At 44.1% G+C, this 72089-nt stretch overlaps 2 protein-coding genes across 2 annotated transcripts; one reads left to right on the top strand and one right to left on the bottom strand.

Annotated features, from left to right (window-relative positions):
• Positions 1 to 13065: 13065 nt before the first annotated feature.
• Positions 13066 to 30103, bottom strand: LOC309569126 (extracellular matrix protein 1-like; the record flags this gene model as incomplete). The annotated part of the gene is made up of 6 exons (XM_082274888.1): positions 13066 to 13338; positions 16259 to 16346; positions 20864 to 21084; positions 22028 to 22489; positions 25146 to 25435; positions 30055 to 30103. 6 exons carry the CDS (start codon positions 30101 to 30103, stop codon positions 13171 to 13173), a joined length of 1278 nt encoding a protein of 425 aa, XP_082131014.1. The 3' UTR covers positions 13066 to 13170.
• Positions 30104 to 46964: 16861 nt separating this feature from the next.
• LOC309569807 (uncharacterized protein) lies at positions 46965 to 48509 on the top strand (the record flags this gene model as incomplete). The annotated part of the gene is made up of 1 exon (XM_082275810.1): positions 46965 to 48509. The coding sequence occupies one exon, from the start codon at positions 46965 to 46967 to the stop codon at positions 48507 to 48509; it is 1545 nt and encodes a 514-aa protein (XP_082131936.1).
• Positions 48510 to 72089: the final 23580 nt, after the last annotated feature.

Here is a 72089-nt window from a genome sequence, read left to right as displayed (position 1 = left end):
TCTCAGGGCTGGATGGACAGAAATACAAATTCTTTGGCAGGTAACTTGGCTGCCTTATATTTGTTTCTGTTGTATATTTAGTAGTTAGCTTGGTGTTCAGCTTTAAGTCCAATTCCAGTGACATCTGTAGGCACTTTATTTCCTCCTGTCCTGTATGTGTGTAAATCTATGGACTACACCCTTTCCACACAGGGTCCCATGTTGCTCGTTGCATTTTATAGTTTAGGAACCAAAAGGCGGGAGGGATGTTATGTGGGTTTTTGCATAAATGTGGTGACATCTGGTACCATTGTCTGGATATAGGAGCTCAGTCCTATGAGCATTAGTAAAGGGTGATACATGGTTAGGATATGTTTAGTGTTAATATATTGTATACTACGTGACAAAATTAAGGGAACATTTTTTAATCAGAGTACAGCATCGAGTCAATCAAACTTTTTGGATATTGATTTGGTCAGTGAAGTAGCAGAAGGGGTTGTTAATCAGTTTCAGCTCCTTTTGTCTTAATGTAAGTTACAAGAGGAGCACTAGATGGGCAACAATGAGACGACTTCCAAAACAGGAATGGTTTTACGGGTGGAGGCCACTGACATTTTTTTCTTTACTCATCTTTTCTGACTGTTTTTCACTAGTTTTGCATTTGGCTAGGGTCAGTGTCCCTACTGGTAGCATGAGGAGATACCTGGACCCTATAGAGGTTGCACAGACAGTCCAACTCCTCCAGGATGGCACTTCAATATAAGCCATTGCCAGAAGGTTTGCTGTGTCTCCCACCTCAGTCTCAAGAGCATGGAGGAGATTCCAGGAGACAGACAGTTACTCTAGGAGAGCTGGACGGGGCCATAGAAGGTTCTTAACCCATCAGCAGGACCGGTATCTGCTCCATTGTGCAAGGAGGAACAGGATGAGCAGGATTGGACCCTAACACATTACCCAGTCCATACCAGTATAGATCCTAACACATTACCCAGTCCATACCAGTATAGATCCTAACACATCACCCAGTCCATACCAGTATAGATCCTAACACATTACCCAATCCATACCAGTATAGATCCTAACACATCACCCAGTCCATACCAGTATAGATCCTAACACATCACCCAGTCCATACCAGTATAGATCCTAACACATCACCCAATCCATACCAGTATAGATCCTAACGCATTACCCAGTCCATATCAGTATAGATCCTAACACATCACCCAATCCATACCAGTATAGATCCCAACACATTACCCAGTCCAGATCAGTATAGATCCTAACACATTACCCAGTCCATACCAGTATAGAGCCTAACACATTACCCAGTCCATACCAGTATAGATCCCAACACATTACCTAGTCCATACCAGTATAGACCCTAACACATTACCCAGTCCATACCAATATAGATCCCAACACATTACCTAGTTTATACCAGTATAGATCCCAACACATTACCCAGTCCATACCAGTATAGATCCCAACACATTACCCAGTCCATACCAGTATCGATCCTAACACATTATCCAGTCCATACCAGTATAGATCCTAACACATTACCCAGTCCATACCAGTATAGATCCAAACACATTACTCAGTCCATACCAGTATAGATCTCAACACATTACCCAGTCCATACCAGTATAGATCCCAACACATTACCCAGTCCATACCAGTTTAGATCCCAACACATTACCCAGTCCATACCACTATAGATCCCAACACATTACCCAGTCCATACCAGTATAGATCCCAACACATTACCCAGTCCATACCAGTATAGATCCCAACACATTACCCAGTCCATACCAGTATAGATTCCAACAAATTACCCAGTCCATACCAGTATAGATCCCAACACATTACCCAGTCCATACCAGTATAGATCCCAACACATTACCCAGTCCATACCAGTATAGATCCTAACACATTACCCAGTCCATAACAGTATAGATCCCAACACATTACCCAGTCCATACCAGTATAGATCCCAACACATTACCCAGTCTATACCAGTATAGATCCCAACACATTACCCAGTCCATACCAGTATAGATCCCAACACATTTCCCAGGCCATACCAGTATAGATATCCAGCATGATATATTGCCCCATTGAGATTTGATGTGTTTTTAAAGTGTTCCCTTAATTATTTTGAGCAGATACACTCACCGGCCACACACACTCTGGTGGTGAAAAAGTTTATTGCAGTTGTTGTATTAACCATTAGTCTAATAGCGCCCCCTGGTGGTGAAAAAAAGTTGCAGGTAGAGGCAGTGACTAGAGTTTAACGCATGGGTGTCCAATCTTTTGGCTTCCCTGGGCCACATTGAGTGTAGAGAAATTTTCTCGGGCCGCATATAAAATATATACTATAGTTAAGGAATATAAGTAATAAAACGCTGCCCCCCCCCCCCCCCCCCGCACTAATTTAACACAACTAGAGGATGATCAAATGAAATAGAATCAGTATACAGAGGTTTACTTCTTCTGAGAGTTATTAAAGGAACACTCTAACCACCATGACTACTTCAGTGATTTGAAGTGGTGATGGTGGTGGGAGTCAGAGACACTGCACATGCTGAGATATTTACAGTTATGTGGTGGGGGCTAGTTGCACCCCTAGCACATTACTGCTGGCGAGCAATGCTGGTGGGTAGTGCTGGCGGGTAATGCTGGCGAGCAATGCTTGTGGGTAATGCTGGCGGTTACTGTTGGCAGTAATGCTGGTGGGTAGTGCTGACGGTTACTGCTGGTGGGTAGTGCTGGGGGTTACTGCTGGCGAGCAATGCTAGTGGGTAATGCTGTTGGGTAGTGCTGGCGGGTAGTGCTGGCGGTTACTGCTGGCTGGTAATGCTGGTGGGTAGTGCTGGCGATTACTGCTGGCGGGTAGTGCTGGCGGTTACTGCTGGTGGTTACTGCTGGTGGGTACTTCTGGCAGTTACTGCTGGTGGGTACTGCTGGCACTGCTGGCGGGTAATGCTGGTTATGTGGGTACTGCTGGTCAAGACGTTGGGTACTGCTGGAGAAAGCAGTGGCTGCAGTAGAGGGCAGAGCCGCTGCTTTCTGTATGGCTCCTGTCATAGGCGGAGGAGGGGTGCATTTCATATCACTCCGCCTGTGACAGAGTCGGACCTATACAGGAAGCAGCGGCTCTGTCACTGACTGCAGACATCCTAAGTCTCCCACGGCAGCCGGGAGATGGCACCACATTTGCGGCTGTCCATGAGCCGCCAGCGGTGGGCCGCATTGCCTGCAGTTTCGGGCCGTGGGTTGGACATGCCTGGGTTTAACTGTAATCCCTGCTGCTACCTGCATTTTTTTTTTTTTTTTTACCACCAGAGGACACAGACTGATGATCAAATACAGAAACTGCAATATACTTTTTCACCACCAGAGGGCGCCAACAAACAAGCATTAAACTATAGACACTGCAGCTACCCGCATTTTTTTTTTTTTTTTACCACTAGAGGACGCAATTAGACTGATGAATGTTAAATATAGTAACTGCAATATACTTTTTCACCACCAGAGGGCGCCAACAAAAAAGCGTTAAACTAGTCACTGTTGTTACCTGAGACTGATGATTGTGAAATACAGTGACGGCAATATACTTTTTCGTTAACGCTTGTTTGTTGGCGCCCTCTGGTGGTGAAAACGTATATTGCAGTTACTGTATTTGACCATCATCAGTCTAATAGCACCCTCTGGTGGTAAAAAAAAAAAAAAATTCCGGTAGCGGCAGTGACTACAGTTTAACGCTTGTTTGTTGGCGCCCTCTGGTGGTGAAAAAGTGAATTTCAGTTACTGTATGTAACATCCTCAGTCTATTTGCGCCCTCTATTAGAGGCGCTTTTAGATGGACGGCAAACTTAAGTAACTGTAATATACTTTTCCACCACCAGAGGGCGCCATCAGATGGATGGTGGACTACAGTAACTGCAATCTACTTTTTCACCACCAGAGGGTGCCATCAGACACCTGGTGAACTGTAGTCATCTGCAGTAACTGCAAGATCATTTTAAACCGCCAGAGGGCACCATCTGAAATATGGTGAACTGCAGTAGCTGCAATATACTTTGTTTTTTACCACTAGAGGGTGCCATCAAATAGTGAACTGTAGTCAACTGCAATATAATTTTTAATCACCAGAGGTCACTATTAAATGGATTGTAAGCTATAGTACCTGCAATAGAAACAATTATCACCAAAGGGCACCATTACATGAACAGCAAACTACAGCAGCTGCAATATACTTTTTCACCACCAGAGGGCACAATCAGACAAAAGGTAAACTATAGTTAACTGCTGCTACCTGCAAAATCTTTTCCTACCACCAGAGAAGGCCATTAGATGGATGGGTAAATACTAAATACAGTATCTTCAATATACTTTTCCACAACGGGAGACGCATTGTGAACTCTAGTAGCTGCAATATACTTTCTCACCACCAGAGGGCGCCATCTGACGAATGGCCCACTGTTGTCAACTGCCACTACATGCAATATTGTTTTTACCATCCGAGGATGCCATTGGACGGATGGCAACATACAGAAACTGTAACATACTTTTCTACCACTAGAGGGCGCAAACAAATGGATGATGACCTGTAGTACCTGCAATACATTTTTTTTTTTATTTATTTATTTATTTATTTTTTTATAACTAGAGGGCCCTATATTAGACGGACGGCGAACCACAGAAGCTGCAATATACTTATTTTTATCACCAGGGGGGCGCCATCAGACAAATGGTAAACTGTAATCAACTGCCGCTACCTACAATATACTTTTTTACCACCAGAGGGCACCATCTGACAGATGGTGAATTGTAGTCAACTGCATCATCATCATTTTTTAACCAGTAGAGAACGCTATTAGACGAATGATAAACGGCAGTAGCTGCTATAAACGTTCCCACCACCAGATAGAGTCATCAGACAGATGTGATCTGTAGTCACCTGTAGTAGCTGCAATATAATATCTAACCACCAGAGGGCGCCATCAGATCGTGTATCACAGACAAGTGCAGATGTCAGGAACCAATCACAATTGATTGTTGTGAAGTGGCACCTGTAAGCACAGCTTCCATCCATTGCACCTTGGTGTCACTGAATAATAAGCAGATATATACATAGTGGGGAATTCTGAAATGTCCTCCTATTGGTGGGAGATGAAGGGAATCCGATGTGCAATGTCTGTTACCTGCAGCATTATGAGTGATGGGTGCTGTGCTCTGTGCTCATTGGCTGCCTGGAGAGGAGAAGGGAGGGGCATTGCATATTCATTAGCTGGCGCCTATCCTAAACCTGTGCAGAAGGGTAGATTTAGACATATATATATATAAATCTAGATCTCCTTTGAAGAGCGATCTGTGTTTGGATCACTTTTCAGAGGTAATTGACAGGTGGCTTTTTTTAACTCAATTTTTGCTGAAAAACATCACAACAGGGTGTTTGTGGCGTTTTCCTATTTGCTTATATATTTTCTATATATTGCAGTTAGTTAGCCGTCCATCTAAAAGCGCCGTTTGGTGGTAAAAAAAAAAATAATAATAATATTACAGCTACAGCAGTTGCTCATCCATTTAATAGTGATCTCTGGTGGTTAAAAATGATATTGCAGTTGACTACAGTTCACCATTCATTTGTTGGCGCCCTCGAGTGGTAAAGAAGTATATTGCAGCTACTTCAGTTTATTACAGTTTACCATCTGATGACGCCCTCTGGTGGTGGCAAAGTATATTACAGTTTCTGTATGTTGCCATCCGTCCAATGGCAACCTCTGATGGTAAATATTTTTTTGCATGTAGTGGCAGTTAACAACAGTGAACCATTCGTCAGATGGCGCCCTCTAGTGGTGAAGAAGTATATTGCAGCTACTTCAGTTTAATACAGTTTAGCATCTATCTGATGGCGCCCTCTGGTGGTGGCAAAGTGTATTACAGTTTCTGTATGTTGCCATCTGTCCAATGGCATCCTCTGATGGTAACATTTTTTTGCATGTAGTGGCAGTTGACAACAGTTGACCATTCGTCAGATGACTCTGGTGGAGAAAAGGTATATTGCAGCTACTAGAGTTCACAATGTTTCTGTTGGCGTCTCCCGTTGTGGAAAAGTATATTGCAGGTACTTTATTTACCCATCCATCTAATGGCCTTCTCTGGTGGTAGGAAAAGATTTTGCAGGTAGCGGCAGTTAACTATAGGTTTACCTTTTTTCTGATTGTGCCCTCTGGTGGTGAAAAAGTATATTGCAACTACTGTAATTTGCTGTCCATGGAATGGTGCCCTCTGGTGATAATTGTTTTTATTACAGGTACTACAGTTTACAATCTATTTAATAGTGACCTCTGGTGATTCAAAATTATATTTTAGTTGACTACAGTTCACTATTTGATGGCTCCCTCTAGTGGTAAAAAACAAAGTAAATTGCAGCTACTGCAGTTTATTACACTTCACCATCTGATGGCATCCTTTGGTGGTAGAAAAGAATATTGCAGCTACTGCAGTTCACCATATGTCAGATTGTGCCCTCTGGCGGTTTAAAATTATCTTGCAGTTACTGCAGATGACTACAGTTCACCAGGTGTCTGATGGCACCCTCTGGTGGTGAAAAAGTAGATTGCAGTTACTTAAGTTAGCCATCTAAAAGCGCCCTTTGATGGTAAAAAATAAATAAATAATATTACAGCTACAGCAATTCCTCATCCATTTAATAGTGATCTCTGGTGGTTAAAAATGATATTGCAGTTGACTTCAGTTCACCATCCATTTGATGGCTCCCTCTAGTGGTTGAAACGTATATTACAGGTTCTGTACCTTGCCATCCGTCCGATGGTAAAAAAAAATTTGGAAAGAGTTGTCGTGGCAATTTACCAATCGTCAGATGGCGCCCTCTGGTGGTGAGAAAGTATATTGCAGCTCCTAGAGTTCACAATGTTTCTGTTGGCGTCTCCCGTTGTGGAAAAGTATATTGCAGGTACTGTATTTAACCATCCATCTAATGGCCTTCTCTGGTGGTTGGAAAAGATTTTGCAGGTAGCTGCAATTGACTATAGTTTACCATTTGTCTGATTGTGTCCTCTGGTGGTGAAAAAGTATGTTGCAGCTACTGCAGTTTGTAGTGGTAAAAATTAAATGAATATTACAGCTAAAGCAGTTCCTCATCTATTTAATAGTAACCCCAGGTGGTTAAATGATATGGCAGTTGAACATATTTCACCCTGCATTTGATGGTGCCTTCTAGTGGGGAAAACGTATATTAGTGACTGTATTTTGCCAGCTAGTGGTTAAAAATTATACCGCCGCTTTCTTAAGTTCACCATGTGTCTGATGATGCCCCCTGGTGGTGAAAAAGTGTATTGCAGCCCATCATTCATCTAATGGCACCCTCCAGTTGTAGAAAAGTGCATTGCAGTTGCTGCAGTTTGCCACATATCTTATGGTGAAAAAGTATATTGGAGATACAGCAGCTCATTGCAAAAAACTAAAAATAATCCTTACTCTTCCTTCAAATATATATCCTATGTTTTTTTGGTTTTTTTTTAATGCGGCTGCAATAACTGTCAGAATCACTTTGCAGCCCCAATGGCTGACCTCTATGTTATTGTATACACTCTGGGGTTGTACTGGATGGACTTGTGTCTTTTTAACCAGTCTAACTTCCACAGAAAATAAAGCTGGATTTCAAAATAATGTACATTCCCAGAGAGTGTCCGAATTCCCGCTGTAAGCATCCATTCCCACTAGCGCTGAATAATCCTGCTTTTTATTTTTGTAGGGCATTTTACACATTTTGGCGTGTTTGCATGCATTATTTTAGTTTGACCCAATAACCAGCAACATCTTCTGTGATATGAGGTGCCATTTTCCTTCTATCCGCTTATTTCTTCAAATGTGTTGTAATGCGGTGTGTAGTTGGGCTATCTGGCCAGTCACTTTCTCCATGCCATTTTTTTTAGTGAGCAGCTGAAGTGAGATTAGCTATGCATCCTAAACAACAAACAGTGTGTAGCAATATCATTCCATGTCCTGTGGCGCTTACAGAGATCCTTGTATTCATTGATTTAGGATTATAGAGCAATGTCCTTTCATGCACCAGACATCGGCGCTCTTCATCATCCAACATGGTGTGGCCTTGCCCTGCACTGCCCCAAGACAAGGCAAAATGCCTTATTTCCCATCTGGCCAGTTCACATTTTTTTTTTTTGTTTTTATTTTTTTTAACGCAAACCACCACATGTAGAATTAGTAAGCTACAATATCATTTTTGATTTGGGATTTGATACTGATTTAAGTACTGGGTGATGTGGTAGTTTGATGTAATTTTTTCTGATGATGGGACTCCTGGTGACTCCAAAACTTTGCACCTTCATTGAACAAGTATAAAAGACTGTTCTTTTAACATGAGATTAAGGTGTGTTGGCTGCATTTGAAAATAAAATAAAATGAGTCATAGGGGAACGGGAACAAACCCCTCCAAATAAGACAGATGGACTTTAAAGGATATGGGGGAGTCGATTGAGATGAGCACAAGACGACATTGTATAAAAGTGTATATAGTTTATTATACAAAATTAGTTCTGAAAAAGTAAAAACATATACAAAATTGATAATGAGGCGGCTCATTACATGTACATCATATAGCGTAACAAGATAATGAGGAAGATGAGGGCCAACGCGTTTCATGAACACAATTCACATTCTGCTTCCTCAGGGATTTCTCATCAACTAGATTGTCACAGACTTAAAGCGGTTGTAAACCCTAGAAGAAAAAAAAAAAAAACCTGCAAGACAAAGGCATAATGGGCTAGTATGCATAGCATACTAGCCCATTATGTGTAACTTACCTTAGAACGAAGCCCCCACACGGACCCCCGGACATCGCTGCGGGCGCTGCCATGATCCCTCGCCGTCTCTTCCGTGTTTGGCGGCTCCGGCGCGGTGATTGGACGGAAGAGACGGCTCCAGTGCGATGATTGGCCGGAGCCGCGATGACGTGATTTTCCGGCAAGCTCCCGGCAAGTTAATTGAAGGTCCCCCCGGAAAATGACGTGATTTTCTGGCAAGCTCCCGGCAAGTTAATTGAAGGTCCCCCCGGACCTTCAGAGCGCATGCGCCGCTCGCGAGAGCGGCTGCATGCACTGTAAATATCTCCTAAACCATGCCGGTTTAGGAGATATTATTTGTACCTACAGGTAAGCCTTATTATAGGCTTACCTGTAGGTAAAAGTGTCAAAAAGCGGGATACTACCGCTTTAAAAAAAAAAAAGAGACAAAACATTTATCCATATTCATATGGTTGTTACATGACGCTGGTGTGTACCGAACATGCGTGGGTGGCCCAATGATTTCCTTTTGATGTAATTGGTGAGCACAGTTATTATGTCCGGTCAGTCTAATGGGAAAACCCCAATATGTGATATGACTCTGTATATGTAACATGTTTTCTCTTTAAGTCTATGTGGCTATCTAGTTGATGTGGAGGGTCCCTGAGAAAGCGGAATGTGAATTGTGTTAGCGAAACGCATTGGACCTTCATCATTAACTAGTTATCTCAAGATATGATGTACATGTAATGTATGTAATAATGTCATGTAAGGGTTATTACTTCCATAACTACTTTTATCATAGCAGGTGCCATTTTATACTCATTTTATACTATATACTCTTTTATACAATGTCGTCTTGCGCTCATCTCAATGGACAGCCCCACATCCTTTAAAGTCCATCTGTCTTATTGGAGGGGTTTGTTCCCATCCCCATATGTCTTATTTTATTTCCAAATGTAGCCAACATACCTTATGTGAAAAGAACGGGCTTCATTTAGACTTGTTCAGTGTAGGTGCAATGTTTTGGAATCCCCAGTAGTCCCATCATCAGGAAAAAACGACATCAAACTACCACATCACCCCACACTTCAGTCAATAGAACTTAAATCCATATCAAACCCCAAAAAGCAAAAATGATATTGCAGCTTACCAATTCTACATGTGATGGCTGCATTTGTTTTCTATAAGCTTTCTTCTATTTTCATCTGGTGATCGAACCAGAAAGCCTGTTTCTTACAACAAGCTCTCCGACAGAAAGTATCAGTTTACAGGGATAAGACAAACCATTAAACACTGGCAAGGGTGTATAAAATTATCAGCTTTTATTTATGCATACAAAATCTTTATCCCAAAAAGGTTTACTGTAACAAAGTGTTCGCAAATTAATATACTTACAAACTGAACTCAAATTCCAGCTAATACATTTTACACCCCCCACCCCAGACTGACAATGCTGCTATCTGCCGTGACCCCTGTGCTCATTCCTCCAGAGTGGTGTCTCACTATTACAGGAGGTGTTTTACTGGCCACGTCGCCAGGTGAAAACAGAGGCAATAAAGCCTAAGAAAACAAAACTAGGGATAGACCGATTATCGGCAAGGCCGATATATCGAGGGCCGATATGCACTTTCCCTGATATATCAGTATCGGCCCCGAAACTGGACGCTATTGCCGATATTTTTGTGACGTCATTCTGCCTTCTTAGGCGGCCTCCCTTGCCTTGGACAGCCTCGTCTGGAGTCGGGACTAGTCTTGCGAGAGTGTATCACAGCCATACACCCACCCACAGCAGCCCGGTGCCAGCCAGCCACGCACATCCCCAGGCCCAGTACCAGCCAGCCACCCCCAGGCCCTGTACCAGCCAACCACCCACCACAGGGTGCCAGCCAGCCATCCACCCACCACAGGGTGCCAGCCAACCACCCACCACAGGGTGCCAGCCAACCACCCACCACAGGGTTCCAGCCAGCCACCCACCACAGGGTGCCAGTCAGCCACCTAACACAGGGTGCCAGCCAGCCATCCACCCACCACAGGGTGCCAGCCAGCCATCCACCCACCACAGGGTGCCAGCCAGCCATCCACCCACCACAGGGTGCCAGCCAGCCACCTAACACAGGGTGCCAGCCAGCCACCTAACACAGGGTGCCAGTCAGCCACCTAACACAGGGTGCCAGTCAGCCACCTAACACAGGGTGCCAGTCAGCCACCTAACACAGGGTGCCAGCCACAGGGTGCCAGCCAGCCATCCACCATTTGTAAACGTACAAAATATTGTCCCATATCGGCCTATACCGAAACGTTGTGACCAAAATATCAGTATTGGTATCAGCCCTGAAAAAAACATATCGGTCTATCCGTAAACAAAACCAAAAGCAGCCACCCCATCTAATGATTGGTAAGCTGCAATACATTATATTTTTGGTTGTGGGTTTAATACCACCAATGAAATGTGCGGTGCACCGGTATCAGTGCCATCAGCACCACTGTCATCCTACAACTCACCTCCGCCTACAAGGTGTGAGCAAGCCTTTGTACCGGCCCCCGCACCTCTACCCCATATCACACTCGGCTTCTAATACAGGAAAGTGGAAGATCTGGGGTTGCGGGTGGTGATATTGTAGCAGTAAAAAAGTCAGAATAGAAACAAAATGAGGCTTCTTTACATTTTTATTTTTCTTCCACTGCATTTATAAATACAAAAATAACTTTTATTTTATTACTGTAAAATCTCCTTATCAATGTAAAGGTTTTTTTTCTAAATGTGAGCTTAAAGCCATCAGTGATAGAAGAAATATGATCACGTCAGAAAATATATTTTCTATAGAAATGGAAAACGCATTTAAAAGTTCCACTCTTAAGCTACACGCATTATAACCCGATTGTACATCCTTCTTATAATGAATTTCTGGGGATTACCTAATCCCTACCCAACCGAATTATGAAGATTGATGGCATTGACTAGCTGAGCCCACACTATATAGTTGGTGAATTTAAAGGAATTGTACAGGGATTGTAGAAGCAGATTGCACCATGTGTGGCCAGCTCTAGAGGGTAAGTCCACCCAGCAAAATAATCGCAGCTTTGGGTAGATGGCAGCGGGGTAAGTTTTATTAATCAGCCTCTTCCATCCCACAAAGAGCCCAGAAGTTTGTTCTTTGCTCCACACACCTGCTACTTCCATTACAAGGGAGTCTGGTGCCCTCTGCTGGCTCCTCTGTTTAATGCAGAGAAAGCAGTAGAAGGAATCTCCCTTGTTCGACAGTGGGGATGGGGAGCAGAGCTTGGGACTCTTGGGGGGGGGAGGGGGGGATAGATTATGCCATTTTATGCGCAGCTTAAGGGCACCCACCCATAACTCCAAAGGCTAATAAAAGGTCTAGTGATAGGACTAGATTTATGTGACATTGCCTTCTAAAGGTTTATGGGGTGCTTCTAAAGGTTTATGGGGTGCTACCAGCACTAAAGGCATCATTGGAAAGTTTATATTTACAGAAAATAATTAACAGACCCCTCCAACACTGTATTTATGAGCCAATTAGGCTGATGAGGCACATGCCAGGGGCCTCTGTAGGACACCCTTAGGTAAATGTTAAGGACCCTTGTAGTAGTTAAGCAGAGATATAGGGTCTCAGACTGACTAGGCATATATATATATATATATATATATATATATATATATATATATATATATATATATATATATATATATATATATAGCCCAAGACAGAAGGTCTAGGACCGGTGGTTTAGATCCATGGCTAAAACATAGGACCTTTGGAAAAAGAAAATCACTAAAAAACAGAAACATTGGGCCTCTAGATAGATTGGCTAGGCACTTATACAGGACCCCCTAGGCAATTACATAGGGTGTAGGTTGCATGCCTAAGCAAAAACCGAGGGAATCTGAATAAAGTAAGCTGTAAGTTATATGCAAGGGAGCAGCTGATTGGGTACAAGCATTTATAAGGCTGGCACTACTGATGGTCTAACGGCACCATCTTGCATAAGCCTCCCTTTTCCCTCCCATTACCAGCCATGCCATTGATACCGCCACCTATTCAAGAAATGTGTCTGGGAGCCGCCAATGCAATGCAAAGGCTAGTAACTCCATTGTTATGTATTCTATACAATGGTGACTTGCTGTGCTATAAGCAGTAGCAGACTACATACAGGTGACCCTCTTCCCCCCCATGGTACATAAACTTTCCCGGGATAAATAAGATTCATGACATATATTACACAGGGACATCATCCAATGGAATTTGATGGATTGGATTCCTCCATGTGGGTCTGGGTGCAGGGTCGCTATCTGCCTGGGCACGTCTTCAGCTGCAGATGAGCTGCTATTGTCCTACTCCACCTTTATGCTCTGTATTCTGTGTGAGATGGCCATGGTGACATTCTGCAGGTACAAGTTGAAACATTCCCCCCTCTCCAGCTCAGCCTTGCTGCAGCAGTTCTGAGTGTCCTTCCAAGAGTCCATCTTGGGGCCGCACAGCGTATTCATGAATTTTTCTTTCTGTAACAAGAACCATAGGGCACGGATTAGCATTAAAGGTAAAGATTTTTTAGTGAGCACATATGTTAAGTGATTAAAGCAGTATTTAATAAAACGCACACGAGTGCTTGCTCATGCATAATTTTTTATACATAATTTCTGAAGATTTGTAGATTATCCACTAGAGGGAGCTCCTAACGCATCTCAGCCCGACTCCTATTCTCTGCTTAACCACTTCAGCCCTGTAAGATTTAATCCCTTGATGACCAGGCCATTTTTTGCAATAGGGTACTGCACTACTTTAACTGACAATTTCGCGGATGTGCGATGCTGTACCCAAATAAATGTAGGTCCTTTTTTTCCCCCCACAAATAGCGCATTCCTTTGGTGGTTTTTGATCATGTCTGCGGTTTTTATTTTTTGCACTATAAACAAAACAAAAAAAAAAAAATTCTTGTATATCAATTTAGGCCAATATGTATTCTGCTACATATTTTGGGTAAAAAAAAAAAAATCCCAATAAGTGTATTGATTGGTGTGCACCAAAAGTTATAGCATCTACAAACTAGGGGATATTTTTATGTAATTTTATTTTTTTCCCCACTAGTAATGGCGGCGATTTTTAAAAACGTGATTGCGGTTGACAAATCTGACACTAAGTGACACTTTTTGGGGACCAGTGACACCAATACAGTGATCAGTGTAATGACACTGGCAGGGAAGGGGTTAACATCAGGGGCGATCAAAGGGTTTAAGTGTGCTCCTAGGGAGTGCTTTCTAACTGTGTGGTGAATGGCCTAACTGGAGGAAGACAGATCCATGTTCCTGCTTAGCAGTAACATACAATCTCCACCTTCTTTTGACCACCGTTCTGCCTCTCCCCTGAACAATTGGCAGGTCTCAGCGGACATAGCGTCCCCCGGACCCACTGATTGGCTCCTGCTGTGTTCATGCGCCCTAGACCACGAGCCCATGTACAGGTACGTCGGTTCACGCAAGAGGGCCGTCCTGCTGCAGTATGTCTGTGTGGAGGTAGTCCTTAAGTGGATAACAGTTAGGTTTCTTTCACATTGGCAGCCCGGGGAGGGGGGAGTAAAAAAAAAACGGCAGCTGAGCCGTGAAATAACAGCCAGAGGAGGCTGTTCACATGCAGTGGCCACGGTGCTGGTGACCAGCTGCTAAGCACCTCCTTTCACACTCAGAGTCAATGGGGCCACAAAGCAACACTTGGCTTGCAATTGAAGTGCGTTAGCCTGTACCCGCAGTGTGGTTCGGTGATAGTAAACACTCCAGGAGTCCAATTGTAGAGAACAGAACTTATATTAATGTTAAGTTCAGCAATACACAACAAGCCCGCTGGGAAGGCACCGGACCGGGAACAGTCACAGAAGGCAACAGTGATATGTAATGTAACAGAGCAGACCTCAGATGTGCCAACACAGTCTGTCTTGAGTGGCCTGGCCGGTCTGTACCCAAATTATGGATGTTTCCAGAAAGCATAGTGTGTCCCTATCCTTTCCCTACCAGTCTGGAACCTTTCCCTACTGCTAATCACTGTCCCTGTCAGGCAGGTGACCTCTCCTTATACTACCCACATGCAAAAAGTGTGCCAAGCCTGGGAGCTAGGGCCTTAAATAGGCTCTGTCTGACCCAAGATGGCTCCCAGAGTCACATGGGGCAGCAATATCCATTTGAATAGCTTCCCCAGTGACCCAGGAAGCCATAAAGGAACCATGTTTCTTTTGACTTTCTCTCCAACAGCAATGTTGCTGCCGTCAAGCGCCACCTACAGTGGAGAAAACAGACTGCACCTGCCTACAAGCCCTTCAAGCATTAGTCAAAGGCATTGAGGAGGCGGCAGGATTTTCCTGTGTCTGACATACATGTTGCAAATCTTTTACACAGGCATACTATGTTTGTTGCTTATCAAACATATGCAGCAAAAAAATGCTGGAAAAAGCAAGGATTTGTTAGGTCGAGTATTTATTGGGCAGCTTTCTTCCTGCAGTGTGATCACTCTCTGAGCAAAAAGAATCCATAGAACCCAAATGACAGCTGTGGTCAAAATGCTGCAGACACGGTGCTGCAATGCCCTGCCATACATCCCAGTGCTCACTTTTAGGCCTGACATCTGCTGGCACTTGGTGGGGGTTTAAAAAAAAATCACCCACCAGAAACCTGCTACATAAATGAAGTGGGAGGAAGTCCTAAAACTAGATATGTTCAAATACAGGTACCATGAACAACGCTTCTCTTGCCAGTAAAATTGCTTCTCTTTTCAGCCAATCAGGAAACGGGTCTCACGACCAGCTTCCTGATTGGCTGGGAGGAGAATCAGTGTGTTGATAGTGAATATTCATTCGCTATTGTAATACAACTGGGTGGGCTCAGGGCGCAGTGCTCTGCGCCCCGAGCCCACCCTTTTTTTGAAGCCTATTAGATCATCTGGTTCTAATCACATGCTTCAAAAAGAAAAAAAAAAAAAACCCTATTGGAATCCATGCATCTGCATGTTGATTAGGGAGCCGGATGCATGGATGGGGGGGCGGCGCCCCTGCGCCCCCAATGGACGGGCCGCCACTGTTTAAACATGCAAAGCAAGCAAGGCTGGGTTTTGTACCTTATAGCTTCAGACATTGGGGTTGGTTTTTCTAAAAGGCAAACAGACTGTGCACTTTGCAAAGAATACCCAATCGCATGTAAGGGAAAAAAAAAGAAGCCATTTTTGCTTGCACATGATTGGATGATGGACATCAGCAGAGCTTCCCTTCATTTACTAAGCTCTGGAGCAACTGCACTTGCAAAGTTTCCTGTCCATTTGCCTTTAGTAAATCCACCCCAATGGCTCTTAGTCATAGAGGGCGCACTCATAATAATTCAACAGTGACCAAACGTTACTGACCCATTCCCCCCCCCCCCCCATACACAGCTGTATCCTCACCTGCTCTTGTGCACATGTCAGTCTCTTGTCCTGGGGAAGGACACAGCAGGAATCTTTAAGTCCCAATACCAAAAGGGGCAACTGTTTCCTGGAATAAGGGAAAACGAGGACAGTTAGAAATAGTTGGACCTATTAGTAAATAAGACAATGTTGTAGTGATATAATAGTAGTGGTATTAATTAATTATTACTATAATGCAAGTTATTCTTGCAATGACCCAGCTTCTCCTGTCATAACTTAGCCAAAACAACCCAATTCTAATATACAGTTTTTTTTTCTCATTGGTGACCAGGATAAGCGATTTGATTGGCCAGTTTTATTAGGCCTTTGATCTGCTTTTGTCTTTCTGGGTGGATAATGCCCCTTTCGCTATGGACAACTGCAGTCATAAAACCCTTCAGGAAATTTCCTAATTTGCATTTTTTGACTACTAATTAGGTTGGCTCTCAAAGGCTGTGGTGGTCTTTTATTAAAATTTAGCATTGCACAGGGTCATTACCTGCCCCTTTTGATATGTAAAGGTCAACCTGGTTTGGTCAGTCTTTGTTCTGGTCAACAAGTCCTCTTTGAAATGCCTAATTAGATAAATATCTATTCCCAAATACCATTGTGGCCTTACCTTACTTTTTGATGAATATGTGAACCCATCACACACATTATAATATTTACAATACACACACACTATTTACTACAAATGTAAGGTGTAAGAATGAAAAGTACAAACTACATAAAATGTGCCGTAGCCAGATTGCTGCATCTACACCTGTAATTAAGTATTACTGATTGGCTATTACTGTAATTTCCTTTCTTATGACACTTCCAACCCAAAACGGATGTTTCTATTTTAGGTGGAATGGAGCAGGGTCCCCTATAGTTGTCCTAGACTTGGCATGACTTTCCAAAGTATTTTTTTTAGCTGAGCTATTGTCATCACTGGTTTACATTTCCCATAGGTTCCTATGGATTATCCAGGGCACAGGGTAGAGAAATACTCTTACATGGCCTTTTAGCTGACGTGTTTATCCAACCTGTCAGATCCCGGATGAGCCCCCAACCAGCAGAGCCCCATTGACATTAAATCATGCTTTGGTCTGTCTTGTTTTTGGCCGTTTGTCATATAATGCCTATGGGCACCAATGAAAAGATTATACCAAAGCTGATCAGCATAAATGTAAATCGGAAAAAAAAAATAAAATTCCTTGTGAATGGATGGTGACAGCATACTAGTCCCTTGGTAATAAACAGCTTCATTGACTAAGCAAAGAAAAGTAAATAAAGTTGTGCAATAAATACATAGTATATTATAAATTGGATTGTTTGGTTATACACAGTTACAAATAGACATAAATTGTGAATAGCTCCAAAGCAGACAAATTCTGCAGTATGGTATTTACCCCACAAGGTGGCAGCATAAACCATAATTGCGACTTCCAAGAGCTGTTGTGTCCTTTAGACCAGTGATCGCCAACCTTATGGACCTCACAGAACACTAAACTCACAATTTTGAATCCCGCAGACTACTTAATTGATATTTACATGCATATCTATGGCTCTCTGCCCTTCTCCTGCAGGATCACATTGCTGCCTTACACACACAATGCTCCGGCTCTTGGCCCCCCTCCTGCTTGATCACTTTGCTGCCTTATACACACACACACACACACACGCAATGCTCCGGCTCTCGGCCCCCCTCCTGCTTGATATCAGTTTTAGGTTAAAATTATCCTTTAGAAGAGGTTTTAGAGCCAACTAAATATGAATGAAGTATAAGAAAGAAATGCTATTATATATGGAATGAGTAGGTGTCTCAGTCCAAAATTTGAACACAAAAAACACAAGGGATGGCCCGCGGGACTTTTAAAGAGACCGATACCAAATATTAAAAATTATACTAATTTATTGCACATCCTAGTTTGCACATCCAAGTTTAAAAACAATGATAACACGGGGAGTTCATCAGTAGAAAAAAAAAACAAATAATGAAATACAGATTCAAACTATATACCGCTTCGTATGTGGATAATGATTTGTATTGTATAGATCCTGTTGTACACAATATCATATAGAAACGACAGTCTGTGCTGCACACATCTCAACACGTTTCGTGAAATGTTAAATTCTCTTCATCAGGAGAAGCACAGATGTATATAAATAATGCAGCAATATGGATCATTGCGAATGACCCAACAAGGGTCTAAAATATTGCAATGGTCATTCCATCAAAAGAAGTGGTCGGTAATGGAAGAAATCCCCCCCTCCCAAAAAAAATATATATAGGGGTGCATAGAGCTTCCCCCCCAGGAGTTGGGGAGGGGAGGAAAGTCCAATCACAGGCAAAGCTCCAGCATTCCCTGGGAGTCCCGGGGAGATGTCGCTATCCAAGAAGGTCAGAACGAAATGACCAGCCAGGTTTCGTTCTGACCTTCTTAGACAGCGACATTTCCTCGGGACTAACAGGGAATGCTGGAGATTTGCCTGTGATCTGACTTTCCTCCCCTCCCCAACTCCTGGGGGGGGAAGCGCTATGCACCCCTATATATTTTGTCTTTTGGGGGGGGGCTTATTTCATTACCATTATCGAAAACTTCTTTTGATGGAATGACCGTTGGAATATTTTAAACCCTTGTTGGGTCATTCGCAACGATCCATATTGCTGCATTATTTATACACATCTGTGCTTCTCCTGATGAAGCCAAATTAACATTTAATGAAACGCGTTGAGATGTATGCAGCACAGACTGTCGCTTCTATATGATATTGTGTACAACAGGATCTATACAATACAAATCATTATCCACATATGAAGCTGTATATAGTTTGAATTTGTATTTCATCATTTATTGATGGTTTTTCTACTGATAAATTCGCCATGTTATAGTTTTTAAATTAGGATGTGCAATAAATTAGTATAATTTTTAATATTTGGTATCTGTCTCTTTAAAAGTCCCACAGACCATCCCTTGTGTTTTTGTGTTTAAATATGAATAAAGAACATTTGAAGGATGAGTATTACAAAGCTTAGGTCCAGTGGGAATTTTATTTTATGGCACAAAATCAAAAGGTCAACACCTTTCGTGGCTCAAAACTCCTTTATCAGGGCTTGGAAACAAACTAACAAGGGTGTGCATTCTAAAAAAAAAGGGCCTATACTATACAATGAAGACATGTATTGCAAAAAAAAATTTATAGTAGAGGAAATGCAGTGAAATGAATTTAGAACTACCCTTAATGTTTGCAACTGGTAGATTGCACACGTTTGTTGTGGCATATAGACCAATATTATTTGATATTTAGCCATTTTGCTTCTTAGCCTCAATGAAAGGGAACTTTCGAGTCCTTGAAATTTAGGTTTTTCAATTTTGTGTTGTGAAACTGTGGGGCTCTCATCCTTCTAAAGATCTAAAGACGAGAGGTTCTCAACCACAGGGCCATTGCCTCCATCTTCTTCAGATACCCTAACCTTCCACAATGCCTCCAGCTTCCCATAAATCGTCCAAAGTGTCCTACAACCCCTCCAGTGATCCCTGGCTTCCTAAGATGCCTCAGCCCCAAAAATGCCTCCCAACCTCCCACAGTGCCCCTTTACCCTACTGCCAAGCCTCCAGACCCCCATAGTGCTTCCTGTCCAACAGTGTCTAACAGTACCTTCAACAGTGCCCCCTGCCCCCTCCAGAGACTGGTTGCTCTTAGCCCCCCTGCAGAAAAGTCATTCCCCTAGAGGGTCACCAAGTCGTCTGCAAAGTCCCCTAACAACCTCCAGAATCTGCATCACCCCACATTGACACCCAACCCCAGCATTTCAGTACATGTAGTATTTTGCATTCGCTTACTTTTATTGTGTATTATTTTTTTACTGTTGGGTCATGTTTTGGAGGAATTTACTGGGCCCTTATTTCAATAATGTTGGGAACCACTGCTATAGACTGCTACAGAGACCCTTTGGGATATCCTAGTTGGCAGATAAATTGGATTCTGGTTTCTGCCCTTAAGCCTAGTACACACGCAACGAATTTCCGCCGACCGGTCGTCCATCTTTTGTCCAGAGTTGTGTTTTGTTGGTTGGAATGTGCCTAGACTGCACACGAATTTTCCAACACGACAAAATTCTACTTCAGAAGTGATGTCATGTGTTGGTTTGCTTTCTTTGTGTTCTTTCTTCTCTGAGCATGCCCAGACTTGCTCATAAGATTTTTCCCTGTCGAAATCTGTACTGACTGCACGAAAATCGGACGTGTCTTGACGGTGGACAAAAATTTTATAGCCTGCACACCAGGATTTTTTCGGCCGAAAAGTCGGAGTCGGTTGTCGGAAGCATCATACTAACAAGCCGAAAATCGGCAGATCGGTTGTCAGACGAAAATTCCCGGCCGAATTTCGACTCGTGTGTACGAGGCTTTAGTCAACCTTTGGGTCCAGTGCTCCACCAATATGTTGTACATACCAACACTAACCAATTTTAAAAAGGCAGAAGTGTAACATTTTTAAACAAGGTACATTTCTAGGAAAGCCATTTACCAAGGACAAGTCCTGGTAACTAGGACTGTCCCTGGAAGAAGAGGTGGCATTACAGGCGATTTAGGGACATATGTATTGAACATTACGTACTGTTTAGTGAGGAGCTTGCACTCTGAGCAGATCTTCTCCAGGATACTCTCTGTGATATTGCTGAGGTTCAGGCTCTCCACCTCTTTATCATACTCTGGGAATGGGGCCTCACTGGAAAAACAGCGGAACATACTGGCTTGGTCGTTCTTCTGACAACATTCATAATGCTTGGTCTTCACTTCCTGCTCTTTTTCACAAAACTTGGACAGAGCCTTCTGCCACTATGACACAAAAGAGACATAAAAGATGATAAAAACACAGGTCACAAAGGTCCACCATTGTTATAATGGGACACCTATGCTCCCGACAAGTTGATGAATGTCATGTGGTGGTTAAAGGTTTTCAGAAGAGCCCTAGAGCTCCAGGTATTAATGTTTTTGGATCTAAATATGAAGATCAATATGTTTTGACATTCCTGAGGCATGACATCACTTTGTCTTGATAAATAGTAAACTTTAAGACATTTTTTTTTTAAAAATCAGAATGCATGTTTATGTCCTAAAAAAAACCCCATAAGGCTCTGGCGACCCTGGATTGACCATTGCCTTCCACCGGGCCTTGACGACAGCCTTGTACTCACCTGATTGGTCGCCCTCATTACCGGCTCTCTTTTCCCACCTGGGCCCCTAAGGGGGTTCGAGGCTCCCTCCGGGCACCTGCTGATACCCCCACGACCCTCCCCAACTTACCTCACTTTCATTCCAACCCTGCCAACCCAGCACCCCCCCACTCCGCCCCTGGTGTACCCACTTAAGAGCTATACCTTGGTTTTGGTTGAGACCCCTTCTGTGTGGGGGTCCATCCACTCAGCGTGGCCTCGGCCACACCTACAGCTTGAGCGCACCCTCATTGCATCCCAGACGAGACGCCGGGTCGATCCCATATACGTATTGCATTTGCTACATGTTGTTTGTGTGTTATATACAGCAGTTTTGTATCTCAATGCGCCTTGTTTTATCTAGGCATGTACCTACTGTTTCCACTGCATATTGCTGTACCATGTTTCTTTTGCCTTTAATAAAAACCGTTTTAAAATAAAAGAAAAAAAACCCCACAAAAAACAATACACCCCCCCCCCAACCCTTTCCATACCCCCCAACCCTTTCCATAAAAGGACATATGAAAAAGAAAAAAAAAAACACTATAGATGGTGGTGTCACTGACCCCGCTATGTGCACAGGCCACATCTTCAGTCTTGCAGCACTTTCTGAATGCATTCTCCATGTGATTGATGGCTTTAGCCCGACGTAAGTAGTGCCCAAACCCGCTTTTGGGCAGGTCAGAGTACAGAGGGCGGTATTTCCTCAACTTGCAGAGGTTCTGTATGTTGCTGGCTTTGGGTTCTCCTGGTGGGAAGGCCAGGTCTGAAATCCTGTATTTGCCTTCTGGGTTATTTAGGCACATGGGTGAGCGAGGAGAGCAAGGTTTAATGCTCCGCGGCATGGGCACAGATGGGATGTCTGCACTGCCGATTTCCTGCAAGGGAGCAGAGCTGATGTAGTTGGGGTTTGGGGCCTCATCGGTGAAGCAGGTCTCCCTCTCTACACCAGTCTTCTTGCAGCAGTGGAAGTGACGAGTCTTTATGGTAAATTCCTCCGTGCAGAAATCGTCCATGGCATTTTCCCACTAGAATAGAGCAGATGATTACATTACTGCAACAAAAGTATAGCTGGTCAATTTTAGGATGTATTCTTTTGGTAATTTATAAACTGCTTCTTTTTTTTTTTTTTTTTTTTTATAGAAATCGATATTTTACACATAGCATATATGGCCATTTATAGACACCTGACCATCACACCTACAACTACATGGCCAAATTATTGAGATTATGTCTTCATCTTTCCAGTGAAAGTTAAAGCAAGCAAAAACATTTTAGAGAACTGTGCATCTCCAACCATTTGACAGCAGTTTGGGGAAGGCCCTTTTCTATTCCAATGTGGCCGTTTTCCCTGGTGCACAAAACCAGCTCTATAAAGACATAGCTTGAAGAGCTTGGTGTAGAGCACATATGTCAAACACAAGGTCCACAGGCCAAATCCGGCCCTCCAGGTCTTGTGAAGTGGCCCTCACACCCAGTTTTGCAGCCGCAACGTGGCCGAAGTCCATTCCGCCAGCTCTGGCTCTCACCCTCCAGTCACGCTCCCCACTGTGACTGTTACCCCAAAGTGTTTACAAGGGACAGCTTTGCTCTCAGCAGATCCCGGAACTAACAGATCCATGCACAAACTCATGGCCGGGACAAAATCGAGACGGATCGAGAATGATGTCCCTGCAAGGTGAGGCAGAACTGCCTACAAAGCAAGGTACTAGAACCTGAGCAGATAGGAGAGAGATGTGAGGAAGCTTTGGGAGAGGGGTTGGGGTTGCACACTACAGCACACCCCTGTACTCTATACGTAATGTAACCCACTCCTGAGCCAGGCGATCTGTATGCAGCCCACTCCTGAGCCAGGCGCTCTGTATGCAGCCCACTCCTGAGCCAGGCGCTCTGTATGCAGCCCACTCCTGAGCCAGGCGCTCTGTATGCAGCCCACTCCTGAGCCAGGCGCTCTGTATGCAGCCCACTCCTGAGCCAGGCGCTCTGTATGCAGCCCACTCCTGAGCCAGGCGCTCTGTATGCAGCCCACTCCTGAGCCAGGCGCTCTGTATGCAGCCCACTCCTGAGCCAGGCGCTCTGTATGCAGCCCACTCCTGAGCCAAGCGCTCTGTATGCAGCCCACTCCTGAGCCAGGCGCTCTGTATGCAGCCCACTCCTGAGCCAGGCGCTCTGTATGCAGCCCACTCCTGAGCCAGGCGCTCTGTATGCAGCCCACTCCTGAGCCAGGCGCTCTGTATGCAGCCCACTCCTGAGCCAGGCGCTCTGTATGCAGCCCACTCCTGAGCCAGGCGCTCTGTATGCAGCTCACTCCTGAGCCAGGCGCTCTGTATGTAGCTCACTCCTGAGCCATGCGCTCTGTATGTAGCTCACTCCTGAGCCATGCGCTCTGTATGTAGCTCACTCCTGAGCCATGCGCGCTGTATGTAGCTCACTGCTGAGCCATGCTCGCTGTATGTAGCCCACTCCTGAGTCATGCGCTATGTATGTAGCCCACTCCTGAGCCATGCGCTATGTATGTAGCCCACTCCTGAGCCATGCGCGCTGTATGTAGCCCACTCCTGAGCCATGCGCTATGTATGTAGCCCACTCCTGAGCCATGCGCTATGTATGTAGCCCACTCCTGAGCCATGCGCTTTGTATGTAGCCCACTCCTGAGTCATGCGCTCTGTATGCAGCCCACTCCTGAGTCATGCGCTCTGTATGCAGCCCACTCCTGAGCCATGCGCTCTGTATGCAGCCCACTCCTGAGCCATGCGCTCTGTATGCAGCCCACTCCTGAGCCATGCGCTCTGTATGTAGCAACTCCTAAACTCTGCACTCTGCTTAGGGTATCCATAGAACTGCACTGTGTATGTTGCGCGCCTCAGATACAACTGGCCCTTTGAGGGCAACCATACTGCTGATGCGGCTTGCGATGAAACAGTTTGACACCCCTGGTGTAGAGGAAATTGAGTGGTTTACAGAGCCCTATCCTCAACCCTACTGAACACATTTTTTGATAAACTGGAATGCTGAATGAGAACCAGGTCGCATTAGTACCCAAACTTACAAATGCCCTTTTGGCTGAATGAGAACAAAATCCAAAAGCCAGACCCCAAAATCTTGTGAAAAGCTTCACCGAGGAGAAACAAGACCATCTGACTTTTACAGTCCCTACACTTCTTCTGAGACAAGGAGTGTTGTGCCTTCTTAATGGGACTCATTCTATGGTCTGTGTAATTGGATCTTTAGGTTACTGTATAGCACAGTTTAAGGGAGGAAGTACTCATCTGAACTGCCAGCTGTGGTCTGCAGATGGTAAATAGGATACATACATACTGTGACTGAGATCTTGGTATTCATATCTGTAACTGCTGTGCAGAAATATCAATTTCACCAATTTGGTTTGGTCTCTACCACCTCCCTCAACATATTACCCTTCATAGCGGTAAACCAAGATACAATTCTCCCATTTTGCAAGTCTTCCCTTTAGGTCAAGTAACTTCCTACATTTTTTTCAGGACATGGTTTAGGTCTGCCAGACAATTAAGTGCTGTATAACTGTCAAAGCCAAATATGGTGGACAGGAATTCATATAACATTTTTGATGAATATTTTTTGTGCTATAAAATTCTACTCTACTGGGTCTTTAAACTGGTCATGTCTGCCTGTTTACTGAATGAGAGGATTAACATGGAAACTTACCGCTTCCAGTGCACAGCGCAGTTTCTCAGATTGACTGCAGCACCTGGCGTATCCCTCCTCCACACTGTTAATGGCGTTCCCTTGTCTGCTGAGGTGAGAGAACCCTGTTTGGGGAAGGTTCTCGACACCATATGAAATTTTTGGCCGCGTCTTCCTGCAGATATTGCCGATATTGGCTCTACTGGGTTTCCCTGGAGGAAAATCTTTCAGGTTGCTGTTTTTGATTGGTTCGGGCCTTCTGCCACGTGGTGAAAATATTGGTTCACCCTGGATCAGGAGAGGAAGGTCAACTACAAGAGGAGACAAGGGATATGCTCATTAATATTAGCAGCAACCAGAATATATACAGAAAATACCAGTAGAATACTAAACACACAACAACAATACAGGTTTTCCAGGCATTGGGCCTGATATGGGTCTGCCATTGTTACCGGTGACACCTTCAGCCCATTTAGGCTGAATACCCAAGTGTAAGATTGGAGACAATGACCATTCCGGCATCTTTGGTTTGTTTTATTTGATAATGGGGATGGGAGAAGGGAATGAGTGGGATACTCCTCTGGCTCAACTAGGTACAACTTGGGACACTTTGCAGAAAAATGCCTGTTAGCGGTGTCTTAACACCAGCTGGATGCCGACCAACGCTTGCTGGCGCTTGAAAAATACTGACTTGCTGAACTGTGCTTGAACTTGACTTTTGACACTCTGGTTAGCTCAAAAGTCCTGTAAACAGCTCGCCCCAGCCCTTCACTGACTGAGGTAGCTCCTGTAACTGCACACTGTACACTTTAACTCTTCAGGGTCCTCTCACTAGGCACCCCCTCTACACTTCCGGATCCTCTCACTAGGCACCCCCTCTACACTTCCGGGTCCTCTCACTAGGCACCCCCTCTACACTTCCGGGTCCTCTCACTATGCACCCCCTCTACACTTCCGGGTCCTCTCACTAGGCATCCTCTCTGAACTTCCGGGTCCTCTCACTAGGCACCCCCTCTACACTTCTGGGTCCTCTCACTAGGCACCCCCTCTACACTTCCGGGTCCTCTCACTAGGCACCCCCTCTACACTTCCGGGTCCTCTCACTAGGCACCCTCTCTGAACTTCCGGGTCCTCTCACTAGGCACCCTCTCTGAACTTCCGGGTCCTCTCACTAGGCACCCCCTCTACACTTCCGGGTCCTCTCACTAGGCACCCCCTCTACACTTCCGGGTCCTCTCACTAGGCACCCCCTCTGAACTTCTGGGTCCTCTCACTAGGCACCCCCTCTGAACTTGCGGGTCCTCTCACTAGGCACCCCCTCTGAACTTGCGGGTCCTCTCACTAGGCACCCCCTCTGAACTTGCGGGTCCTCTCACTAGGCACCCCCTCTGAACTTGCGGGTCCTCTCACTAGGCACCCCCTCTACACTTGCGGGTCCTCTCACTAGGCACCCCCTCTACACTTCCGGGTCCTCTCACTAGGCACCCTCTCTGAACTTGCGGGTCCTCTCACTAGGCACCCCCTCTGAACTTCCGGGTCCTCTCACTAGGCACCCCCTCTACACTTCCGGGTCCTCTCACTAGGCACCCTCTCTGAACTTGCGGGTCCTCTCACTAGGCACCCCCTCTGAACTTGCGGGTCCTCTCACTAGGCACCCCCGGCCCCTCTGAACTTGCGGGTCCTCTCACTAGGCACCCCCTCTGAACTTGCGGGTCCTCTCACTAGGCACCCCCTCTGAACTTGAGGGTCCTCTCACTAGGCACCCCCTCTGAACTTGAGGGTCCTCTCACTAGGCACCCCCTCTGAACTTGCGGGTCCTCTCACTAGGCACCCCCTCTGAACTTCCGGGTCCTCTCACTAGGCACCCCCTCTGAACTTCAGGGTCCTCTCACTAGGCACCCCCTCTGAACTTCAGGGTCCTCTCACTAGGCACCCCCTCTGAACTTTCAGGGTCAACACTGGCACCCCCTTTACTGCTAGCTGGCTCCTGAATCCCTTGGACTTTCACCGGAGTGGTCCCCTCTGCTAGGCAGACCCCCAGGGGCAGTTTACAGTACTCACGAACTTGGAATGCTTTCCTGAAACTGGACCCCCTCAGCTCCGCTGGTCCTCGGCACACCGGATCCTCTCTGCAGCTCAGTTCAGTTCACTCCGTCCCCTCAGACAAGCCACCCAGGACACCCGATCCTGCTGACAGGAGGAGAGACAGCCGTACTCTCCCTCCTGGAACTCCTTCTTGCCAAAGATGCTGCATCATGCACTCCCCTCAAACTTATACCCACTCCCAGAATCCTGTGCGGCAGAATCGGCCTTTCTGGGGTAGATACAGGCCTGAATATGCCATTGATTGGGTTTCCTCCACTGCCCAATGAGAGCCCTCTCTTGGAGCGAATGGGGAGACTCCCCAGTCTCAATGGCCACACCTGGGAGACATGACAGCCCAGCTGAAAATCATGGCCCTGCTGTTAGGCAGCTAAGGCCCACTATAATTTGCCTAGGACCCACCTTGTAGGGTACTACAATTACAATAGTAAATATGTACTTTGGGGCATTTCTACCCTAAGGTTTACCTGCTATACTAATCAGTCAGCCACCTAGGGGACACCTCTCCAGTTTATACACCTGATTTCCTACAATCACAGTTCTTGATGTTCTAAGAAGTGTCCAAAAACAAAGTACCCACAGATCATCTTACTACATTGTAATTGTTCTATGCAAAGATTGGGGTATAAACCTTAATGATTGAATTATCTGGGCAAGCATGTTCACACCCTGTACTCATGACCCCTGTGTATCATCTTGTTGAAACAACGAAGACCAAGCAAGATGAATATTTCATAGTTCTCCAAGGGTCTCTGTACAAGTTGGGGCCTATGCTACAGACAGGTCATTTTCCCTTAGTCCATGCAACATATCTGGTGACTGAGGATGAGGTCTGGTTTGGTCCAAACACTGGCTCAGACCAAACTTTACTTATTCAGACATTTGTACACATGTCAGATGAGCAGCCCATTCAGCAGGAGCTGCACATCATCTATGGTAGGGTTTATTCTCCTGCTACTATATATAACCACTTCCTTCCGCCACTATCAAGGTTTAGGAAATGGCAGTGCCGGCATCCACTGCTTCCTTAGCAACCAGAAGCGTCACCCAGACCCATTCATTTATATGGTGGGAATCAGTGGCAATGTAAACAAAGTGTCCAGAGATCGGTGGTGTTCCCTCTTCATAATTTTTACGCGGTCCTTCTGGTCTGTTATAAATTTAAGGGGGACCCCATGCAAAAAATAAAAAATAAATGGCGTGGAGTCACATGAAGTTCATATACCAGACCCACACAAAAATAAAATCCACACCAGATCTTTATCTGAGTATGCAGGCTGGCATGACCTTAACTGACTAACAACCTATCAGATGGAGTGACAGGTTGGGTCTTCTGACCGCTGCGTAAGCTAGCTATAAGCTATAGCAGTGGTCTCCAAACTGCAGCCCTGGGGCCGGATGTGGCCCTTTGGGCACTATTCCACCAACTGACCCCAATGAAGGAGACCTCCTTCCCCCAACTGACCCCAATGATGGAGACCCCTTTCCCCCTACTGACACCATCAATCTTCTCATTAAAATCAAGGATGGGGCACTGATGCCGGGACATATTCTACTATTAATGGCCACAGCCTGGCACCCCTAAAGCCTGAAGGACAGTAAACTGTCCCTTTCCTTCTTTTGAAAGACCCTTCATCAACACGGTTTAGAATAGATGGAGGAAGGTCTCCCCTGCATTGGCATTACTGGGTATTCATGATGATGACCAACGCTCGCATCACTCTAAGCTGTTGCTTTTGTACCTTCTTTACTAAGCAAAGAAAGATATACTTCTTAGATGGTCCTCCGCCTCTCCTCCAGCTGTGTCGTCCTGGCTCAAGCTGGTAGATGCGGACCTGCCTATGTACAAATTAACCTATATGAGTAGAGGTTGTTCTTGGAAATTTGATAAGGTGTGGGCGCCTTGGACTGCCGACTGAGTCGAGTGGCCTGTATTCTCTCCCTCTCCCTTTTTCTGCTTCCCCCCCCCCCCCCCCCGGCTTCTTCTCATGGCCTTCTTACCTACTTTTCCTCTTCTGCCCCCCCCCTCTATTTTCTCCCCCACCCCCCCTCCTTCCCCTCCTCTGACGCTACTGGTACGGGAATACTTGGTGCGCAAATGGTGTTTGCACTGTGTCATGCTATGTTATACTGCTCACTTTGCTGTATTGTCCTTGACCCTCACGATGTGTTGACTATTGGATATTGTTTTCTTGTATTGTTATGTTTTACTCAATAAAGCACTCCTTGTTTGTAAAAAAAAAAAAAAAAAAAAAGAATAGAGGGAGGAATGTATATGTGTATGGCTAATTTTAGTGATCTAAAAGGTGATAATACAGAGATCGCCCAATGGCATTGCATCCTATGTGGGCATCTTTAATTTGAAGTCGGAATGTTGAGAATTCTACTTGAGCAAGATAAAGTTCAGGGAGCAGCAGGAACAGGGCAGTGCAAGGGTTTACCACCATGTGCAAAATACTGATAGAAATTAGACTTTACCGTTCATTGGCAATAAAAAGAATGAAAATTGATTTTGTTGATATGGGTTACTGGGCCTTTACGTATTATTGTTTCCTATATGGGATAAACACTGTGTGTGTTCCTGAGCAGCCCTTGGGATAGCCCTATATTTGTGTTGGATATTTGGATGTAACCTCACCTGGATGGTAAACAGGAACGCCTCGTGTGTGTGCTCGGGCATTAACTAACAATAGCAGCTGGCGTATGGTGACATGTGACTATAATCTTTCCTGATGAGCTCAGTAAGCCTAAAGCACACAACCCCAGAGCCCTATACCACCCACAAACAGGCCACAGTATTAGAAAACAAGGGAGCCGATTTGCTGACTTCTTTCTGAAGGTCCAGAGATGTCAATCTTATCCAACATCCACTTCATGGTGACACTTCAATGGCTGCATGCTTGGCCTGGGCTAATGACTGAAGAGTGAAGGATAACGGCATATTTATTTTCAAATGCTAAGTCCACAATAGCAGCTATGCTTGTTAAGAAAAAAAAAAAAGAATTCTACTAAACTTTCAATTGAAACCTAAATGCCTTTTAAATTACATGAGTTGAGGGAAATTACGGGCAAGGGAGAGATTCTACCTAAAGTGGGCATTCATTCACCCTTCGACTCATTTTCAATTTTTTAATCATTTCACACTTCCCCCTCCTCTGACAATTAGGCACCTTTTTAAACTTTTTTTGGGGTTACCCTCCCCACACTTCCTAGATTCTAGCCTAGGCGAAAATACAGTTGCAAGCAGAATCATTGGAAACTCCCGAAACACATCCCAAAAGCAGCCCTCAAAATTTCCCATTAGCCTGCTCGCATTTGGCGAGTAGAAAAAGCTTTAGGGCGAGTGTGAAGCTGCCTCGGGAGGTTGGGCGATCCCTGCTGGTAGGCACGGTTGAATGGGAGCTGTTCTCCCAACGATCGGCCAGGGGAAGAGAGAGGAGAGGAAGAGGAGAGGCAGCCAGATCATCATACAGAGTGGGTATCGGCCGCTGTGACAGCTTTGATTTGAATCATCCGGCACCCACAGTTACACACAGTCCTGCCTCCTGGACCAGCTCCTTTTATAGACATCACACTGGTCCAAAGCCGGGACGTTTGACGTCTATCATAGGAGCTGATCCAGGAGGCGGGACTGTGTTTGACTGCGGGCGCCGGGCAATTAAAATCAAAGCTGTCATACCGGGCGATCCCCAATCTGTGTGATGATCCGGCTGGCTCTCTTCTTCATGTGCTGCTGGACACTGATAGGCTGCATTTATGGGCACTGCTGAGGCTGCATTGATGGGCATTAAGGGGCACTGGTGAGACTGCATTGGTGGGCATTGATGGGTACTGGTAAGGCTGCATTGATGGGCAATGGTGAAGTTGCATTGGTGGGTACTGACGAGACTGTGCTGATGGGCACTGGTGAGGCTGCACTAAAGGCATTGGTGAGGCTGCATTAATGGGCACCGATGAGGCTGCATTGATGGACATTGGTGAGGCTGCATTGATGGGCACTGATGGGCACTGATAGGCTGCATTTATGGGCACTGTTGAGCACTGATAGGCTGCATTGATGGGCACTGATGAGCACTAATGAGGTGGCACTGATAATGCTACACTGATGGGCACTGATACGCTGCATTTATGGGCACTGTTGAGCACTGATTGGCTGAATTTATGAGCCCTGATAGGCTGAATTTATGGGCACTGATGAGGCTGCACTGATGGGCACTGATGAAGTTGTTTTTAATATTTATTTTTGTAAAGTTATTCTGCATAAAACATTTAACAGTGTAATTTCATGAGATAATTTATGAGGGATTGTTTAGCGGCGGGGCAGGGTGGAATTTGGGTGGGGCAACTGGTGTCACGTAACCCTTAAGGCCTGGTTAGTAGCTCAGGACTTGAAATTTTGAGCCCTGCCAAAAGGGTACTCTAAAGGGGCATATACTGTGGTCTGTCATCAGACCTATTTCTGCTTCTTTCAGCCAGTCCTATGACAATACACTAGCATATGCATGTCATCAGGGGGCCGGCTGCAATAACCTGGAAGAGACAGCCAGCTCCTGATGACATCAGAGAAAGAAAATGGCAGCACAGGACCAAGTGTGCAGCAGCAAAGTGTTAAATTCCTATAGAACACCATTGTATTTACTGGATGAGTGAGTATGTGTTATGTGGATAAACCAGCAAAAAAGGTAAGCATCTGGAAACAAAAATGGGAGTGAATATCCTTTTTAAGTAAAAGGCAGCTTGCATCTGTTGAAGCAAAGGATGGCTACATGCAGTGGTGTATTTTGGTTTTGTGCTGCCCTAGGCAAGACTAAAATTGGGCACCCCCCCCCCCCCCTATATAAATTTTCCGTACTCATTTTTTAACGTATGTGACTACAAGTCCCAGCATGAACCCCTGAGATCTCATGGGGGGGGGATGAGAGGGGGTGAGAGAGAGAGGGGGGTGAGAGAGAGAGAGGGGGGTGGGTGAGGGAGGGAGAGAGAGGGGGGTGGGTGAGGGAGGGAGAGAGAGAGGGGGTGGGTGAGGGAGGGAGAGAGAGAGAGGGGGATGAGAGAGAAAGAGATGGGGAATAAGAGAGAAAGAGATGGGGGATGAGAGAGAAAGAGAGAGAGTGGGAGAGAGAGAGAGTGGGAGAGAGAGGGTGAGAGAGGGGGGTGAGAGAGAGAGGGAGGGAGAGAGAGAGGGGGTGAGGGAGGGAAGGAGAGAGAGGGGGGATGAGAGAGAAAGAGGGGGGATGAGAGAGAAAGAGAGAGAGAGGGGGGGGGGAGAGACAGAGAGAGAGGGTGAGAGAGGGGGGTGAGAGAGGCGGTTCCAGCAACCAGTGGCCAATAGAGTCTCAGGTGGAGGGGGGTGGCTTTTTTGCTGCCCCCCCCTGCAAAGTGCTGCCCTAGGCCTGGGCCTTGTTGGCCTAGGCCAGAATACAGCACTGGCTACATGTGGGAATGCAGCAATAAGAAAAAAATGTGCTCATGTGCATATTATCACTCCCGTATACAGTAGACACCACTAGCCATTATACATACACACTTTTTTTCTTTTTTTGTGGCGGTTTTTAAAGTTAAAGGTGGGCCTTACCTGCTCTTTGCTGTAAGATTTGCTCTATTGGAAAGGGAGGTTGGACTTCTCTTTGATACATATGAGAATCGTCTTGATCTGAAAAAAAAGGAACATTTTTTATATATTATGCTATTTATTGGAGAACACCATTTGACAGATGTAGACTCATATCCAGTAAACAGTGCAAGAAGCAATCCATAGTTGAGCAACCAATCATATATCAAGTATTTTTAATGAAAATGCGATTGATTCGTGTAACGCAGATGTTTTCTTGTACTTCCAGTCCAGCCATTCTCAACCAGGGTTCCTCCAGAGGTTGCTAAGAGTTCCTTAAGCTGTGGCTGTGACCTCCCATCTCATAGAGCCCTCATAGCTCAAGGGCCACAAGGCAAAGCCATAGATCCTGCCATACTAAGCTAGATACTAACTGCCATGTTCTTGTCTGTCCATTGTGTGGCGCTTTGCACCATCAGAAGATTGCAGGGTCACCAAGCAGTAAGGAATGCCTTTGATGCTTTGCAGCATATAAATAACAGCTAGAAATAAATGTCGTGAGTAAAACCAAAGTACATTTTTGTAAGTGAAATTACAGGGCCCCTGTTAAGAGAAGATTTTGCAGTGAGTCATGGTGGGTAATTACCACCAACACAACATATCTCCATCTATGGGACATCAAAGAAAATCTATTTTTCGCTTTCGTTCATTGATGGGCACAGCTCCTTATCTTTTTGACCATTGGGTCATAGTGCCCCCTACAGGAGTAGGACACTAGGCAGAAAGCTTGACTATGCCTATGGGGCAGTCCCAGGGGGGTATACTCCCACTCTCAGCTATAGGCACTTTTTTCTGTCGTGTCAGGACCTAGTTCCTTGTTGGGATCTCTGGTTCTGGCAATTTTTCTTCTTTTAAATGAAACTTTCCTATCTTTGTCATTTTGTTCATGTGAAAACCTACAATCAACTGCCGGACTGGATAATCTAGATCCAGAGGGTCCCCTCAGTATGGCCAGCGACCAAGCGCAGGCCTCAGCTTTGCGGTAATTCAGCCACGACATAGCCCCACTGGGCGGGGGCTGGCCTGCGAATTAAAAGTCTCGCCAGGGTGCAAACGACCTGGCCTCAGCCTAAATCGCAGCGTTCCTCCTGGCTGACAGCCCCCATTCTGATGCAGCTGCGGTCTGTCCAGAGCGGTGCCCACCCTGTTCCTGGTATGGTAAGTAGCTGTCCCTCTTCTTCCCCTTGAGGGTTTTGGGGTGGACGTTGCCACTCCCTGGGACAGTGGGACCCCCGGGTTCCTCTCCAAAATATTGGTGGTCATTGTGGGTCTTCCGGCCCCCCCCCAGGTGAGGTTATGAGCTGGCTTTTGTCAAATGCTCTTAAGGAGGGCTTGTTGGAGTTGCTGCTGGCAAGGTTTTCCTGGTGCGCAACAGGAGGTTGAGCAGGGTTCCTCGCCACCGTCGCGGTTGTTGACTAGGGCAGGGATGTCCTCTGGGCTCCCTGCTGCAGTTGTTGGGCTGGGGGAGCGGATGGTTTAACATCCGCGTGTTCATGCTTCACGCTGCCAGATCCAGCCAAAAATTTAGGCCTACTGGTCTGGAACTATGTGGGGCGGCCCCAGTTAGGGTGGCTGAAGCCACTACCCTCCGTTTGGGCATCCGCTCCCCTGGGTGGTCGGCCCTGCTGGGGCTCACTTTCAAGAGGCTGAGCATCCACAAACATTTAGGCCACTGCTTGCGGCCTACTAGGCCATGCGGCCAAGTCTGGTGCCTCTGTTGGAGTGTGGCCCCAGTGAGGTTAGCTGCAGCCTCTGATCTTTTAGGCATCTGCCTGGCTGGGATCCGTGCACTTGCAGCTGGACCTCCACAAAAATTAGGGCCGTGGCTTGCAGCCTACTAGGCCATACAGCAAGCTTGGCGCCTCCCTTGAAAGGGGTGGCGCTGTGGGGGCAGTTTATTTTTTGATAGCAGCCATGCCCCTTTTTGGCTCTGCGGGACCATCAGGGTACCCTGCCTGTGCGTCCGCATCACGGCAGGCGGCCCCCTTTTAAAGGGGGATATTTCCTATTATGTGGGCCTCTATGGGGGGGGCTCGGAGGGCAACCCCCTTGTTTTTTTTGCAGGGTCCAGTAGGTGGTCCATTCGTGGGCCCCTGGTTGGCATCCCCTTTGTAGGATCACAGTTGGGAGCCCTCCCCTGATTGTTATGCTTTCATGAGTGCTCAGATAGTGAGGACGATTCCTCTGCTCCTCTCGCTGCGCTTGAAAAGGCGCTAGTGGATGCAATGATTGGGTCAGTGAGTGAAACTTTAAAAAAAAAAAAATGGAGGATGCGGCTGATGGTGCGGAGGCACCCTCCAAAGTGTAGAGGGTGTTCCGTTTTCTGCTTACTTTGATAACATTGGATGTGTTGGCAATCTGCGGATGCTTCTTTTGGCCACAAGGTTTTGCTGGCTGCTGTTTTGGAGGACCTGGTCCTCTTTGGGGTGTATTGTTTTTTTTTCAGGTGAGCTCCAGCAGTTTATGGTTGAGCTTCATGTTATCTAGTTGGCTACGGTTTAGCCTTGGGAATTTTCTCTTACTGCTCCCACCCCTCCTGTTTGACACTGCTTTGGGCGTCCCAATGGTGAAGATAAGGAGCTGTGTCTGGCAATGAAGAAAATTGGATTTTTGACTTACTGTAAAATCCATTTCACTGGAGGTTCTTTGACGGACACAGCACCCACCCCTCTGCGGAGTTGGCTCTCTTCTGACACTGCCTATAACAAAACTGAGTGCCTATAGCTGAGAGTGGGTGTATACCCCCTGGGACTGCCCCATAGGTGTAGTCAAGCTTTTTCCTGCCTAGTGTCCTACTCCTGTAGGGGGCAGTGTAACCCAATGGTCAAGATAAGGAGCTGTGTCCATCAATGAACATTACAGAAATTGATTTTACCGCAAGTCAAAAATCACATTTTTTTTTTTAACCACTGAAGGTTTTACCCCCTTGATGACCAGGTCATTTTTTTGCTGTTTGGCACTGTGCTACTTTAACCACTTGACGTCTGCTCACTGTGCTGCTACTGCGGCACAGTGGCTCGTTATCGTCTGGCGACGTAGACCTACGTCACCAGACATTCCCCTCTCTCGGCGGCACGCGCCTCGCTCCCGCTGTATTCAGTTACAGCGGGAGTCGGGCCAGGGGAGGAGCGGCGGTGATCACCACCGCTCTTCCCCGATCGTCGGGGATCTAGTGTGGAAATCCGCCCGCTTGTGTAAAGTGTCAGGCAGGGTCAGATTGCAGGATTCAGCATAGCTGAACCTGCGATCTGTCCCTGTGTCACTCAGTCACCTCCCCCCACACACGTCAGTAAGCACCAGGCATATATTAACCCCTCCCTCTCCAATAAAAATTAACCCCTTCCCTGCCAGTGTCATTTTTACAGTAACAGTGCATATGTACAGCACTGGTAAACTAGTAAACGCAATAACTTTTGCGCAAACCAATCAAAATACGCTTATTGCAATTTTTTTTTAACAAAAATATGTAGCAGAAAACAAATTGGCCTAAAATGTTAAAAACATTTGATTTTTACATTTTTTTTGGGGGGGGGGGGGGAAATTTCATATAAAAAAATTTGAAAAATATTGTTATTTTTTCAAAATTGTCGATTTTTATTGTTTATAGCGCAAAACCTAAAAATCGCACAGGTGATCAAATACCACCAAAAGAAAGCTCTATTTGTGGGGAAAAAAGAATGTCAATTTAATTTGGGTACAGCTTCGCACGACTGCGCAATTGTCCGTTAAATTAATGCAGTGCCGAATCACAAAATATGGCCTGGTCAGGAATGGGGTAAAATCTTCCGGTCTTAAAGCGGTTAAAAATACTCTCATTGAGAATTTTTTTGTCAAAGACATGTAGCTAAATACATTTTGGTCTAAATATATGACAAAAATTGAATATATTGGATATTTTTTAACTGTCAAAGTAGAAAAATATTGTTATTTTTTCAAAATTGTCGTCTTTTTTATTAATATTGCAAAAAATAAAAAACGCAGAGGTGATCAAATACCACCAAAAGAAAGCTCTTTTTGTGGGGAAAAAAAGGACGTAAATTTTGTTTGGGTACGGCGTTGCATGACCGCGCAATTGTCAGTTAAAGTCGCACAGTGCCGAATCGCAAAAAGTGGCCTGGATGTAAAGCAGGAAAATCCTCCGGTGGTAAAGTGGTTAAAGCGGTATGAGACTTTTAAAAAGGATAAGTTCACCTTTGGGAACATTGTACTTGTTCCTTTTTAGGGTGGAACATGTAACATGTTCCCAGTGCTGTAGCCACTGCCCGATTCACGCTTTTTTTTTTTTAACCAAAAAATATTTTCCTTAGGGGGGGACTTAAGCCTCGTACACATGCTACGAATTTCCGCCGACCGGTCGTCCGTCTTTTGTCCAGAGTGGTGTCTGTTGGTTGGAATGTGCGTAGACTGCACACAAATTTTCCCGTAGGACAGAATTCTACTTCAGAAGTGATGTCATGTGTTGGATTGCTTTCTTTGTGTTCTTTCATCTCTGAGCATGCCTAGTCTTGCTCATAAGATTTTTTCCCCGTCAAAATCTGTACTAATGAGACGAAAATCAGACGTGTGTTGACGGAGGACAACAATTTTAATGCCTGCACATCAGGATTTTGTCAGCCGAAAAGTCTGAGTCGTCTGTCGAAAGCACCATACTAAAACCCCGTACACACGCGTCGATAATTGGCCGTGAATTTTCGGCCAACGTCCGATCGGCCGATTTTCGGCTTGTTAGTATGATGCTTCCGACAACCGACTCCGACTTTTTGGCCCGAAAAAAAATCTGGTGTGCAGGCTATAAAATTTTTGTTGGCCGTCAACACAACAGCCGATTTTCCGTCAGTCAGTACAGATTTCGGCAGACAAAAATCTGATGAGCAAGACTGGGCATGCTCAGAGAAGAAAAAACACACGGAAAGTAAACCAGAACATGACATCACTTCTGAAGTAGATTTTTGTTGGGTGAGAAAATTCGTGTGCAGTCTAGGCACATTCCAACCAACCAAACACCACTCTGGACAAAAGTCGGACGATCGGTCGGCCGATAATCGCTGCGTGTGTACTAGGCATAACAATCCGAAAATCGGCAGATCGGTCGTCGGACGAAATTTCCCATCCAAATTTCTTATCGTGTGTACGGGGCTTTACCCTTTATTAGCGTCCAAATTAAGTGCACTTATTGACAGGGAAGATTGCACATTATCCTGTCCAAGCTTGTCTGTGCTTGTTTAAATCTTGAATTGCTGTGTGTCGGAATTAATTCTTCATGTCGAGGATTAGTGGGATCACTGAACCAGGATTCTGGCAACGTTTATTGTGTTCGTGACACCAGTGAGTGAAATTTGCATGACATGGGGATAAACTGTTTGGAGAAGGCTGAACATACAGAGGCTTTCAGAAGATTTTATCATGCAAGAGAGGACTGCAGACAGTTCTCTGCATGCCTCCATGCCCCTCAAACTGTTTACTTTATAGTCTCAAACTAGGTCATCTTCAGAGGCCGCTCTATTGTCGTGTTACGTAAGGAGGACTAACCACTACCCATACGAAAAATAGAACATTAGATGCCATTAATCAGAGCACAAGGGTGTGGTGTTGTGCCATTTCCAGAAAGCCTTTGCAGAAACATGACCAGCCTTGTTAAATATCCTGGATATCATTAGGGAGAACCAATGAGCACTAAATATTGTGAGGCACTGGCTGGCAGGAATGTGGATGGTGTCTATGGCGTGTATAAAAAAAAGAAAAAATATATATATTTTTTTAACAGAGCTATTAATCCGTCTATTCTTACTTGGCGTTGAGGGGCCGCATTTTTGTGTGCATTAGCGCAGATGAGCTGTACTGAGAGCATGCGCCCTGCGCACTCCCGGCACGATGGCTCACAAAAAGCTCCCGATCGCTTCTTACGATCGGAAGTTTCCAAGCATGGGACAGCCAATCATGGTGGTTACATGGTCACAAGTAGTGATCGACCGATACGTTTTTTTTTTTATTACTGATATTTTGGTCATCGTATATTGGTATCGGACAATATTTTCGTGACATTTAAAACATTTTTTTTTTACAGGTACTGTTGTGGAGGGATCTGGGGGTCTAAAAGACCCCCAAACCCCTCCTCTGCACTTAGGCATTCAAAACGCCAAATTTGGCTGTTTTGAATGCTGTCATTTATTTAAATTTGGCGCAGAGTAACCGGAAGTCATGACATCACTTCGGGGTTTTTACATGGAGACCCGATCAGGTCCGAATGCGGCTTTGATCAGGTCTTCAATTCGGCAGCCGTGCAGGTAGGATGCCTGGGTCTCCCGGTGGGACGGGAGACCCGGACGAGCCGCGAAAGGCGGGGGATGGGGGGGGGTGACGTCCCCTCCCGCTCCTTGTAATAACAGCTGAGTGGCTTCTCAGCCGCATCGGTTGTCATTACCAGACAGCCGACCGTCGGCTATGGACGCCGGTACCGGGGTGATGCCTCTAGCTGCAGGCATCACTCCGGTACAAACACTTTCCCGAAATATCGGTAATATCAGTAACCTCAGGGGCCGATTCTGATATATCTGGGAAACTGCAGTTCGGCCCGCAAAATATCAGCTTTGCCAATAATCGGTCGATCCCTAGTCACAAGCTCCACCCTGCCTCCCAGAATGCCAAGTCCCTTAGCCAGCGCAAAAAGTAAAACATGTTTCGGCTTTAGAACCACTTAGCTTGCTTTCTGAGAACCCCCTACACCCACAGTAGATCAAAGAAGTCAAAATTCTTCTTAAGTATGGTCCCGAAAAAACAACAACATTTCAGTTGGATACTCCCCATATCAATAGTCTACGTCTTTTTTCTTTTGTATTACAAAAACACATAAAATGCTCAGGGGTGAATGTGGCCTAACCCTTCCCCAGTTGGTCTAAAACACCAGTAACAGACTTTTGCATAATATGGAGAATTTGAGTAGTAGAGAGGAAGAGCAGGTTGAGAACTTTACAAATGAATGGAGGAGATGGGTAGATTTTAAAAAGACTAACAAATATTTGGAAGAATGGGTGGAATACGGTGCAGAATGCTTTAATGCAGAGGAAGGCAAAGTAAAGCACAACAGGAATTAGAGGTAAAAGGAAGGGGGAGGGTGGGCTATGGGGTGGGGGAGGGATGGAAAATCTGTACACTTGAAAGTAATTTGAATGTTTGATTGTATATTTTGGATTTAAAATGAATACAATTTATACTAAAAAAAAAAAACAAAAAAAAAACACTTTTGCAGTTGGGTTTTAAAGTGTAATAGCAGTAGGTAGGACAGATGGGTTGCAGTGGACAGTTCTTTGGAACGAGAAGCCCAGAGTTTTCCCAGACACCCACAACATTCCAGAGCCAGCCTCTGCTGTTTTCCGACCATTGTAAAGCAGCATGCGGTGTTTCCCATCAACACATGGTCATAGAACCATCCGGAGTCTCTGTTCAGCAGTTCATGATGGGCCTGACACAGGAAGGTCTGTTTGTGATCGAAACATCAAAGCATCTAGGTGTAATGTTTTTGACATATTCACATGCTATTAACCACTTAAGCCCCGGAAGATTTTACCCCCTTCCTGACCAGGGCCTATTTTGCGATTCGGCACTGCGTGACTTTAATGGACAATTGCCCGGTCGTGCGATGCTGCACCCAAACGAATTTGGCGTCCTTTTTTTCCCACAAACAGAGCTTTCTTTTGGTGGTATTTGATCACCTGTGCGATTTTTTTTGATCATGAGCTATAAACAAAAAAAAGGAGCGACAATTTTGCAATTTTGCAAAAACAACAATATTTTTCAAATTTTTTTATATGAAATTCCCCAAAAAAAAAAAATCAAAATTTAACATTTTTGGCCAATTTGTTTTCTGCTACTTATGTTTTACTTATGTTTAAAAAAAAAAAATCGCAATAAGCGTATTTTGATTGGTTTGCACAAAAGTTATTGCGTTTACTAATGCCCCATACACACGTGCAGATTATCTGCAGACTTTTGTCTGCAGACTTACCTTTTCTATGTAGTGCAAGGGCCTGCCGGATTGCATACAAATTGAAAGTGTTTAGGTTTGACCTCATATTATATGGTTTTGGTAAGTCTGCAGACAAAAGTCTGCAGATAATCTGCACGTGTGTATGGGGCATTAGGAGATAGATTTGTCATTTTTGTAATTTTTTTTTTTTTAACGAGTAATGGTGGCGATCTGCGTTTTTTTTTTGTGGGATTGCGGCAGACAGATCGGACTCTTCACTGACATTTTTGACACTTTTGGGGGTACCAGTGACATTACTACAGTAATCAGTGCTATATATATATATATATATATATATATATATATATATATATATATATATATGCACTTTTACTGTAAAAATGACACTGGCAGAGAAGGGGTTAACTTTATTGGAGAGGCAGGGGTTAAATGTGTCCCTAGAGGCGTGCTTCTTACTGTAAAGGGGCGTGGCTTTTCATGTAACCACAGAGACATACGATCCTAAATAGCAGGATCGTATGATCTCTGCAGTTACACCAGGGAGAATGACAGGCGGCTTTGTTTACATCAGCCGCCTGCCTTTCTCCCTCTACAGCGGACGATCGCGGGTGGCCAGCGGACATCCGAGCCGCCGGTCACTCGCGCTGGAATGTCCGAGAATGAGCGGGGGCGGGAGCGCGCCTCCGGCAGTGCGCGCTCGCCACCTATTGGCTCGCGGGCGAGTGACGTATATATACATGTCACTTTGCCCTGGAGGGGCTGACCGCCGCCGTATATAGTCGTGCGGCGGTCGGCAAGTGGTTAAAATACATTTAAGAATTTCTGCAATAAATAATAGAGTTGATTTTTTAAACTCTTTATAATTTGTGTTGTAGGGTTATAAAAGAAATTTTCACTCGCATCCTGAACTGGTGACAGGGTTGTAAGGATAGCAAATAACATCTCTCCAATAGAGACATACAGCAGAAACAAAAACCCAATGATATCAGCCATACATGGTGGAATTTTGTTCGAAAATGATAATTTAAACATTACACAGAACCAAAAACACACCCCCTTGCATGCCTACTGTGGGAGATGGGGAGGTATCAATTTTATTTGCCCTCCATTTTGTATGTTCCCACTCCATTTTCTATGTATCTTAGTTATACAAGCTTTGCAAATGTGTACGTGTTACAGTTATGGCAAGTTTCTGTTTGTGGTTTTTGATGAAATCATGTCAGGCGTTTCTAGCAATAAGCTATATGCCCTATATGGTATTAAGTGTACTCGCTTTTTTCCCGAAATGACGCTTGGTTTCCTTAAACTGTTTAACCAATAAGAACGTAACAAGTATCCTATACTTATGCTATATGCCCTTACTCTTTACTATATAAACCCCAACGAGCCTATAATAAACTGAGAGTTGGTTTCACCATACATCTGTGTCCGTCTGTGTTACTTCCTGAAATCACTCTCCCAGGCCTGCCAGACACAAAGCGAGCATAAGAACAGCGGGACCAGGGGTTCCAGACACTAACAGCTGGGGGCTCGTATGCCGGGATATGAAGGTCATCCCTCGCGGACAACCACGCTCATTCGGTAAGTAGAAAAATCCTTTTCTATACAGCCGATTGTAGTGTGGCTCCGGGGCGGGACACTGACTAAAATCATATCAAAGTGAACCAAGGGGGTTGGTGTGTTCCGGGAACACACGCAACAGACCCATAATTGAAATATTTCAGGGAAATATTTTTAGTCTCAGGGAGACTTAAGAAGTGTTAGAGAAATTGCTCGTTTTGTGTCTGAAAAATCTTTAAGCTTTCCTTCTCTATCGCATAAAAGTATAAGATAATCTGTTTGTATGATTCAATGAGTCTGGGTGGTAAGTGAACAGACTCGAGTCGTTTACTGAATGTCTTTTTTCTGATGAGAATGCCAGAGTAGTCACGCTGCATTCGAAACGCTCCGTATTGTCAGCACGGCTGAAATACACTGTGACTAGTTCACGTTTTGGGAAGACGCACGCAGGGCAACCTGAGTGGCAGTCGAGCATTGTGAACGTTCCATGACTCTGTGATAGATTGTAGCAGATACCCTGTCCAATCTGCACCCATTGTTTAGATTTTGATATAACTCACCATAACTTAGACTCTGCTAAATTAGTCTGTATTTTGCCACTGAAGAGAAAAAGATTTTTAGGAAGTCAGTTTGTTTCTAGTAACCCTGAATGTAAAATTGTGCATCATAGAGTCAACTTTCACGGACAGATAGATTTTGACCTAGTAGGGGTAACATATAGACAACTTAAAAATATTTACCAGACGCAGACAACAATCTTTTATAATAAATAAAATTGCCAGTTATAAATAGACAGGGAACTTAGAATTAGATTGCTTTAGTCTAATAAGCGCTCGGTCCGTGAACCCCGTTGTCTGCAGCAATGGGTCACGGAGGCAGCAAGCCACCCCCACCTCCCCAAGCAGGAGAAAACTGTAAGGAATATGTGGCGCGAGTCTGCGGCACTGACTACTATTTAATTAACCCTTGGATAGATAACCAAGCAAGATGGTCAGAAAAAATAGGGAGTTGTAATATAAAGTACATGGAAAAAGCGGGGAAAATTGGAGATGCTAATATAAGTGAAAGTTCTTTACCCACAGCAATTGCCTGTAGACCGGTAGACGGGTGAAACTGTTTGGTGGTTTTGGACTCTAGGGCTCCATTTCCACTTTTGCGACTTGTTGTGCGACTTGACACATGTCAAGTCGCATGATAGGTCAAAACCCATTATTTACAAATAGGACCGCTCAAACTGCTGCGACTTGAGTCGCAGCAACTTGAAAAAAGGTTTTTGCACTACTTTTGGGCGACTTCAGGGCAACTTGTCCCTCACAGAAGGAGGTCGCGCTGGGGTCCCCAGAAATAGCTGCAAACAAATTGCACTACAAACTTGCGCTTGAAGTCGTGTGACTTTGTAGCCACAATAGTGGAAACATAGCCTTAAAGCTGTGGTTAAGTGTCACTGCGGAGTAGCACAGTCTTAGGATTCAAACATTTATTGGTAATTTAAAGTCACAGTACATGTTAATTATAAAACAGCACGTTTCTGATTGGGCTACTAAAACCATGGAAGGTTTTAAAAAAAAGCCATAACAGAGAGAGATGATCTGTGTAAAGAAAAACAGCCTGTCAGCGCACATTTCCAAGGGCCTTATCAGAAGAGGCAAAGCAAAGAGTAGGACATTTTCAACCTAGGCCCCCCTACAATGAAAATATTACTTTACAAATGCCCCTGACCACACCTGCACCCCACGGTTTCGTTTTCCAAGGCAGATGTCATTTTCTTTGCAGCCATTATATTATCTCAAACAAGCAGAAAATGTTTGTGTGTCAGATTCATTTAAACTTAGTAAATTTCCTTCCGTGTGAGAGGAAGTAATGGTCACCTCTGCAATTGCAGCTAGCAGAAGTTTCTAAAAAAAAAAAAAAAATAATAAAGTTTTTTTTGAAAATTGGCACTAAGCCAAAAAGTTTTTAGTTCTTTATCTGATCATAGCATGCAAGTGGTATCTGATATGCCATCTCTACTGACAGCCATACCATCCGATGTTACCCACTTTACAGTGATTGGTTTAAGTAGTGTGTTTTTTTTTAAGCGTCCTATTGGACGAGGAGACACAGCCATCTTTGTTTCTTATTTTTCAGTCCAGGTAACTTACCTGGTGTAGAAATGCCTTAGGGCTATAAGTAGACAATTTGATTGTCCGCTCTATAGTTCTCCAGACCATGCAAGAGGGGATGGACACCTGCTCATGGTTCAGTCCCGCTACAATATGTATATGACATATGTAGTCACTCTGTGGAGGCCAGTCAGAGCGAGTGAGTTTATTGAAATGTACATGTATGTGGAAACAAAGTGTCACAGGAATAATGACAATGGTGTCAGGAAAGTGTTGTTCACCTTGGTTTTGTTCTCACAGAGAGTGATAGTAGAGTCAGTCACATAAGAGCTGCTGCTCTAGTGGGTCTTGCCAGCCCACAGTGGGTCTTGCCCGCCCACAGGATCATTAATTGTTATGGATCCGGACTACTCCTATCTATAATAACATTTTGAGACAAACCACAGGTCCAGAAATGTCACCAGAAATGTTAAATGCGTTTATATATCTGAAAACTGCTATGGTTGTAGCGCCTGCACTGGGCCTCCCAAATCATGGAAAAATGTTTTGTGTTTATGCAAGGGACAATTGTAAGACCATGACAGGTGTACTTGCCCAGGAGTATGGTGGTAGACTTTGCCCTATAAGTTTTTATCCAAAGATGGTCGCAGTCCAGGTCTAAGGCATGCCTGAAGTGACTCCAAGCATAGCATCTTGTGAGATGGTACTGGGGATGGCCACATCATTTGCCCTAGGTAGGCCCCAGCTTTAAATGGGCTACTGGTATTAAAGGTTGTGTTACACCACAACATGATTTATAGGCAGCCATAGAAGGAGCAAGAGATGTTTTTGTAGTTCATTTCTTGCTCCAGGCCAAAATATCACATATTGTTAGAAGCCATAAACGCATGCTACAGAACAAGTTTTAAGGAATTGGGTGATGATTTAGAAAAAGTTGAAAATGGCCTTTTTTCTAAAAGAGGGGAGCTCTGGTATGTATCCCCGCAGCTAGTGCCCCACTATTTATTGCCTAGTATTATGGAATAGGACACAGGGAGTGGGAAAGAACATATACAGTATTACTGGCAGTTTTTTATTTTATTTGCAAGCCCATCTAAATTCATGAAAGCATATGTTGCTAGATGCATCACCTGTATTAGGTACAAACAATCCAAACATATAAGGCCAAACATGAGCATCTCCAATACCCATCAACCCCATTCACACATCTACAAATAGGTTTTTACATATAGGCCCAAAGCAGGGAAGAAATAAGAGTTCCTTTTAGTCAATAGTAGATGGATTCAGCAGATGATATGGGCCAAGAACCGCATGACTGCCTAGAAACTATTGAAAGTGTCACTTCACCCCGTGCAGACATGATGAAAGAGCTCATCACCAACCTTCTTCAGGCTATGTTGTTACCCTCAGAGTTAGCTATCATTCACTGTAGGGCACATACCAGAGGTACTGATGACATCTCCAAGGGCAACGCACTAGCAGACAAAATAGCAAAGGCAGCTGCACAACAGTTACCTTTAGGAGCCCTAAAACAAATGCCTGTCCTAACCCACATCCTCCCCGATGATGCCCAGTTGATCACAGATCTACAAGCCTCAGCCACTGCTGAGGAATTGGAGGACTGGGGTTATCCTGTCTTGCAAAAGAATCCTATAACAGGATTAATTTGCAAAGAGGGGAAACCGTGTATACCCCGTAATAGTGCTCCTATTTGCATTGCCCACTACCATGGAATAGGACACATAGGATGGAAGGCCACTTTAAAACAGATTCAGAAAGATTTTTACATCACGGGCACAGCTCGATTAGTTGAAAATAATGTAAAAAAAAAAAAAAAAAAAAAATGCCTTACCTGCATTAGGAGTAATCCGCACATGAACACTTGCCCTATCCCACAACACAATTCACGCATCTGCAGATTGATTTTATACACATCCCTCTCCCAAGAGGGGGAACACAACCAGCATGTGTCATCACTGACATGTTTTCTCGATGGCCGGAAATGTTCCCCACTAAAAGAGAAGATGCCAGAAACTAGTCAAAATCCTGAAAATAGAGCTCAGGAATAGTGGAAAGGATGAAAAGCACAAATAAAAGAGTAATTGAAACTTAGAATCAAGTGGAACGGAACGAAAAGTTGCTCGCACCTTTCTTTTCTTTTTACAGGAAAATACCCATCCCTTCAGAGAAGGAGACGTAGTGGTGATGAAGCTGCTGACCAAAGGAAAGAAACCACAGGATTTCGCCTATGGCCCTCCCACTACCGTTGTTGCAGTAACCAGAACAGCAGTCCTGACTGAAGACAGCCCCACCTGGATCCACGCTACCCGAGTGAAATTGGTGAAGGAGGCTCCACCCCCTGAAGCAAGTCCAGAACCAGAAGCAAGAGAGGTACTAACGGGGGCGGACGGCCCTGACCTTGAACAGGATAGTCAAGAAAAGGGGGATTCAGAGGCAGGCGGCCCTGACCCTGTAGAAGAATGACATTCCTGATAGCACCAGATTCTGGAAACCTGTGGTTACTTATAGGACTTGTATCATTTTCAGTCTTCTCTGTAGTATGGGTTACCACTAACTGTATTTATCATCCAGAAGACCTAGTAGGGCTACAGGCCATTTGCGGAGCTTCCAACACCCCAACACAGAGTAATGCACATAACAGACAAAAGAGAGATGAAAGCTCAAAAAGTCTTACAGATAAAATGTCATTGTTGCAATTTAAGTATGCCTATGCCCAGAAGTCCGGATATGAAAAATGTTGGATATGTAGTAAACTCCATCCTAGCACAGCTAGAATTCCCCTATTAGCAATACCTTTAAACTTCACCCCTTTTCTAAATGGTACACCTCCTGTTGTCCTCACCAATGTCACGAGAACACTCTCAAATGATACCCTCACTTTCCAAATTATTGGTAGAAGTCATTCCCCAGACTGGTGTTTTAGGTTGGGAAACTCCACCAAGGGAGCTGAAGTGTGCCGGCAAACTAAGATTAATTTCTCAATGACCTCGATGGACAGCTCCTTCTGGCACACCTCAGAACCAGCCCTAAACGCCACTCTGATGAACTTTCTTAACTCCAGTTCCACTTCCTCTTCCCCAGTAGGACGGTTGTTGTCAAATTTAGCTTGGTCTAGTTTTTCTGACCAAATAATGGCGATGCTTCACAAACGTCCCCTAGCTTTGGGAAACAGTACTTATATTTGTTGTGGAAAGATTTGTCACCCTTGGATCCCTATTGTACCCCAAGGGTGGTGTTACCTCGCATCTCTAGTCCCCATCATGGGTGTAGTGGGAGACAACAAAGGAGGACATCTCCTCGAAGCTAGTATGCATCCTAGGTACCCCCTCAAACACCGCAATAAAAGAGAATTATTCCTTGAAAAGGATATGGTATGGGCCTGGTTCCCCTCATGGACCGGATGGGGAATAGACATGATGAAAAGGTTGAATAATTACTCTAAAATTCTCGATGACATCCTAGATAAGAACTCAGGAGACATTACCAAGTTAAATATAGAAGTGAGGGCAATTAAGAAACAACTTGAACTTCATGACCTAGCCATAGAAAGTATGAGTGCTGCTCTTACTGGGTTATGTGAAGTTACGGAGGATTATGAATGTTGCACATGGATACACAACACTTCTGTCGAAATCCCTGATTATTATGATATTATTGCACAGCACAGGAAAGAAGTAGATAAGTTACAATTAGAAGCCAGGAACATTGCTAAGACCTGGAGTCCCTTTAGTAATGTAGAGTTTGGAGTCGGAGGAATATTTTCCTGGTTGAAAAATATTGCTATGACCGTTATTATAGTCCTGCTCTTTTTGCTTTTTCTATTTGCATGCTTCAAGCTGGTAATGTGTATTATTGCTAGAGCTTCCAGGCCAAAGGTGAAGAATATTTCAATGCTATCCCACCAAATTGCAGGCTGCAAGAAACCCCCAACTAACAGCCCTAATGAATATACTAAGTATGTCAAGAGTCACAAACAAAAGGGAAAGAGTAACCTTACTATCTAGGGAGTGACACAGGGTTTTTTTTCTGGGAAAATCAATTGGGAAGATTATTGATTTTAAGAGGGGATTGTGGGAGATGGGGAGGTATCAATTTTATTTGCCCTCCATTTTGTATGTTCCCACTCCATTTTCTATGTATCTTAGTTATACAAGCTTTGCAAATGTGTACGTGTTACAGTTATGGCAAGTTTCTGTTTGTGGTTTTTGATGAAATCATGTCAGGCGTTTCTAGCAATAAGCTATATGCCCTATATGGTATTAAGTGTACTCGCTTTTTTCCCGAAATGACGCTTGGTTTCCTTAAACTGTTTAACCAATAAGAACGTAACAAGTATCCTATACTTATGCTATATGCCCTTACTCTTTACTATATAAACCCCAACGAGCCTATAATAAACTGAGAGTTGGTTTCACCATACATCTGTGTCCGTCTGTGTTACTTCCTGAAATCACTCTCCCAGGCCTGCCAGACACAAAGCGAGCATAAGAACAGCGGGACCAGGGGTTCCAGACACTAACACCTACAAAACTCATAATGGAACCCAGGACACTAGCACCTCTGCCCATTGCTCATAAATAGAATGTCCTCCTAGGCAGTGCCACCTAGATGTTGCCCACTTTCCTGATAGTCCTTCTCCAATCACATCCACTTTCTGGGCAGTTAATTATGTGGGAATGACTTACTCATGGAAACAATCCCCTAACAATGCTCTTTAGTTACCATGCATGCTCAGTAATTCAAGGGTGAAGCTGTTATCTTGGGACAGATGACATAGATGTGGGACTGTCTCGGCTAATCCAGGAAAGTTGGGATCTTATGATATGCTACCTGATATCCCCAAACACTTGCAGTCTGCAGGAAGCCAACAGCCGCTACCACCCACTCTTGTCCAATTGCAGTCCAGAAAGTAAACCAGAATATCGCCATGGGCATGGTGTTTGGCATTATCAAGCATTCATCCAACCATTGGTCTCCTATTGGTGCTCTGTAATTTTTGGATTGAGGTTTTATTGCGGTGTGACCCCTGTCTCCTCATTTCATGTCCTGGTGACCCGTCTCCTCATTTCATGTCCTGGTGACCCCTGTCTCCTCATTTCGTGTCCTGGTGACCCCTGTCTCCTCATTTCGTGTCCTGGTGACCCCTGTCTCCTAATTTCATGTCCTGGTGACCCGTCTCCTCATTTCATGTCCTGGTGACCCGTCTCCTCATTTCGTGTCCTGGTGACCCCTGTCTCCTCATTTCGTGTCCTGGTGACCCCTGTCTCCTCATTTCGTGTCCTGGTGACCCCTGTCTCCTAATTTCATGTCCTGGTGATCCGTCTCCTCATTTCAAGTCCTGGTGACCCGTCTCCTCATTTCATGTCCTGGCGACCCGTCTCCTCATTTCATGTCCTGGTGACCCCTGTCTCCTCATTTCATGTCCTGGTGACCCCTGTCTCCTCATTTCATGTCCTGGTGACCCCTGTCTCCTCATTTCGTGTCCTGGTGACCCCTGTCTCCTAATTTCATGTCCTGGTGACCCGTCTCCTCATTTCATGTCCTGGTGACCCGTCTCCTCATTTCATGTCCTGGTGACCCCTGTCTCCTCATTCCGTGTCCTGTGACCCCTGTCTCCTAATTTCATGTCCTGGTGACCCCTGTCTCCTAATTTCATGTCCTGGTGACCCGTCTCCTCATTTCATGTCCTGGTGACCCCTGTCTCCTCATTTCGTGTCCTGGTGACCCCTGTCTCCTCATTTCGTGTCCTGGTGACCCCTGTCTCCTCATTTCGTGTCCTGGTGACCCCTGTCTCCTCATTTCGTGTCCTGGTGACCCCTGTCTCCTAATTTCATGTCCTGGTGATCCGTCTCCTCATTTCATGTCCTGGTGACCCGTCTCCTCATTTCATGTCCTGGTGACCCGTCTCCTCATTTCATGTCCTGGTGACCCCTGTCTCCTCATTTCATGTCCTGGTGACCCCTGTCTCCTAATTTCGTGTCCTGGTGACCCCGTCTCCTAATTTCATGTCCTGGTGATCCGTCTCCTCATTTCATGTCCTGGTGACCCGTCTCCTCATTTCATGTCCTGGTGACCCCTGTCTCCTCATTTCATGTCCTGGTGACCCCTGTCTCCTCATTTCGTGTCCTGGTGACCCCTGTCTCCTCATTTCGTGTCCTGGTGACCCCTGTCTCCTAATTTCATGTCCTGGTGACCCGTCTCCTCATTTCATGTCCTGGTGACCCGTCTCCTCATTTCATGTCCTGGTGACCCCTGTCTCCTCATTTCGTGTCCTGGTGACCCCTGTCTCCTAATTTCATGTCCTGGTGACCCCTGTCTCCTAATTTCATGTCCTGGTGACCCCTGTCTCCTAATTTCATGTCCTGGTGACCCCTGTCTCCTCATTTCGTGTCCTGGTGACCCCTGTCTCCTCATTTTGTGTCCTGGTTACCCCTGTCTCCTAATTTCATGTCCTGGTGATCCGTCTCCTCATTTCATGTCCTGGTGACCTGTCTCCTCATTTCATGTCCTGGTGACCCGTCTCCTCATTTCATGTCCTGGTGACCCGTCTCCTCATTTCATGTCCTGGTGACCCCTGTCTCCTCATTTCATGTCCTGGTGACCCCTGTCTCCTCATTTCATGTCCTGGTGACCCCTGTCTCCTCATTTCATGTCCTGGTGACCCCTGTCTCCTCATTTCATGTCCTGGTGACCCCTGTCTCCTCATTTCGTGTCCTGGTGACCCGTCTCCTCATTTCATGTCCTGGTGACCCGTCTCCTCATTTCATGTCCTGGTGACCCGTCTCCTCATTTCGTGTCCTGGTGACCCCTGTCTCCTCATTTCGTGTCCTGGTGACCCCTGTCTCCTCATTTCGTGTCCTGGTTACCCCTGTCTCCTAATTTCATGTCCTGGTGATCCGTCTCCTCATTTCATGTCCTGGTGACCCGTCTCCTCATTTCATGTCCTGGTGACCCGTCTCCTCATTTCATGTCCTGGTGACCCCTGTCTCCTCATTTCATGTCCTGGTGACCCCTGTCTCCTCATTTCATGTCCTGGTGACCCCTGTCTCCTCATTTCATGTCCTGGTGACCCCTGTCTCCTCATTTCGTGTCCTGGTGACCCCTGTCTCCTCATTTCATGTCCTGGTGACCCCTGTCTCCTCATTTCGTGTCCTGGTGATCCCTGTCTCCTCATTTCATGTCCTGGTGACCCGTCTCCTCATTTCATGTCCTGGTGACCCGTCTCCTCATTTCGTGTCCTGGTGACCCCTGTCTCCTCATTTCGTGTCCTGGTGACCCCTGTCTCCTCATTTCGTGTCCTGGTGACCCGTCTCCTCATTTCGTGTCCTGGTGACCCGTCTCCTCATTTCATGTCCTGTTGACCCGTCTCCTCATTTCATGTCCTGGTGACCCGTCTCCTCATTTCATGTCCTGGTGACCCGTCTCCTCATTTCATGTCCTGGTGACCCCTGTCTCCTCATTTGTCAAGCCAAGAACAACTATGCCCATTTCACAAGCTGGAAACCAGCGTACTGCTTTCCTTTAAATTTCAGTAGCAACACATGTTCTTACACTGTCTTCATGATTAGAAAGTTTAGCTTATGTGCAAGGCATAATGTAAACCCCATCTAAAGAGTTATCAGAGGCAGTCGTTTACAGTAACAATTCAAAATATCATTGACATATTAGGTAGAATCTCACGCAAAAAAAAAAAAAAAAGTGTGCCGATGACAGGGTTGGCATGGGTGACATGGGCCTTATTCTGCTTTTCTTACAGTTCTGGGTCCTGGGCTTGAATCTGACCAAGGGCATTATCTGCATGGAGTTTGTAGGCCTTCCCTATGTCTGTGTGCAGAGGCGTAACTAGAATCTTCAGGGCCCCAGTGCAAGAAACCATGAAGGGCCCCCCGGAACCCTGGCCAGGGCCCTTCCCTTCAAGCCTGGGGCTCTTTCCACTGATCCTGGGGCCCTTTCACAATTTCTGCAGTGGGCCCCCTTCCTGCTATCTTGGGGCCTAATGCCAGGGCCTGGTTGCAACTGTGACCTTTGTGATCCTGGAAGTTCACCCACTGGTGTCAGTAGTTTTTATTTTTTGGTATTTTAATTGTATTATTTTTTAACACTTTGTTTTATTTTTTACAATGTCACTGACTATGACTCTGTCCATTCAGAAAATTGCACATAATTACCAACCCCTTCCTGGTTCTCTATTGTGACATCCCCTGCAGCAGCCAGCAGAAGAGGGAAGGGAGCACAGTGTGGGTCAGCACAGTGGGGGGGGGGACCAGGGGAGCTCACAGGGGCCCAGAGACAGCAGAACACCAAGTGAACTGGATAGGAGGAGTGGCGGGGGCAGCATACAGAGGAACCAATGTCCTCCATTTTCCTCCTGCAGCTACATGAGGGAAAAGGAGGACAGTGATTTCTCTACATGCCGCCCCCGTTGCCCCTCCTATCCAGGTGTACAGGGGAGCCACACAGGCCTCCTGGAGAATGGGGCCCGGTTGCAATTGCAACCCCTGCAACCCCTGTAGTTACGCCCCTGTCTGTGTGTTTAACTTGAGTGCTCTAGTTTCTTTTCATTATCCAAAACTACGGTGGTTGATTACTTGGCTTCCTCCCATACTGGCTCCAGTGAGTGCTAAGTACCTGGCAACCAAGACACACACAGATGCAGTGAAACTGACAAATTATCTCCATTCTTATTTTAATATATGGTTATATTACGCTTAGTACTGGGTGTGAGATAATGGAACAATAGCATTAATGAATTTTCCAACAACATCAGACAGGGATAACCTAAAATAACCACCATGGATATAGGTTTAATTGTTGTGCTGTTTATGTAATCACAGCTTGTCCTGAAGTCTAAATTGAGTTTCTGTCTAGCACAGTATAAATTAGGTTGGTTGCGATGGAGACGCACACCTAAAACTTTAAAACAAGAACATATAAAGTGCCAGGTCCGATTTAAAAGGTCTGTGGGCTAATTCCAAAGCAATTTCCTTAGAATGGGGCGGGGGGTGCTAACAAGAAGAAAAAATAAAAAAGGCTTTTTGGTATGGGATATCCTCTATTGAGCAGATAGTGATGCCAATTGTCCCATACAATGCACCCAATGTGACATGCAATATAAAAGGGGTGTGACTCAAATTCTACAACATTAGTGTGTTCATGAAAAATAAAATCAATATTACAAACATGTCCTAGGTAGCTTCACTATTATGGCTCTTGGCAGCCATTTTGTACCTGAAAGGTCCACAACTAGGTTGAACTCCAACCCTGACATCCAAAGGGGAAGTCCACAGCTAAATCGCGATTTCACATATGTTCAATCAAGTTCTAGGCTATGGGGTGTACTTACATTGGGATATCAATCGCTAGGTAGGTGCTATGGGTGTACTTACATCACTCGATCAATCTCTAGGCTATGGACGTTCCTAGACCTTCCTTGATGTCCCGAATAGATGGCCATGGTCTTTGATTGGGTTGGGTGTCCACCATATGGGTAGGGACATTCATTTGTAGGATTATGTAATAAATTCCTTTTGGTAGACGTTTTTGTTTAGGTCACAACTTTTGTAATTTACTTACATCACTAGATCAATCTCTAGGCTATGGAAGTTCCTAGACCTTCCTTGATGTCCCAAATAGATGGCCATGGTCTTTGATTGGGTTATTTGTCCTCCATATGGGTAGGGACATTCATTTGTAGGATTATGTAATAAATTCCTTTTGGTAGACGTTTTTGTTTAGGTCACAACTTTTGTAATTTACTTACATCACTAGATCAATCTCTAGGCCAGTGATGGTGAACCTTGGCACTCCAGATGTTTTGAAACTACATTTCCCATGACGCTCATGCACTCTGCAATGTAGTTGAGCATCATGGGAAATATAGTTCCAAAACATCTGGGGTGCCAAAACATCTGGGGTGCCAAGGTTCGCCATCACTGCTCTAGGCTAAAGGGTTCTTAGATCTACCTTGATGTCCCAATTAGATGGCCATATGTTGGATTGGGTTAGGTGTTCAACATATAGGGTTGGGCACCTCCCTGGAAGCATTATTATAATCATGCTTTTGGTAGTCTTTTTTTCCTTGTCAAATTTGTTTGTTTTGAAAAAAAATAAGAATAATCTAAATTTTACATGGGTTGTGATACATATTTAAAGGGTAACAAATGAATTACTTCAATTGGAAAGAGACAAATAAAAATTCAAATGGAATATTGCACTATATAAGCATCAAATAGACCGTCAAAGTCAAATGGCATATAATTGATGTGGCGCCCTCCTAGGTAGGTGCTAGGAAAGGGCATCTATTGCTCCTGCTGCTCATCAGGGGAGCCTGATCTACAAGTTTGCCTCTCCCATGTTTATAACATATAATATATATAAAATCCCAATTCATATATCCTTATGGTAAGTCCTCATGCTCAATATAAGTGCCTAGTGTCTATTTGTCTTTAAATCTTATACTCGTGTGACACACAATCCACAAGGGCCCAAAGTAAAGTGCTCAGTGCGGTCCTTTTAAACACGCTCCACACTGTCCACCCCTCTTTCCACCTCACTCACCAGAAAGTTATGACCTCTTATTTTCATAAGCCAGTCACAATGGATTTTTGGATGAAAGCCCATCCACTCTGAGGTGGGATGTTGCTCCTATAGGATCCCCTCTATGTATGGTGGTTCACCGCGTGCATGCATATAGGAGAATTCATGCATATTTATTGCAACCTCAAGCTCCGCACACACACATATATATATACACACATATATATATATATATATATATATATATATATATATACACATACATATATATATATATATATATACATATATATACACATACATATACATATATATATATATATATATATATATATACATATATACATACTATATATATATATATATATACATACACACACACACACACACACACACACACACACACACATATATATATATATATATATATATATATATATATATATATATATATATATACACACACAAACACACACACACTTCTACATTACTAGATCAATCTCTAGGCTATGGGGTGCACTTACATTGTTAAATCAATCAAGGATATTAGGTTCTTAGACCTTCCTTGATGTCCCAATTACAATGAAGATGGCCATGGCCTTGGATTGAGTTCTGCATCTACCATAAAGGTACGGCCACTTCTTCGAAGGATTATGTAATGTAGCACCAGGCTGGATAGGTGCTAGTGTAGGTGTATATCGTTTTTGGTTTCTCTGCTTAATAAGGAGACAGCCAGGTAAATCTAGGAGCAGCTTGCTTAACAGAGAGCTGTGATTGTTAGATAGGACCTGCCTAGGATGCTGCTCACCCTGGCTTAATGTTTCACAATGATCCAATAGTGATTTAGTTTATTGGATAGTGGGTGGAAACCATGCATTCGAGAGCAGGGGATCTGTACAGCCCTGGCCAATAGGCACGGGAGGTGCCCCGGTGCATGCTGGACGACTGTTCTTATATCTGAGGACATGGGGCTCATGGTCTTTGGCTGGAGGGGCTGCTGCCTCGCCCCAGCAGAGACTGCCATGCGGCCTCAGGTGGTCAACCCGAGGGCCAGAAAACAGATGCTGAAACCCAGGGATACTTTTGAGAGCTGACTGAGGGAGGAGGTCCATGGATCACGTCTGGTATCACGGAGGAAGGTGACCTGCGGACAGGGCCTTGTGAGTACAGACTTCCCACAGGGATCCTCGAGACTGCTGTTAAAATCCCCCTCTTGGTGCTACAAAGTCAGCGTGCTGGGTGTAAGCTAAAGGGGGATACTGGATTGTGTTCTCAGCAGGGGCAGACTGACAACTTTCGGCCCAGGGGGCAAGTACAAACCAGAGGCCCATGGTGCAGCGACTCCGCCCCCCTCCCATTTTCCCTCTTCCTGTTCTCCTCCTGACCCCCATTCCAGGCTGAAGCCCCGCTCCAGATACTCTTACCGACTGAATCCGGGTTTCCGACATGGCCAGCAGGGAGCGGTTAGGGGGGGGGGGAACTGGGATAGCTCGGTCGGGGCTGGCCAAGGGAGGAGAGTCTCCAGTGGGGCATGGAACCGGCCTCTGCTTAGACACAGCTTACATCATCTATGTTGGGGGGCTGTGCTCTGTCCTTGTCTTCAACCTGAACTCAGTAGGTCAGTGGTGGGGACTTTTTACTGCTCTTCACCAAGAATCCTTTAGGCATGTCTGTGGCAGAAGCGGTGCAGCCTTTTTATGGGGCATAAGAGTGGCCCAGGGGGCAATTTCCACCCTGCCCGCTGGCCCAGTCCTTCCCTGGTTCTGAGGATAGAGTTCATCAAAAGCAAAGGACTTATTCTTCCCATGCAAGTGCTGTATGGTTCAGCCGAAGATCGGCTATTCAGTTCTACTAAGTGAGAGTTGCCCTCACCTGTACAAATTTGAATTTGGAGTATACCACTAATCCCTTCTCCTATTCAAATTCTCCAAATAAACCATCAAAAACAAATCTCCTAGACTGGTCATTGTCTGGAGACAACGAGCAAAAGTGTGTGTGTGTGTGTGTGCACCAGGCATTGTGTGAAAATGCCAGGTATCTGGCAGGATAATCGGAGGGAGACCCAAGAGATCTATACTCAGTGGCCCCCTATGGGGGCAGTGCTAAAGTAATATTACATTTCTTTGGTAGACATGTTTGTCTAGCACACAACTTTTGTTACTTAGGATAGGCATGTCTGACTTCTCTCCAACTTTCTGATCATAACTGTTCTGGATGAGTGGCTCACAAAGTAACAAAAGTCAGTATTGTAGCACCTGTCTAGGTAGGTGCTAGAGAGTATTGCTTTTTGGGTTTCCTTGCTTACCAGGGGAACTGTCAGGCAAATTTAAGTACTCTCTCCTAACAGGGAGCAGTGATCCATTGATAGGGTCTGCTCAGTGTGATCAGATGCTGCTCATGTTGTCTGCCTGTTTCACACTGGTCCAATAGGATGGGGCATATTGGACAGTGGGAGGAAACCTGACAATTGGGAGCATGGGTGTAGATACAGCCCTGGCCATTGGCAGAGGAAAGTGCCTCAAGGCATGCTGGGTGACTGTATATATATATATATATATATATATACCCCAAGAGTGAAAGTGTGCAGCGGGATTTTGGCTGGAGAGTGGGGTCCTGGAGGGCGGATATCATGTAGACCCAGATATCATGCAGAGCTGACACAGAGGGGGGGGGGGTATTTACCTGGAAGGATCTTGTTGCCATGTTTTACTTAAGAGATAGGATAACCGGATTATAGCAGATCTTTGATGGAGGACAGACTCACACAGGCACCATGCTTTAGTTTTCTCAGGAACACACACTGCAGTCTCTGCTGCCCCTTTTTCTCTTTTTTTTTTTTTTTTTTTTTAGTGAGTGCAACTTTATTTAAACACTTCCTGGTTAACAAACAGACAACATATTCATATGACTGTAGATCAATGGATAAGCTGTATAAGGGCATATAAACAAAATGTCATATATCTTAACACCCCCACTTGCTCTTATACTGCTTATGAAAAATAGTTTAGTACAGTTACATCATTTTACTCTCTATACTCCAAAAATATAACTCACAAACCTATCAAGCTTAAACTTTGTTATTGGTTTAGTCAGAACATCAGCTACCATTTTATCCGTAGAACAATACTCAAGATCTATCTTGCCTTCACTCAGAATAGACCTAAGGAAATGGAATTTAATGTCAATATGTTTGCATCTTTGATGGTAAACTGGGTTCTTTGCGAGAGCTATCGCACTCTGATTGTCTTCAAAAATCTTCACTGGCTCAAACTGACATTCACTGTCCAATTCTCTCAGCAGTTGTGTAAGATATAGACTCTCCTGTGTGGTTGCAGCTAATGCTATATATTCAGCTTCACATGAAGATAATGCAACTGTTGGTTGTTTCTTTGATTTCCAAGAAATCAGAGGTCCATTTTCAGTCAGGCTAAAACAATATCCTGTTGTGCTTCTCCTATCAATCTGATCTGAGGCCCAACTGGCATCACTATACGCCTCTAGTTTTAACTTCTCTTTACATTTTCTGTAGCATAGTTCAAAATTGACAGTTCCTTTCAAATATCTCAGTACGTGTTTGGCCGTGATCATGTGTTGTACACTTGGTTGTGAAAAGTGTTGTGACAGTTTGCTTATAGTCCAACTCAAATCCGGTCTTGTACACGTAGCCACATAAATCAAACTGCCTACTATCTCCCGATAGCTTTTTACATCTGCAAGTTCACTTTTGTCGTCGAAATCTAATTTTTGTTCACAAGGAGTAGATCTCGGTTTACAATCTGACATACCAAATCTTTCTATCATTTTCAAAATGTATCTCTTCTGATTCATCTTCACCGTTTCACTAGTCTGTCTAAAATCAATGCCCAAAAAATAGTTCAGTTTTCCAAGATCCTTCATTTTGAATTTTGTCGCAAGTGTTGACTTCACATCATTGAGTAGTTTTTCATTGCTTGCAGCAATGATGAGATCATCCACCCATATTAGTAATATTGCTTGTTCATCTCTGTTCTGTTTGACATAAACACAATGGTCTACAGAATTTTGTATAAATGCATTTGAACATAGATAATCATGTAGCATCTTGTTCCAGTTTCTTCCCGATTGCTTAAGACCATACAGTGACTTTTTTAGTTTGAGAACTAGCTTTTTATTTGTGTCATCTTTGATCTCAAAACCTTCTGGTTGGTCTATATATATATCACAATCAATTGGGGCATGCAAGTAAGCTGTCTTCACATCCATTTGATGCAAGATTAAATCATATTGTGCTGCCATTTGCATCAAAATGCGTAATGAAGTAAAATTCGCAGTTGGAGAAAAAGTTTCCATGTAGTCGGTTCCCTTTACTTGATTATAGCCTTTTGCCACAAATCTGGCTTTGTACGTTTCAGTTCCATCTGCATTGCTTTTTATTGCATACACCCATCTACCCCCCACTGAATGTTTGCCTTCTGGTAGTGTGGTCAATTTGAAGGTATCATTCTCCTTTAGTGACTCCATCTCATCTTTCATTGCATTTAACCAACTTTGTGACTGGGGTGTTTCCATAGCTTCTCTGAAGGTCTGAGGTACATCATGTGCTCTATAGCAGTAATCTATGTTCATTAGTACCTGATCATCACCAACAGATTCTAGTACATAGTCATTTAAATACTGAGGAGTTTTTCTATTTCTTGTAGGGTATCTTGTACCATGGTCTTCATCTTTGTCCTCTACAATCTTCTCTAAAGAATCTGGGGTCTCATTAGTCATTGGACCTGATACAGGAATTACACTCCTTTCCTCATAGAAATCATCATTATTGTCCAACAGCTCAGTCTGAGTTTGTTTCTCGATTACATCCTTTTCAATGAATTTTACTAGTCTGTGCTTGAAGACTTTGCCAGTTTCAGGGTAATACACTAGGTAAGAAGGACTATTTTTGTCATATCCTACAAAAATTCCTTTTGTGCATTTTGGATCCAGCTTTTTCTTATCGTGTTTGTATGCAAAACATTCTGACCCAAAAATCTTCATTTTTGATAAGTCTGGTTTCTTCCCTGTCAGTATGTTGTATGGCGTTTGCTTCAAACGATTGTTAAAACATCTATTTCGAATCATAGCTGCTGTCATCACTGCATATGTCCATAACTCTTTTGGTACTTTGCTCTCTATTAGCATACATCTTGCCATCTCTATCAGTGTTCTCCAGTTTCTTTCAGCTGTTCCATTTTGATGTGGTGAATAAGGTGCTGAAGTCTCATGTCTTATGCTCTTCTTTATGAGTAGTGACTGGAAGTCATTCGATGTGAATTCGGTACCATTGTCTGACCTCATTCTCTTGATGATCCCATAGGGGGCAGTATCAGCGATAAACTTCTCTGTGGCTAGAACTGTGTCACTCTTGTTTTTCAGAAAGTATACAAACACTGCACCAGAATAATCATCAGTGAATCCTATGACGTATTTGAATCCGTCCTTTGCAACTGGCTCTATAGGACCTGTTAAATCTGTGTGTACTAGTTCAAGTGGGTATTTTGCACGGGTGTCAGGCTCCCTGTTTCTACTCTGAGCAACTTTTCCTTGGATACAAATCTCACAATTCAGGTTGGACTTATCAACCTTACCTTGGATCTTCATTCCATCTACTAGATTCTGTAGTTTCAAGATATCATCGTAATTACAATGACCTAGGATTTCATGCCATGTCTGAATATCATAACAACCGTAACAACTGTCATCGCATTCCTTATAGGTGTTCAAATAGTAAAGCCTGTTGTATTTCTTTATAACAAATTTTGTACCATTCTTATGGATCAGAATACTGTCATCTTGTCTGAATTCAACAGACGCCCCATTTCTTGTTGCTGCTTCAACAGAGAAAATGTCTTGTGGATATGTGGGGATAAACAATGCGTTTTGTAGCAATGTCCTCCTTTGTCTTCCCTTACTGTCCATTAGGTATACCTCAGCGTCGCCTCTCTTGAGTGCTACACCGGAAGTTCTTTTCCCATCTGCCAACTCCATGTAGTGTTTCTCTGGCTTAAACGAGGTGTCAAATCTTTTAAATTTCTTGATGTCTGTGATAATATGCGATGTTGCTCCTGTATCTACCATCAGGCTTTTTGTTTTGGGATTGTTTAACTGGTCTTCGCTTATTTTAAAAGCAAATGTTTGTTCTGTATCATCCACTACCTGCTTTACATTGTCTCGTGCCTTTCGTCTGCACAATGTCTCACTGTGAGTGGAGCTCTTGCAATAATTACACCACTTTGTCTTCCTCTTATTCATTCTATATAGGCATGCATTAGCTTTGTGACCTTTCTGATGACAACTGTAGCAGACAATGATGTCTTTCTCCCTTGTTGGTACAACAGGGGTGCTGATTTTCATTACATTATCAGTGCTTGTGCTGCTGTGATATTTTTCAGTGTCCTCAAAAATCCTTAACTGAGTTTTAAAGTCAGTAAAAGTCATATCTTCTTTACCTTGTGTTATGTGGATTGCAAATGGTTTGAATGATTCAGGCAGGCCTTTAAGAATCATAGCCACTAATAGTCCATCACTGAGGGTCTCTCCTGCATTTCTAAGTGCTGTAATCGCTGTTTCTGTGCGTATGATATAGTCTGTGACACTTTCACATTCAGACTTCTGAAGAGATGTTAGTTCTGTGTATAAATTTATGATACGTGGCTTACCTTGGCCAGCATAATGATCTCTCAGGATTTTCAGCGCTTTTCTTCCATTATCAGTTGCTTCTCTCATTATAAGAGATAGACTTTTATCATCCAGGAATTGTATTAACTCAGCATAAGCTTCCTCATTCTTATTCCTGTCTTGTACAGGGTCTGTTCCGTCTGGTGGATCCTGCAGGATCGTTTCTTTAACATTCATCAAGCGCAGATGGCCTAGGAATTTTGTCTCCCACAGCTCATAATTTTTCTCATCTCCATCGAAAAGCAGCCTGTTCCATCGGCTTGTTCCCTCTCTCCTGGGCCCATAACCTGTTGCCATTTTTTACTTAAGAGATAGGATAACCGGATTATAGCAGATCTTTGATGGAGGACAGACTCACACAGGCACCATGCTTTAGTTTTCTCAGGAACACACACTGCAGTCTCTGCTGCCCCTTTTTCTCTTTTTTTTTTTTTTTTTTTTTAGTGAGTGCAACTTTATTTAAACACTTCCTGGTTAACAAACAGACAACATATTCATATGACTGTAGATCAATGGATAAGCTGTATAAGGGCATATAAACAAAATGTCATATATCTTAACAGATCTGTTTCTGGTTTCCGTGAGTCCAGATTCACATCTAGGGGCCTGTTTGGTGAGGGCCATCTCTTCAAGATAGAGAAGTCAGTGGACGGGTGCCAGCTACAGAGCATAATGGTTAGTGTCCTGAAGAGTCAGTGTTCATAGAGTCTGCTTCCAGAGTAAGCAAAGGACTTTTCCTTCCATACACATGCAGTATGGTTCAACATAGAGTCTGCTATTCATTTCAACCAAGTGAGGTAAAGCATCTGGCTGCAGGATAATCAGAGGGAGGCCCAGGGAAGACTACATTCTGCAACCCCTACGGGGGCAGTGCTACAGTATAAGCCAGGCAGCTCGCATTTTCAAGAGCAGGTCAACAATTGCAGTCCAATATTTCCTTCCTAATGGGTTTACACTTGAAGGGTAACTTCACTTTCGTGGGAAAAAAAAAAACTAGCAAACAAAAAAATATATAGCATATACAATTGCGACACAAGTCATATTGCAATTGAACTGGATTAAAAGTTACCTTTCCTTTTCAATCTGTAGCGCTATTTTCTGCTACAAGGAGGTGTTCTGTACATAGATTGTGTACAGGACGCCCCCAGAAACGTCATTTCCTGTTTGTGTGATTGGCTCACTGATTTTCCCAGAAGTCTGCACTAAGATACAAATCAGATTTTGGGCATCTCCTGCAACAAAAATGTCATTTTTGGTGGGATGCCACCAAAGGGAAATCACGTCTAAAGAGATTTGAATCTGCGATTTCACAATTGTGGTAAAACATGGGACGCATTTGTGATGGCATTATTTCTCAAAGGCACCCCAAACGCAGAGCAATTTTGTAAATGTCGCGTGAAAAGTTGCACAAACAAAATCGCGGAACGTGTGTCTCGCAAAAGAAGTTCAAGGAACTTCTTTTGGGTGACACGCATCCTGCAATTTTGTCACATGACAGTTGTGAAAAAAAAATATATATAGCCATCTCCCTAGCCATCTCTCTATCTCCCTAGCCATTAGAGCTGCACGATTCTGGCCAAAATGAGAATCACGATTTTTTAGCTTGGAATAAAGATCACGATTCTCTGTGTAACAAAAAAAAATTGGGATAACTTTACTGTTACGTTTTTTTTTATTCATTAAAGTCTATTAATTGCGTTTGAAAGACTGCTGCGCAAATACAGTGTGACATAAAATATTACAACAATCGCCATTTTATTCTGTAGGGTCTCTGCTAAAAAAAATATATAAAATGTTTGGGGGTTCTAAGTACTTTTCTAGCAAAAAATAACTGATTTTAACTTGCAAGCAACAAATGTCAGAAAAAGATCCAGTCTTTAAGAGGTTAAACTTCCTTTCTCCCTGGCAGAGGGAAGGAAAAGATACAATGTAATCATTTTTGTTTATAGTTACTGGGAGACTTTGCTGATAGCCGTTTGCCGGGAGGCTTTTTTTTTTTTTCCACAGCTGTTCTCTCTGCTATGCAGCTATGCAAAGAATCGAGCATATTTCAGGGTTAGATCGTCAGGGGGGGTGAATCGAGATCGCGATTTTCATACGATTAATCGTGCAGCTCTACTAGCCATCTCCCTAGCCATCTCTCTATCTCCCTAGCCATTTCTCTATCTCCCTAGCCATCTCCCTAGCCATTTCTCTATCTCCCTAGCCATCTCCCTAGCCATCTCTCTATCTCCCTAGCCATCTCCCTAGCCATCTCTCTATCTCCCTAGCCATCTCCCTAGCCATCTCTCTAGCCATCTCCCTAGCCATCTCCCTAGCCATCTCCCTAGCCATCTCCCTAGCCATCTCTGTGTGTTTGGGGTTCCATTGAGAAAAAATGGCATTGCAAACACGTCCCCCCATTTACCATTTCCTCCCGCAATTCAAACTGCCTAGGTGTGAATGGAGCCTAAAGGGATGCAGACCCTGCAGGTGCAGCAGCTGATTGATAATTATAAAATCACTCCCATAGATACAGACAAAGACAAACAGAATTCTTCAGAATTACAAAAGGTAGGAATCTGCAACAAAGTTACCTGCAATGTACATAGATCACTAGGGGAATGTTTTTTTGTTTTGTTTTTTGATGAAAAGTGTTACTTTTTAATGAAATCAGCACCACACATGATGTAATCAAGTCTGTTCACAGGGCTTTGCATGCGCTAGTGAAGAAGACTACTTCAATTTGGCCTCATTTGCTACAAGATTTCGCTTTTATAAAGTTCAAGCCTAACCAAAAAGTAGTATTCTAGTTATTGGAGGAACTAGGCAGGTTGAGTTGGCCCCTGGATTATATATATATATATATATATATATATATATATATTCGTTCTTGTTAACCTTTGAGTTTTGGGTGTACCCCCATCTTTTTATGTTCCAGTGGAATGACCCTTGAGTGTGTATGTAATATCCATACAGTTTCCAACTCTTGGTGATTCTATGGCTCAGCTCACTGGGAACTATGTCTAATACAATACTGGGCAGGCACATGCGGAAAACCACCAAAACTGAGGCTATTTATGAGGTCATGAATGGGCATCATGACTTTTGAATGGTGTATAACCTAAACCATTCACAAGCCTGCCTCCATATATTTACAGTGGACTATTCGGAAGCACATTACCTGGCATCGTGTGGTATATTCCCCATTCCCTATTAAGGTGGACTCTATGGTTGAGTCAGACAAGTGGGTCCCTAGGGGAGCTAAATTAACTATAGTACATGAGCCCGGTTACCTTGTTATCCCTGGATCTATGAACCAGGAAGCGGAAATAAACTTTTACAAAGGACAAGATGGAATAATTGCCACCGATATATGGGGGTTCTTTACTACCTACCTAGGAGAGTAATATCGACAAAACTCGACACTAATAATTATATATCTAACCTTAGGGATTGTGACTCTCCCTACCTGTCATCTAATCTTCGTTTACAGCAAGAAATATCGATATTGCTCGGTCTCTCTGGCCCGGACGAAGCCTGATGCAAAACGCGTTGGCTGATTGGGACCCACAAACCGAATATCAAAGACTTCTTGCACCAACATCAGCTTGAAGCATGTATTGCTCCCATAATAGGGAAATATTTCTGTGCTGTGATTTTTAACTTATGTTTTGCATATGAGGGATGTTTTCTATATGTGTCTTTATACATCCCTGTGTGTATACCAATTTTGTTTTAAACACATTCAATAAATAATTAAATTTTAATGTATTGATTCTCTGGTCTTCCTTCTCCCAATCAGCCTAGAAACCCCTACTTTATCTCTAGATAGTTGTGGTTGTATATATTGGGGCATGGGCCTATCTTCACGGTAAATCTTATGTCTAATACACTTGAGAGACTTTTCCTTAGAACTTTGACAAATTTTTACAAGGTGGGCCACCATGTCTTCCCCTAACCCTGGGACCAGAATGTGGAATGTGATAGCACATGTGCTTAGTAAATTTGTACACACATACTAGGGCTAATTTAGTCAGGAGCCAATTAAACTACCAGCATGTCTTTGGAATGTGGGAGGAAACCGGAGTACACACAAGCACAGGGAGAACATGCAAACTCCACGCAGGAGTAACAAAACTTAAAGATTCTATATTCCAGTTTCAAGCATAGAATTAAATTGGGGTCTTTGAACTCCATACCAGCTGAAGGTCAGAAACCTACACCAACCAAAGTGTTCACCCCATGACCTACACCAACCAAAGAGTTCACCCCATGACCTACACCAACCAAAAAGTTCACCCCATGAACCTACACCAACCAAAGAGTTCACCCAATGAACCTACACCAACCAAAGAGTTCACCCAATGAACCTACACCAACCAAAGAGTTCACCCCATGACCTACACCAACCAAAGAGTTCATCCCACCCCAGATCCCCCAACTTTTGTGAACTGGTCAATACAAATACTTTTATCACCAAAAGATAAATGATAAGGCATCAGTTTAAATTTGACATCTCAATGAGACATGAGCTTGTCTTTCTCAGATGTTGAAACGTCCTTGTGTGCTCCCTTTCAAGCCCCATGATTGCCGCCTTATCTTTTGTATTTTATGAACTTATATGGATGTGTTAAATATAAATATTCAATGATAAAAAAGTGTGTGTTTAAAAAAAAAAAAAATAGAAGTGTGTGTAATAAATATATATATATTTTCTTTTTACTTAAAAATAATAGCGTGAATATATGATATAATCTTTTTTTTAATAATATAATGATTATGATAATAATAATAAGCGTGTGAATATTTTATATATATATATATATATATATATATATATATATATATTCACACACTTATTATTATTATCATCATTATATTATTAAAAAAAAGATTATATTATATATTCACACTATTATTCTTAATTAAAAAAATATATATATACACACACTTCTATTTTTTTTTAAACATACACTTTTTTTTATCATTGAATATATATATATATATAATATACACACACACATATATACACACACTATATTATTCACACACAATGAATATTATTTAAAAACAAGATATATATATATATATATACATACATACATACATACATACATACACACACACACACACACACACACACACATTTTTTAAATATTATTATTACTATTATTATTATTTGTGTGAATATATATATAATTCACACAAATAATAATAATATTTAAAAAATGTGTTTATATATATATATATATATATATATATATATATATATATATATATATATATATATATATATATATATATATATATATATATCTTGTTTTTAAATAATATTATTATGTGTGTGAATATATATATATATTATTCACACACTTCTTTATTATCTTCTTTACTTCTTTATTATCATCATATTTAAAAAAATAAATATATATATATATATATATATATATATTCATATTCACACTGTTAATTATTATGATTATTATTAATAATAAAAAATTATTTTTATTATATATATATATATATATATATATATATATATATATATATATATAATAAAAATAATTTTTTATTATTAATAATAATCATAATAATTAACAGTGTGAATATGAATATATATATATATATATATATATATATTTATTTTTTTTATTAACACTTTATTAATAATTATAATTTAAAAATAACAATGCGGAGATGAAGCTGGTAAGGTAAGTACAATGTGGAGATGAAGCTGGTAAGGTAAGTACAATGCGGAGATGAGGTTGGTAAGGTAAGTACAAAGTGGAGATGAGGTTGGTAAGGTAAGTACAATGTGGAGACGAGGTTGGTAAGGTAAGTACAATGCGGAGATGAAGCTGGTAAGGTAAGTACAATGCGGAGATGAGGTTGGTAAGGTAAGTACAATGCGGAGATGAGGATGGTAAGGTAAGTACAATGTGGGGATGAAGTTAGTAAGGTAAGTACAAAGTGGAGATGAGGTTGGTAAGGTAAGTACAAAGTGGAGATGAGGTTGGTAAGGTAAGTACAATGTGGAGACGAGGTTGGTAAGGTAAGTACAATGTGGGGATGAAGTTAGTAAGGTAAGTACAAAGTGGAGATGAAGTTGGTAAGGTAAGTACAATGTGGAGACGAGGTTGGTAAGGTAAGTACAATGTGGAGACGAGGTTGGTAAGGTAAGTACAATGTGGGGATGAAGTTAGTAAGGTAAGTACAAAGTGGAGATGAGGTTGGTAAGGTAAGTACAATGTGGAGACGAGGTTGGTAAGGTAAGTACAATGTGGAGATGAGGTTAGTAAGATAAGTACAATGTGGAGCTCTTACCTGCACAGACCAGGCACAGGAGGCCGGCTAGGACACACAGTATAGAAGGAGTCATGGTTGCAGAGTGTGCTGGGCTCTCCTCCTCTCTATATATATAGTCTCTGATCCTCCCACACAGTGTGACTCACTGACCACACTCACCCCTCCTCTTCTCATTACACACAATGCATGTTTATATTGGACGGATATCTGACATTATATTTATAAATAAGAGTGCTGTGCGTGAAATTCTCAGGATTCCCTTTATTCCAGAGAAGGGGGAATCCCCATTGTTTTCACTGATGATGAATAATACCCAATAAGATGAGCTAGAATCATACAATCTCAGTTCCCACGTAGGGGCATGGCGCAGCGAATCCCTCTTCCAGACACAGATGGAGAGACTGATAGGAAATGTACCGCTGGCTTTGCCTAGGTTTTTATTATATTATGTAGCATTACCAAATTGCCATGGAATCACCGTCTAGTATGGAGCTGTGCAGCCGAGGGAAGACATTTCCCACATATAAGTCATTGCATAAACTGCCTTAAAGTGACACTAAGTGACACCAAAAAATATTACATACAACTCCACTACTTGTAGCCTGGCCCCAAATAAATGTGCTACATGTGGCTCATCCACTACATAACGGTCCTGTATTTTAAAGATCATGAAATGTTTTCTTCCGTAGTTTTTTACTTCCAGTGTGAGCTCCTGCACCTCACCTTTTCCCCCTCACTTCTGTTTGTTTGGAACAGTCATGTTAGTTGAGGTCATGTACGCTTCTCTATGAACACCAAAAATAATATAGTGGGAACCGAATTGCGGTAACATCGCACAAACAAAATTGTGGGTCGCATGACGCCCAAAAAAGGTACAAAAGCTTCTTTGGGGCGTCATGCGACCCGTGATTTTGTTTGCGCGATGTCACCGCGATTCGGCAGGCGGAAATCACGGCAACATCGCAAGGCATTTGGGGTGCCATTGCAAATCAACGGCAACGCACAGGCGGCCCGCGATTTGCAATGATTTCCGGATCGCAGGCTGAATCACGGTGATAACGTGAACGTAGCCTTAGTGTTTTTGAACTGTTTGTTGCCATAGGGCAGTCCATTCACCAAAATGGGTTGCCCTATGTGCGTTTGTTGCCCATTCACACGTTTCCACGTGTCGCACATAGGGTAGCCCATTCACCAAAATGGGTTGCCCTATGTGCGTTTGTTGCCCATTCACACGTTTCCACGTGTCGCACATAGGGTAGCCCATTCACCAAAATAGGTTGCCCTATGTGCGTTTGTTGCCCATTCACACGTTTCCACGTGTCGCACATAGGGTAGCCCATTCACCAAAATAGGTTGCCCTATGTGCGTTTGTTGCCCATTCACACGTTTCCACGTGTCGCACATAGGGTAGCCCATTCACCAAAATAGGTTGCCCTATGTGCGTTTGTTGCCCATTCACACGTTTCCACGTGTCGCACATAGGGTAGCCCATTCACCAAAATAGGTTGCCCTATGCGCGTTTGTTGCCCATTCACACGTTTCCACATGTCACACATAGGGTAGCCCATTCACCAAAATGGGTTGCCCTATGTGCATTTGTTGCCCATTCACAAGTTTCCACGTGTCGCACATAGGGTAGCCCATTCACCAAAATAGGTTGCCCTATGTGCGTTTGTTGCCCATTCACACGTTTCCACGTGTCGCACATAGGGTAGCCCATTCACCAAAATAGGTTGCCCTATGCGCGTTTGTTGCCCATTCACACGTTTCCACATGTCACACATAGGGTAGCCCATTCACCAAAATGGGTTGCCCTATGTGCATTTGTTGCCCATTCACAAGTTTCCACGTGTCGCACATAGGGCAACCCAGTCACCAAAATAGGTTGCCCTATGCGCGTTTGTTGCCCATTCACACGTTTCCACGTGTCGCACATAGGGTAGCCCATTCACCAAAATAGGTTGCCCTATGTGCGTTTGTTGCCCATTCACACGTTTCCACATGTCACACATAGGGTAGCCCATTCACCAAAATGGGTTGCCCTATGTGCGTTTGTTGCCCATTCACACGTTTCCACGTGTCGCACATAGGGTAGCCCATTCACCAAAATAGGTTGCCCTATGTGCGTTTGTTGCCCATTCACAAGTTTCCACGTGTCGCACATAGGGCAGCCCAGTCACCAAAATAGGTTGCCCTATGCGCGTTTGTTGCCCATTCACACGTTTCCACATGTCGCACATAGGGTAGCCCATTCACCAAAATAGGTTGCCCTTTGTGTGTTTGTTGCCCATTCACACGTTTCCACGTGTCACCCATAGGGCAGCCCATTCACCAAAATGGGTTGCCCTATGTGCGTTTGTTGCCCATTCACAAGTTTCCACGTGTCGCACATAGGGCAGCCCAGTCACCAAAATGGGTTGCCCTATGTGCGTTTGTTGCCCATTCACACGTTTCCACGTGTCGCACATAGGGTAGCCCATTCACCAAAATAGGTTGCCCTTTGTGTGTTTGTTGCCCATTCACACGTTTCCACGTGTCACCCATAGGGCAGCCCATTCACCAAAATGGGTTGCCCTATGTGCGTTTGTTGCCCATTCACAAGTTTCCACGTGTCGCACATAGGGCAGCCCATTCACCAAAATAGATTGCCCTATGTGCGTTTGTTGCCCATTCACAAGTTTCCACGTGTCGCACATAGGGCAACCCATTCACCAAAATAGGTTGCCCTATGCGCGTTTGTTGCCCATTCACACGTTTCCACGTGTCACCCATAGGGCAGCCCATTCACCAAAATGGGTTGCCCTATGTGCGTTTGTTGCCCATTCACAAGTTTCCACGTGTCGCACATAGGGCAACCCAGTCACCAAAATAGGTTGCCCTATGCGTGTTTGTTGCCCATTCACACTTTTCCACGTGTCACCCATAGGGTAGCCCATTCACCAAAATAGGTTGCCCTATGTGCGTTTGTTGCCCATTCACACGTTTCTACGTGTCACACATAGGGCAGCCCATTCACCAAAATAGGTTGCCCTTTGCGCGTTTGTTGCCCATTCACACGTTTCCATTTGTCACACATAGGGTAGCCCATTCACCAAAATAGGTTGCCCTATGTGCGTTTGTCACCCAATAGCAGTTCCTGTTGCTTTTTTTGTGCGACAAGCTTAGTGCGATTTTGAAATGGCCGTTTTGCCACAATTGTCAGGACATTCTTTCAGGCGACAATAGTGGCAGAAGTGCACCACATTTGGGGTGCCATTAAGAACAATGGCACCCAAACACGTAACTGTGCACATTTTGCCGCAATTTGAAATCTCGGGAAGAATTGGCAGCAATTCTGCCCGCAACGCCAAATCGCCTAATGTGAACGAGGCTTTATATATAATAAATGAAGTATATTTTGCTGCCACAGGTATAGCACATCCAGACTTCCATTGGTCCAAGAAAAATAGTGGACAGGGCCATGACAATGGGTGGGCAGGAGGTGGTGGTTGCCTTGGGTGCAATGGTTTATTGCAGGGATGGGGGGGGGGCACCTTGACCCTAATCCTAAGGGAAGGGGGGCACAGTTTGGCATCCTTGCCCTGGGCGTTGGATGACCTTGTCCCGGCACTGATAGTGGATACCTAGACTTTAACTTTAATGACTGATCTACTGTATAAGGGATCTGATTGACGTTACGTTAATTTGTTTTGGACTATGCCAGGGGCAGACTTGTAACTTTCAGCCCAGGGGCAGACTGGCAACTTTCAGCCCAGGGGGCAAGTACAGACCAGAGGCCCATGGTGCAGCGACTCGGCCCCCCTCCCATTCTCCCAATCCTCCTCCTGACCCCCATTCCAAGCTGAAGCCCTGCTCCAGATACTCTCTACTGACCGGCTGAATCTGGGTTTCTGACCTGGCCAGCAGGGGGAGGTTGGGGGACCTGGGACAGCTCGGTTGGGGCTGACCGGGGCAGAAGAGTCTCCAGTGGGGCATGGTACCGGCCAGGGCCGGGACAAGGGGTGGGCAGGAGAGGCAGCTGCCCTGGGTGCAATGGTTTATTGCAGGGACGGGGGGCGCCTTGA

The sequence above is a fragment of the Pelophylax lessonae genome (genome assembly GCF_965119305.1).
Source record: "Pelophylax lessonae genome assembly, chromosome: 13".
Classification (NCBI taxonomy): Eukaryota; Metazoa; Chordata; class Amphibia; order Anura; family Ranidae; genus Pelophylax; species Pelophylax lessonae.
This window is presented reverse-complemented; position numbering and strand designations above follow the sequence as displayed.